The sequence below is a fragment of the Heteronotia binoei genome, chromosome 4 (genome assembly GCF_032191835.1).
Source record: "Heteronotia binoei isolate CCM8104 ecotype False Entrance Well chromosome 4, APGP_CSIRO_Hbin_v1, whole genome shotgun sequence".
Taxonomy (NCBI): domain Eukaryota; kingdom Metazoa; phylum Chordata; class Lepidosauria; order Squamata; family Gekkonidae; genus Heteronotia; species Heteronotia binoei.
Genome location: NC_083226.1, coordinates 26,503,004 through 26,566,405, shown reverse-complemented (window position 1 = coordinate 26,566,405; position 63,402 = coordinate 26,503,004). Strand labels below are relative to the sequence as shown.

The 63,402-nt window shown below is 45.2% G+C and overlaps 1 protein-coding gene across 1 annotated transcript; it reads right to left on the bottom strand.

The window, feature by feature from the left end:
* Positions 1-24,372: 24,372 nt before the first annotated feature.
* On the bottom strand, positions 24,373-63,127 carry LOC132570090 (stimulated by retinoic acid gene 6 protein-like). Its single transcript, XM_060236527.1, has 18 exons — positions 62,949-63,127; positions 52,907-52,979; positions 52,721-52,821; positions 50,187-50,317; positions 47,379-47,499; positions 45,801-45,846; positions 42,863-42,991; positions 41,335-41,405; positions 39,731-39,842; positions 38,596-38,740; positions 35,070-35,145; positions 32,217-32,292; positions 30,632-30,680; positions 30,415-30,532; positions 29,835-29,954; positions 27,580-27,743; positions 26,289-26,435; positions 24,373-24,552 (listed from the first exon to the last, which is right to left on the bottom strand). Exons 1-18 carry the CDS (start codon positions 63,125-63,127, stop codon positions 24,458-24,460), a joined length of 1,953 nt encoding a protein of 650 aa, XP_060092510.1. The 3' UTR covers positions 24,373-24,457.
* Positions 63,128-63,402: the final 275 nt, after the last annotated feature.

Sequence of the window (63,402 nt, the reverse complement as noted above, 5' to 3'; positions counted from 1 at the left end):
CAACCAAACATGACTAGCTACACAAAGCACTGTGACATCACATCATTCATGCATAATCCTCAGTTGAGGGAGGGGACTCACCCAACACGTGTGGAAGGACACCTAAGTCAGCATCCAATCAGCATCTTTGTTTCTCCAGACCAGTAACGAGAAACAACCAAACAGATTGAGAAACAACCAGCATCTGGGAGAAACTCTCACATCCTCGGATATTGTTAGTTCTGACTGGAAGAATCAAAAGCATGCTCCCTCCCAATGGACCAACAACATAACCTGTAGAATCGTATCCTTAGAACTGTGAGGGTTTATTTCCCTTGAACACTGCGGATTTTGGAATATGCCGGTATATCCTCAGTCGTGGGCCGGGAAGTTGAAGGTGGTGCAGGAACAAACCAAGCTGGGCTCACAGCAGAAGTGACAGGAAGGAAGCCAGTGTGAATCTGGGGAGAAAGTGATCCATGTGATTCTAATTCATGCCCTCCAAGAAAGACAGGAACAATTAGAAACCTGAGTCACTTCCACCCCCAGTTCAGGCCCAGCCAGCAGTGCCGACAAAGGGCATCGGCTCACCCTTTGCCGCCAGTGGGGTGTGGGAGGAAAGGCAGCTGGTGAGCCAACACCAGTCGTTGGTGCTGAGCCAAGCAACTCCTGCAATTGCGGTGAACCTCCTGGGGCTTGGCTATGCCTATTCCCAGCCACTGACAACCCTCTGGGGCAGCAGTCCACCAAGAACCTTCCCTGTAAGCTGTATGGCTAGTCCTGCCCTGCTCTCCTTCAGCCATTTTAAGGAAGTAGGTGAGCTCTACAACCTGCAAGTTTTCATTCCCATTAAGTACAAGGTGGGTTCCCCCCTCATTTGCAGCACTGGGGGAAGTTGTGTTTGGTCACTTCCTGTCTTCTGTGCCATTCTTGAAGGGACAGGCTACCCTGTCCCGGCTACAGGGTTGCCGATCTCCAGGAATTATAACTGAGCTCCAGATGACAGAGATCAGTTTCCCATAGGGTTACCAGGTCTTACCTGGCTCCCAGCGGGGTACGTGCCGTAGAGTTTTTACCCAAATACTAGAGCATCCCTTGCACAACATGCCCAGCATGATGACATCACTTCCTAATGATGTCATTATGCTGGGCACGTCAGGCACTGACGGAGCCCTTCGGGGGCAGAGATTCCCCCACCCCCCGCCAGCCAGCTCTGTGCCAGCGGGTGGGGGCCCCAAGGAAGTCCTGCCCCAGTGGGAGGCAGGGAACCCTACATCCCCAGGAGGAAATGGAGGGCGGTCTCTGCGGCATTATACGGGCCTGGAGGTCCCCCCCACTCCTGAAATCCTGCTTATTGAGAAAAGGGGGGGCTGCTGCCATGTGCTCAGGCTGACTTTAGCTAAGTACAATTTACTTGCTGAATCAGATAAGCCTGATCTCATTAATTTAAGAGGTTGAACATGGACATTTGGGGCTGTGTTTCTTTTAGGGTAGCAAGCTGAGCAGGGGCAACTGCTGGGGATATTATGGGGGTGGGGAATTGGGAAGCACCATCAAGACATCACTTCCTGCTAGGCACCTGGAAGTGACAACACAATGCTGTAGGAATTCCTCAGTCCCTATGGTAAGACCGTTACGATTTGGGGGGATTCCATTGTGCCATCACTGGAAGGGACATCGCACCTTTGCAGCCCAAAGATGGCTTTCCTATGTTTTCCTCATCATCCTAAACACCCCACATTTCAGTACAACTATTCTTCAAATGCAGCAGCCAGCTAAATGTGTGATAAGAAATCAAATATATAAAAGCTCATGATGTACATGAAGTATAAACCAAATAGCCTTGGGGGATTGAACTGTAGGCTAACGGGATCTCCTCAGTACCACCCTTTGCAGCATGATTTGCTGCAGCTTTTTCTAGTAATTCTCCCAATCTCTATGGTAAAATGATGTCACTTACAGTGGTGATGTGACTTCCAGTCACCACAACTGTCACACTCTAGGAATTTCCCCACAGCTACCTCTATAGTAAGACCGTAGAGATTGGGAAAATTCCTAGAGTATCACAGCTGCGGTGACTGGAAGTGACATTGCCATGTCTGTGATGTCGTCCCACTCCCATGTCCTCCCTATGCTCAGTTGCTGGAGAACAGGTGAGAGTAGATGTGGCAGGTAAGTGTCCTCCTTAAGCATATCCCAGTCCTTGATCCAAAAGCCTAGTCTGTAGCTAGGGTTGCCAATCCTCAGATGGGAGCAGGGGATCCCCCGGTTTGGAGGCCCTCCCCCTGCTTCAGGGTCGTCAGAAAGCAGGGGGAGGGGAGGGAAATGCTAGGAACGCTATTATTCTTTATGGAGACTTATTCCCATAGGAAATAATGAAGAATTGATCCGTGGGTATCTGCGGCTCTGGGGGGGGGCTGTATTTTGAGGTAGAGGCACCTACTTTTTAGTATAGTATCCAGTGCCTCTCCCCAAAATACCCCCCAAGTTTTAAAAAGATTGGACCAGCAGTTTCCTCCAGTTTTCTGCAATATTGAAAGGCATCTGCAGGCTAGATAGGGACTGTGAAAACCCTAAAAGAAGGTGCCCCTATCCTTCATTATTTCCTATGGAAAGAAGGCATTTAAAAAGGTGTGCGGTACCTTTAAATGTCCCTGCACCCCCAATGTCTCCTGGCTCCACCCCCAAAGTCCCCAGATATTTCTTGAATTGGACTTGGCAACCCTATTTATAGCAGCAAAACAAAACAGGAGTATGGGGTCTAACAAAAGGCAGTCCATCAAAGTCAGAGATCTTTAAATCCAAAGGCACCCCTGGACTCCTGCTTTCTATTTCCATGTAAGAATCCTGCTTCATTTTATGTGCTGTTTGTATAACATGACTTCATAGGCATGGAGCGATTTCCCAAATTAACAGCTGGGAGTCCCAGCCGAAGAAATCTACCTATATTACTTGAAGCCATAAATTAATATTCATGACGTGAGATTGTATTTTTCAGACTTAATTGGCACTTGTTTCCCTGCAATTGAAGAGAAAGGTTGGGAAATTAGTCTGACTCCAATTATAATTTCAATTTGTTATGTGTTGGGAGGATATGAATCCCTTAGCGGCTGATGCTTTCCTGAGACGAAGACTGGGAAATACTAAGAGAAAGGTCTAGTGATTGCTGGTTCTTATACCCCTTTCTGCAATGTGGTTGCAAAGATATGTCAGGGCATTTGCAATACATTGTTGGATTTGAGGATAACATTTTAGAGTGCTCTTTTCCTGGAGGGAAAGATGAGAAGGAGAAAGAAAGTGGTGTAATGATCAGGGGCAACTACTTGGACTTCATCCTCAGAGTAAACAGAAGGGGTGGGCAGTAATGTTTCCACTTAGGGTTGATGGCTATGCGTTGAGAAGTGCCAGGAGATTTTGAGGGCCCTGCCTAGTGAGGTTGTGGCATCATTTGTGGGTGACATTCTAGGAATTTCCCCTAATCTCTATGGTTAAAAATATTCCTTTATTTGTTTGCAATATTTATTTTTTATTATTAGATTTTTAGCCCACCGTCCCTGTACAGCAGGCTCAGGGTAGGTTACAACAGGCAATAAAACAATAAAATAATACAATTGTTTTATATATATGTAGCCTGAAGATCGGTTGTAACCAAGGGAGAAACCCAGGCCCCACCCGAAGGCTGGTAACCATAGTAGGAGCAAGCAGAGTTCATTCAAAGGAGTCAAGGCCTGGCTACAAACTAGCAACAGAAGAATACTTATGGAGTTTTCACAGTCCCTATCTAGCCTGCAGATGCCTTTCAGTATTGCAGAAAACTGGAGGAAACTGCTGGGCCCGTAACCCTTGTTAGATATGCAACGTGGAACCGAGGCAAACATTTGAACACTATCAAGCTGCCATAGAGGCCAAAGGAAAACCTGGTAACATAAAATCACCTATCTTAGTGCACACATTGGGAATGCACATTATTGTTTTTAGAATAAAACCTACATTTGTCCCAGTCTAGTCAAGGAGAGCTGTGGGCATTTGAGTAAGCATGCCTACGTATGTTCTCAAGCAAGTAGCTGCTTGATAATACTTTTGTGCATAAGTGGAACTAGATCAGGACAATAAGTTACAGTGAATGACCCAGAGAAGCTGCATGTTAAGTATTTACATCCTTCAAGACAGAGAAGTTGCAGAAACACTAAGTCAGTTCTTGGCATCCTGTCTCTGGTGCTTTCCAACACTGTGTTTAAATCAGGGGTGGCCAAGCTTGCTTAACGTAAGAGCCACATAGAATAAATGTCAGATGATTGAGAGCCACAAGACAGGAAGGGAGGGAGGTAAATAGATGGGGGAGGAGGGAGGGAGAGGTGGACAGAAAGCAACTTTAAATGCATTCTCCAAGCTGAATGTTTTATGATTTTAATAGAACCAAACCAAATCAAACAAGAATTATATGTGATTTAAAGAGACATGTGCCTTCTCTAAGCCGGCCAACTGGGCAGTGAGGGCTTCAAGAGCCACACAATATGTGTGAGCCACATGTGGCTCCTGAGTCACAGTTTGACCACCCCTGGTTTAAATTATGTCAAAATTAAGTACAGTATTGTGAGGGGGGGCTTGGGGGGGGTAGATTTAGATGCCCGGGTTCCTCCACAATCTGCACAGAAGTGTCCGTCAGGAAAAAGAATAAGCCCTCACTTTGGTCCTCTGTGCAAAGAAAATGGAAGGCGCCAATTGACAGAGCAGTGTATCCATCTCACATTAGATTTGGATTTTATTGACTCTTCCTTCTTCCAAGAATCCAAGAATTACCATTTCATGATAAAGTGGGGACACAAACCCAGCCAGGTCTTCCTGGGCAGATAGTGCCATCCTTGGCAGAACTATACTCTTCTACAGATATCAAGGTTCTCACCTTTAGATCCCTAAATGGTCTGGAACCTTCATACCTATTGGAGTGCCTCTTCCTATATGTCTCTCCCCACAAAGAATGCTTTGTTCTCCATCATGTGGTCTGCTGGTGGTGCCTGTCCTAGAGGTGTATCAAATGTCCTCAACAAGGCTTTCCGTTGAGGATGGTTAATGCTTTCAGTGTTGCCTGTTTGGTGTAGTGGTTAAGGGCAGCATACTCTAATCTGGAAAAGCAGGTTTGGTTCCCACCTCCTCCACATGCAGCCAGCTGGGTGACCTTCGGTCAGTCGCCATTCTCTCAGAGTTCTCTCGGTTCCAGCTACCTCCCAAGGGGCCTGTTGTGAGGAGAGGAAGGGAAAGCAATTGTAAGCCACTTTGAGACTCTTTTGAGAAAATCAGAGTATAAAAACCAAGTCTTCTTCTTCTGTCATTTTTTACAACAGCCTGGGGTGCTGATTGCTGGGTGCCAACTGATTACGCTTTATTTTGATGCCTGAGCTAGGTGCTATTTTGTGGATTGTAATTTAATGGGGGGGGGGGTTGTATGTTTTATCTTTACGTATAGATCTTTTTCTTGAATGTTGTGACCAACCTCCAAGCCCTGCAACGCAGAGGAGGGGTGGGATAGAAATCTAAAAATGATAGACAGACAGACAGACAGACAGACAGAGGATGTAACTGCTAGTTCATCATTGACCACTTCCCTAGTTTAGCACCCTGTCTATATTCTTTCTTTCTTTCTTTCTTTCTTTCTTTCTTTCTTTCTTTCTTTCTTTCTTTCTTTCTTTCTTTCTTTCTTTCTTTCTTTCTTTCTTGCTTGCCGTTTTCCCACTGACCTTACTCCAGAGCGACGTCCATCTTCGCGGCTTTTGCGTCGCAGATGTAAACCGCTAAAAACCAGTTTATATCTGCGTTTTTATCTTTACGTATAGATCATTTTCTTGAATGTTGTGACCAACCTCCAAGCCCTGCAACGCAGAGGAGGGGTGGGATAGAAATCTAAAAATGATAGACAGACAGACAGACAGACAGAGGATGTAACTGCTAGTTCATCATTGACCACTTCCCTAGTTTAGCACCCTGTCTATATTCTTTCATTCTTTCTTTCTTTCTTTCTTTCTTTCTTTCTTTCTTTCTTTCTTTCTTTCTTTCTTTCTTTCTTTCTTTCTTTCTTGCCGTTTTCCCACTGACCTTACTCCAGAGTGACGTCCATCTTCGCGGCTTTTGCGTCGCAGATGTAAACCGCTAAAAACCAGTTTATATCTGCGACGCAAAAGCCGCGGCTCTTCCTGGTTGCGCGCAGCAGTTGGTGGGAAATCCGCGCAGATGCTGCGCGGTGAAGAGGGACGTCGCTCCGGAGTAAGGTCAGTGGGAAAACGGCTTTTCTTTCTTTCTTTCTTTCTTTCTTTCTTTCTTTCTTTCTTTCTTTCTTTCTTTCTTTCTTTCTTTCTTTCTTTCTTGAGGATATTCAGAGAGGTGGCTGAATAGAGCCTGCCCTTGCCTCCCAACTGCTGGTATTCCTTGGAGGTCTCCCTTCTAAGCACTTACCAGAGTCAACCTTATTTAGCTTTCAAGATCTGAAGAGATGGGGCTCGCCTGCATTATCCGGGTCAGGGCTGTCTATATTTTTCTATGCTATTGCAAGAATTGTGGAATACAGAAACTGACACCCACAAGCCATCACTCTCTTTGTGGCAAGTATTAGTGGGAAATCCTCTTACTGCTTTGGCCTTCACCCTCGGTTTAGAAGGAAAAACTGCCTTTAAAAAAAAATGCTGTCATTTGTCAATTTTCCATAACCAATCCTCTTAATGCGACTTGCCTGTACTTGATATAACCATTCAGTATCCAAACAGTAACTGGCTGGCAAATGTATTGAAGAGATTTATGGGTATCGGGCTCTGCACAGCTCCGTTTAACCTCCATGACCCCCCACCCCATTACTCCAATGCCTTCTAGCCAAAGGGTTTCTTCACCCACTACTCTCAGAATTAATCCCACCAAATCCTTTACATTGTGGCGCCCCCATGTGGCCATTCTATATTGATTTATTTTGCTATCATTCCCTTGACCCCGTAGGGTTTTAAAGGCAAAAGACATTCAGAGTTGGTTTGCCATTGTCTGCCTTTGCTGAGTGACTCTGGACTTCCGTCCTCTGCTGAGCAACCAGAGAGCCAGTTTGGTGTAGTGATGAAGTGGACTGACTCTCATCTGAGAGAACTGGGTTTGATTCCCCATTCCGCACCTGCTGGAATGACCTTGGGTCAGTCATAACTCTCTCAGAGCTGTTCTGCTCAACAGCAGTTCCTGTCAGAGTTCTCTCAGTCCCACCTACCTCGTAGTGTGTCTGTTGTGGGGAGGGGAGAGAAAAGGAGATTGTAAACTTCAATGAGACTCCGAGCAGGGTATAAATCCAATCTCTTCCTCCTCTTCTTGGGTCTCCCATCCAAGTATTACCCAGGGCTAACACTGCTTGGCTTCTAAGATCTGAGAGATCCAAACTATCCAGAGCCATCCATGGCAGGGCAAGAATCCTTTAAACTTCTAAAAAAAGCAAATGCCCTTTTATTATCACAAAATTATGCACAAGCTTTCATCTTCCCCTTGCACTTTTTAGCAGACTGGGTGGTAAGTGGGGGGGAGGAGAAAGAAAGGGGTTAAGGCCTCTTGAACACAGCAGCAGCGAGCAATGCGGGACTGATTGGTGGGGCCTGGACCCTCCCCCCCCCTCAGAGCCCCACTTTAGCTACAGGCCTGCCCTGTTGTTGGGTATCCAGAGAAACTGATTGGCCACTGTGCGAGAGAGGATGCTGGATAGGGTTGCCAAGTCCAATTCAAGAAATATCTGGGGACTTTGGGAGTGGAGCCAGGAGACATTGGGGTGGAGCCAGGAACAAGGGTGTGACAAGCATAATTGAACTCCAAGGGAGTTCTGGCCATCACATTTAAAGGGACAGCACACCTTTTTAAAATGTCTTCCTCCATAGGAAATAATGAAGGATAGGGGCACCTTCTTTTGGGGCTCATAGAATTGGACCCCCCCCCCGGTCCAATCATTTTGAAACTTGGGGGGTACTTTGGGGAGAGGCATTAAATCCTATACTGAAAATTTGGTGCCTCTACCTCAAAAAACAGCTTCCCCAGAACCCCCAAAACCTCCAGATCAATTCCCCATTATACCCTATGAGAATCGATCTCCACATAAGGAATAATGAAGTGCTCAGCAGACATTTCCCTCCCCCCCCCACTCCGTTTCTGGTGACTCTGACGCGAGGGATTGGCCTCTCTACTCACGAGTTGCTGACAACTTCTCCAAAGTAACACAGACACACCCTCCCAAGAGGAAGCCTTTCAATCGGAGACTGAAGCCTCCGGAGGTGGAAAGGCACATGGTCCTCTGGGGGCGAGCTTCCCCCCGCCGGCCAGCTGACCGGGGGTGGGAAGGAGCCTGGGAAAGCGGAAGAATCCCCGCTGGGACCTGGGGATTGGCAAGCCTAATGCTGGACTAGATGGACCATTGGTCTGATCCAGCAGGGCTCTTGTGTTCTACTATTTACTCAGGGGTGAAAGCAACTTAAATTTCTTACCAGTACTTCCTTTCTCCAGTCCCAAGAAGGGGCTCACGGCAGTAGAAATTGGTAGCACTTTATTACTCATCATCCGTACCAGTTTATATCCACTTCTGTTTTTTACTATCCCTTCTCCCATGTGCAGTAAACATATTCTATGCCAGGAATGCTTTTACAGGCTATGGTTTAAGTGGCCAGCTGTACAAAGACACAGACAAACCAGTGTTTTGTTTTTGTTCTTTTAAAAAGTGTCAATAGTCTTAATTGCACAAAAAACGGTTGAATAGAAAATAGTTTGAGCTTTCCCCTTTTGGTGAATGAGGATGTTAAAATCATCAGGCGAGCCATTTTAGACTTGGGTGTCAGCCATTCTGTGCAGAGAGAAAGAGAGGGGGGTGGATATTTAGCAAGTTGAATCCTGTAAAAAACGGATAACGCCAAATAATGGTCTTAGGTTGATAGGGTGTCTAATGCATGGTACTCAGCTCAGCCATGGATGGGTGGTTTTATTTACATATCATTGCTTTTGAAGGTTAGAATCCTGAAAAAAATATTCACAGAGTAGTTTCAAGGGCTCTCCCTAGAAGCTGAAATGACCAGACTGAGCCTATTGTAGGGCTGCTAAGCCCCCGGTCTGGGCGGGGTGCGCGATGACGTCACCCACGAGTGACGTCATCATGCGGGCACCATTACGCGCCGGCTGCTCTAGGCATTTCTGGGAAAACTCTATGGTTTTCTTGGAAGCTGTAGCAACCTGGAAGGGAAAACTTTATAGTACAATAGGTACCATAGAGTTTTGCCCTCCCAAAATGCTAGAGTATCTGGAGAAAACCATAGAGTTTTCCAAGAACTGCCTAGAGCGGCCAGCGCACAATGTCACTGGCATGATGACATCACTCGTGGGTGACGTCATTGCGCATCCCGCCCAGACCAGGGGCTTGGCAGCCCTACAATAGCCTCAGTCTGGTCATTTTAGCTTCTAGGGGGAGCCCTTGAAACTACTATGTGAATTAGGGTTTGTAGAATCTTTCGGGCTCAAGTGCCGTGTTCTACTGGAGAAAGTTTTTCTTCCAGACATTTCGTTCTCAGCTGCGGAGAACATCCTCAGTGGCCTCCGGCTGCAACGCCACTGAGGATGTTCTCCGCAGCTGAGAATGAAACGTCTGGAAGAAAAACTTTCTCCAGTAGAACACGGCACTTGAGCCCGAAAGATTCTACAAACCCTAATGATGATGCCAGCCGTGAAAACCTGAAATCTTTGATACTATGTGAATATTTTTGTTCAAGATTCTAACCTTCAAAAGCAATGATATGTAAATAAAACCACCCATCCATGGCTGAGCTGAGTACCATGCATTAGTGCCACGCACAAGCGCGCGTGTGAACAAGTCCCCCACCGGAGGCTGTGGAGGCCTTAGCAACCCTAGGCGATTGTACTTTGTCACATTATGAGAAGACAAGAGTCACTGGAGAAGACAATAATGCTAAGTTGAAGGCAACAGGAAATGAAGACTCAACATGAGATGGATTCACTTCCATCAAGAAAACCATGACCCTCACTTTGTAAAACCTGAACAAGGTTATTAATGATAGGATGTTCTGAAGGGCATTAATTCACAGGGGTTGCTAGGACTTTTTTTGTAGCAGGAACTCTTTTGCATCTTAGGCCACACATCCCTGATGTAGCCAGTCCTCCTGGAGCTTACCGTAGGCCCTGTACTAAAAGCCCTGTAAGCTCTAGGAGGATTGGCTACATCAGGGGTGTGTGGCCTAATATGCAAAGGAGTTCCTGCTACAAAAAAAGCCCTGAGGGTTGCTGTAAGTCAGAAGCGATGCCATTTAACACACACGCAGTTTCAAAGATGGAATGCTGGACACATCCTTCCATCCTACCTAATTGTTTCAAAGGGTAAGCCACTCCACCTCATCCTAGGGGCTTTTACAGAAAAAAAGATATGTAAAAAGTTGGTCTTTTAACATTTTTATTTTAAACCGAAATCTGCTGGACCTGTAGCACATTATAAAGCTGCAAAAACCCTGCTAGATCAGACCAGTGAATCCAACAAGCTCCTTCACACAGCACCTAACCAGTTGTCCTAGAGGGCCAAGAGGTCAGTGAGGCCAAGTAGGAGCTCCCCAAGATTGCCTCCACCATTGCCATCCAGAGGTTTGTGGTCTCCAGATATGGATACCTCTTCAGTGAAACAGCTGGATTTTGAGTCCAGGAGCACTTTAGAGACCAGCAAGAGTTTCAAGATATCAGCTTTGGAGAGTCAGACCTCCAGGGATTCCCTTTAATCACCATGGGGGGTAACCACTGATGGGCTTCTGCTCCATGAACCTACTTCACTCTGCCATCACGACATCCACTGGCAGTAACTTGTGCGATTAAATCACTCAGTGAGTAAACCAGTGCCTCCTTTTGTCTGGCTTGAATCTACTGCTCCTCAATTTCATTGGAATCCCCCAAAATTTTAGTATTCTGGTATTCTAGTATTCTGGTATTCTAGTATTCTTTGTGCCCACTTTTCAAAACCCCTGTATAATTTGTAAACCTCCATCATCCCCTTCTGTAGTAATGTTAGGATTGCCAGCTCTGGGTTAAAAAATACCTGGGGATTTGGAGGGTGGAGTTTGGAGAGGGGAGGGGCTTCAGTGGGGTACAATGCCACAGAGTCCACCTTACAAAGCAGCCATTTTCTCCAGGTGAACTGATCTCTGCGGCCTGGAGATACGTTGTAATAGCGGGAGATCTCCAGCCACCACTTGAAGACTCAACAAAGAAAAAACTCTCCGTGTAAAAACACGGTTCTGACTTGTTATGAATAATAAATGTCAAAATACAAAAAGAGTGTCAACAGTACATAGCATCTCAGTCATGCACAAAATTAAAATCTCAAAAGTTCCACAGTGCTCCTACTGTCCTTATGTGACTCAAAACCATTACATTACATTCAGCACAACATTAAAGAAAAAGGTCCAACGGAGAACCAGTTCGCTTTGCAAGCCATTTCAAATCTCAAATTCTTCTTCTTGGGACCAATCTTATATATTGTGTGCAATTTTCTAGGTCCAGAAGTGCCAAAAATTATTCAGTCTTCAGCCATGTCAGTCCAAAATTCCTAGCTTTCCCTAATTTTCACGCTTAATAGCGGGAACGCCATAGTTAATACATTCCTTGTCAGCAATTGTGACCGCTTGAAGACTAGCAATCCTAAATCATCTCTTTTCTAACCTGAAAAGTCCCAGCCTCTTCAGCGTTTCCTCATAGGAAAGGTGGTCCAACCCCATCTATTACTTTGGTTGTCCTCTCCTTCACTTTTTTCCAGCTCTGCAATATCCTTCTTGAAATACATTGACAGCAGAGACCTTGTCCTCTAGGAGGACCTAACTTCTTGAGCAGACAGACACACCACCCCCAAGGAATTCTTAGAATAACCTTTTGCGGGAGGGCACATCTATGCTAAATGAACAATGAAGGAAAGCATACAGACAGTCACGGAGAGAAATGATGGGTCACGACTGCCCCCAAGTGGTTCAAGAGTTAATGGATACCTCAGATATCACAAAGGATTAGCTGTGCTATGTCTGCAGGAGCAAAACGTAAGTCCAGTAGCCCCCTGACAGAGCTAGATTAACAACTAGGCCAAGCAGGCATTGGCCTATGGGCCCCCACACCTTTAGGAGCCCCGGGCCGGCATCCCTCCCTGGTTTTCCCTCTGCTTGCAGCCCTCCCAGCCTGCACGTGCAGCCAGCAACTGAGCTGCTCTTTGCCCAGCTTGTTGGCATGGCTGCTGCTGGCATTGTTGCCAGGTTTGCCTCTCTCTGCCTCTCCCCTGCAGCTTAGTCAAAGGGGCTTTTAAGAAGGTGCCTGCAGGCTGCAGCGGGGGCAGCAGGGCGGGTGCTCAGACGCTGAGATAATTTATAAAGGGGGCCCCCAAAATTTCGACTGCCTAGGGGCCACCGCAGTGTTTAATCCGGCACTGCCCCTTGAAGACTAAAGTTTAATTCAGTGTGAGCTTTTGTAAGTCACTATTCTAGGGTTGCCGGTCTCCAGGTGGGGCCTGGCCATCTCTTGCTTTTGCAACTGTGCTCTCGCTGGCAGAGATCAGTTTTCCTGGAGAAAATGGCTGCTTTGAAGGGTGGACTTTAGGGCACTGTACTATGATTTAATGATGAAGCCCCTCCTCTTCTCAATTCCCGCCCACTCCTGCATCCGCCTCCAAAGTCTCTGGGGATTTTCCATCACAGACATAGCAAACCTACTATTTGCTTCAACAGCAGTATATAAAGATACACCTAGACCAACTATTCGTATATGGCTGGAAGCTACAAGGATTTCACTGTTTTGCATTCGCTGGAATTGCAAATTCAAAGGCACACTCCCCTGTCAACAGTTTTCTCACATGGTGTCTTCTGTGCACTTTCTTCCATCAGCTGCCATTTTCTTTGCATTCTTTCACCCATCACATCATGGGATGGTGTTTTAAATCAGTACAGCAAGTCTATACTGTCATAGCATTTTGTTAATTATTGATTTGCTTACAGAGCCCTCTGCTGGTGTAACAGAGAATGGCAGCCACAAGGGATCTGCCAGAAGGGGAAAGGGCAGGACCTTTGAGAATGTGCACTTGCCAAATACTCTTCCCATGTCAACAAAGTGGGTTTGGTAAAGAGCTGTTGAGGAATTCGACAGGCAGCATCATGTGGATGTTCTCCACCAAAAGTTGCTCCAGTTTGGATGTCACAGTGTGGTTGCCAGCTCCAGCTTGGGAATACCTGGAGATCGGGGGAGGGGGCAGTGCCTGGGGAGGGTAACATTTGCAAAGGGAAGGAGTTCAACCAGTATGTGGTGTCACAGAGTCCACCCTCCAAATCTGCCATTTCTCACATGGTGTCTTCTGTGCACTTTCTTCCATCAGCTGCCATTTTCTTTGCATTCTTTCACCCATCACATCATGGGATGGTGTTTTAAATCAGTACAGCAAGTCTATACTGTCATAGCATTTTGTTAATTATTGATTTGCTTACAGAGCCCTCTGCTGGTGTAACAGAGAATGGCAGCCACAAGGGATCTGCCAGAAGGGGAAAGGGCAGGACCTTTGAGAATGTGCACTTGCCAAATACTCTTCCCATGTCAACAAAGTGGGTTTGGTAAAGAGCTGTTGAGGAATTCGACAGGCAGCATCATGTGGATGTTCTCCACCAAAAGTTGCTCCAGTTTGGATGTCACAGTGTGGTTGCCAGCTCCAGCTTGGGAATACCTGGAGATCGGGGGAGGGGGCAGTGCCTGGGGAGGGTAACATTTGCAAAGGGAAGGAGTTCAACCAGTATGTGGTGTCACAGAGTCCACCCTCCAAATCTGCCATTTCCTCCAAGGCAGCTGATCTCTGTAATGTGAAGATCAGGGGTAATTCTGGGAGTCCAGGGCTTTCCCAGAAAGCAGGTTGCAAAGGGAGAAGACATCGGAGAGCTGAAACCCATCAGAAAAGACTGTAAATGAGGGGCACATTAAATGTTATAGTCAGTGTCCCTGGCGTGAATCCTTCAGCAGTAGAGTTCTGCCCCAAAAGCAGAGCGTCGCCACACAACATCCCCAATGTGATGACATCACTTCCGCATAATGTCATCTCATCGAGGATGTTACACAATGTCCCTGTCGGAGCGGGAGTAGCAGAGTGAGGGAGATGACTTGCCCGACACAGGGCTTCAGGAAAGAAAATCAGGCAGACACGTGCAACTAGTGCCAAAAGGTGTATTAACATATATACACAACAAGTGCTCTCTTGTGCAGTCTATACAATATCACCTCCACGGACAAAGTGCTTCGCCTAACCACCATCTCACAGGGAGAGACCTGTGTGATGCACACACAGATCATATATAGTCCAAGCAGCCAATCCTGGCCGTGCTGACTCAGCAGATTGCATCACTTGGCTTCTGCCGGCTCAAGCCGGTCTGCTGATCAGGTCACTGTGACCTAGCCTGGCAGCTAGATCACCAGCTGTCATACTGTAGCTGTCAGACTGGGTTTATGTAGATTCTTGCTCCAACACACCTCCTAATCTATTTAAACCCAGTATACCCAAAACACTTTACACAGTTTACATACATGTCCACCAGCAACATTACAGTTCATATTTACGTAGCTCGGAACCCTTTCCGGAATTCGTTCAGGAACTCATCATGATTGTAAAACACATCATCGTGTTCCTGTTCAGCCAGCTCTTTCAGACGCTTGGCTTCAGCCTCCTTCTCCCTTGCCTCGCACTCTGCCACCCAGGCTTTCCATTTCTTAGCCTTTTCTTTTAACATTTCCTCAAATCCGGGTGGGTCTGGATTGACAGTCAGAGTGACATAGGGACACTTGTACCTAGCGGGACGTTGGCCTTTGGTGGACCTGGCAGACACCCGTGGCCCTGTGCTTGGACCAGCTTTGTCTTCTTCGGGTTGCTCTGTTCCCACCTCCTGGGCTGGTTGCTCTGCCCCTGTAATTGGGTGTTGAACCTCCTGACTCTCACACTTTACCTCCAGTTCCTGCATTTGAGGCTCTGCCTCCTGACTCTGCTCGTCAGGCTCTGTGCCAGCATTCGGCTCACCTTCTCCAGCCCCACTGGGTGCCACCTCCTGGGCTGGAGTTCTGGGCTGCGCTCCAACATCGTTATCGCTACTTGGCAGCAGGACAAATTGTTTCTGCAAGGAGTGCAACCTTGGCCAGCTGCTTTCTTCATTGAACTGGGCACTCTTACTAAGTGTTATCTTGCTTTTGCTATTGCAGAAACGATAACACCTGGCCCTTGGCTTGTAGCCCAGAAAAATTAGGCTCTCTGCCCGGACATCCCCCTCCCCGCTACTCGTGGAGTGGATGCCAACCCGAGCCCGTGACCCAAAGACTTTTAAAGAACTCAAATCTGGGGTCTTGTTCAACAGTAACCTGTAAGGCACATTTTTCACAGTATTACACCAAACCCTATTTTGCAAAAAAACAGCTGCATGTATGGTTTCTGCCCAATAGGTCATTGGCAGTTGTGCATCCTCTAACATGCAATACATCACATTCTGCAATACAGCCCCATGCCCATTTTCTCGGGGCGTTGCCGGGTTCGTCAGACGGTGGGCGATGCCCTTGTTCTCCAGCCAACGTTTCATCTGGTTAGATAAGAATTCCCCCCCTCTGTCGGTTTGTACAGCTAGGAGATTAACCCCTAATTGTCTCTCCACTGCTTTGACCCACTTGGTGAATGTCTTATACACCTCAGACTTATGCACCATGGTGAAAACCCACGCGTACCTCGTGTGGTCGTCGGTGGCCACCAAGCAGTATCTCCTCCCCGACAGACTCTTTGGCAATGGGCCAATAACGTCTAAATGGACTAGTTCCAGGGCTCGTGTGCTTTCCCTTGAGCTTTCTTTAGCAACAGCACACGCCTTGCTTTTGGTCTTCTTGCAGACCTGGCAATCCAAGTAACATTTGCAAGGATTTACTTTCAAACTAGGCACAAGCTCCAGGGTTTTCTTTAACGCCCTAAATCCGCAGTGCCCGAGTCTCCTATGGAGCAAATGTATACAATTATTGTGCACAGGCTCATTCGACACCTGAGCCACCTGGGCACAATCACTCTGGACCACATACAGTTTACCTTCCCTCTTTCCTGTCACAAGCAACTTTCCCCCACCTCCCAGGATTTTGCAGCAGGTTTTCTCAAATCTCACCTGGTATCCCTGGTCAAACAGTGTGCTAACACTCAACAGGTTAGACTGCAGTGAGGGTACATACAACACATTTTGCAACATACATTTCAGTGCAGGAAATTCCACATTGCCTGAGCAAACAGAATTGGCAGTGGTCCCATCAGCCAATCTCACATACTTATGCTCAGGACTGTCAATGTTTTTCAACAACTCCTTCTCGCAGCAGAGATGGCTCGTTGCCCCGGAGTCTAAAATCCAAGCAGACCCTGTGCTCTCTACTGCAGACGTGACCAGCCGGGTTGCTTCCTCACACGGGCTGGCGGTCCTCCGCTCTCGCCGCACACGCCCCCGCCTCTTCTCCCTCTCAGGGCAAGCTCGGAGCAGGTGCTGCGACGACCCGCATCCATAGCAGCGACGGACTGCAAACGCAGTCGGCTCCACTTCCTCCACCTTCGGACGCCTGCCAGCAGCAAAAGCTGGCTCATTCTTGGCTGTCTTCCCGGACACACCGATAACAGCACGCTGCCCGGCCGACACCCCCGGACAGCCCACGGCCGCAATTCTCTCTTGGAAGTCAAGCAGGTGGGCACAGACGTATTCCATGGTCAGGGTCGCTACGTCCACCGTCTCCAGAGAAGTTATCAGGGGAGTGTACTCAGGTGGCAACGACGACAGCAAAATGTACACTCTGTCGTCTGGAGCTACAGTCTTGCCTCTTGCCTCCAGCTCAACGAAACAGTCCGTTAGCCGTTTGATGTGATCTTTCACACACCCTCCAGCCGGCATAACGGTGCGGAACATCCTCCTTGTCAAGGCCATGAGGGAACCAGCAGTGGTGCTAACATGCACCGCACTCAACGCGTCCCAGGCAGCCTTGGGAGTGTCCTTCCCTCGCACATAAACCAGCTGGTCATCTCCTATAGATAGCACTATGTTGGCCAGTGCCTTACCCGATAACACAGTCTCGGCAGGAGATAAGTCAGCAGGGGGGTTACTCACGAACAGCCATTGCCCTTCACGCTTGAGGTAGTGTTGCATTCTCAGGCTCCACACCGCGTAGTTGGCTGAGGTGAGCTTCTCAACGGCTACTCCAAGCTGTTGCCGAGCCATCGTGCCGACTCCTCCTCACAGCTGGCTGCCGACGTCCCTCTGGCTCTCAAACAGAGAACGGTGGTGCTTCTGTGTCCTTCACCGGCGTTCCTCGCCTCCGGCTCTTTCCAAACTCACAGTCAGCTCAACTCTCAACTCTCTCCTCCGCGCAGCGGAAGCGTGCTGGGCCCATAACCCTGTCGGAGCGGGAGTAGCAGAGTGAGGGAGATGACTTGCCCGACACAGGGCTTCAGGAAAGAAAATCAGGCAGACACGTGCAACTAGTGTCAAAAGGTGTATTAACATATATACACAACAAGTGCTCTCTTGTGCAGTCTATACAATATCACCTCCACGGACAAAGTGCTTCGCCTAACCACCATCTCACAGGGAGAGACCTGTGTGATGCACACACAGATCATATATAGTCCAAGCAGCCAATCCTGGCCGTGCTGACTCAGCAGATTGCATCACTTGGCTTCTGCCGGCTCAAGCCGGTCTGCTGATCAGGTCACTGTGACCTAGCCTGGCAGCTAGATCACCAGCTGTCATACTGTAGCTGTCAGACTGGGTTTATGTAGATTCTTGCTCCAACAGTCCCCTGCCCTTCTGGGAATAACTCCCTCCCTCCCAAATCTCCCCACCTGTGCAAAGGTAGGACCTGACAACCCTGTTATCTAACTTTCACAGTGGACAAATATTTCTGACGGAGATCATTTCCACAATAGCAAAATTCCCCACATTGATGTTTTTAAAACTGTGCATTATGTGAATTTTTCCATAGATTTTTCCTCACCAGGCACAAGTTTTTTCTTCCTTACCCCGTGTTTTCAGAATCCCCAGTTTTAATGAGTTCCAAAAAAGTGGAATAAGATGAAGAAAATCATCTTATTTGCACCTGGCGAGGAAAAACCTACTGCAGAAAATTTCACATAACACACAGTTTTAAAAACATCGGTGCAGGGAATTTCACTACTGTGGAAATGGTCAAAGCTTCTGAAGCTCATTTGAAACAAGTTAAGATCTAAATGGTCAAATAAACTACTCTCTTATCGGACCTTGTTCCTCCCTTTTTCTCCTACTTACCAGCGTGGCCTTATTTTCTTCCCAATGCAGAGTAGAACCTACAAGAGCCTTGGTACAGAACTCACTCTGAAGAGGAGCTGACTCTGAGGATGGTGTGGAATTGTTTCCTGTGGCCCAGAAAATTAGACCAGAACCAATGGGTTAAAATTAAATCAAAAGAATTTCCGGCTCAACATTAGGAAGAACTTCCAGACCTTTAGAGCAGTTCCTCAGTGGAACAGGCTTCCTCAGGAGGTGGTGGGCTCTCCTTCCTTGGAGGTTTTTAAACAGAGGCTAGATGGCCATCTGACAGCAATGAGGATCCTGTGAATTTAGGGGGAGGTGTTTGTGAGTTTTTGAGATGCTTTTGAGATGTGGTGCTGGAGAAGACTCTTGAGAGTCCCTTGGACTGCAAGAAGATCAAATCAGTCAGTCCTAAGGAAAATCAACCCTGACCGTTCCCTGGAAGGTCAGATGCTGAAGCTGAACCTCAAATACTTTGGCCACCAAATGAGAAGGGAACACTCCCTGGAGAAGATCCTGATGCTGGGAAAGGCAGAAGGCAAAAGAAGAAGGGGATGGCAAAAGATGAGATGGCTGAACAACGTTACTGATGTAACAAACACGAATTTGAGCAGACTTGGGAAGACGGTGGAAGACTGGAGAGTCTGGCGTGACTTTATCCATGGGGTCACAAAGAGTCGGACTCAACTGTGCAACTGAACAACAACAACAATTTGTGAGTTTCCTGCATTGTGCAGGGGGTTGGGCTAGATGACCCTGGAGGTCCCTTCTGATGCTATGAATCTATTATTCTCTGAATGGAGCTGGTTCAAAATGTCATCTTTAATTTATTTCACCTTACATATGGAATACTTAACTGCACTCTCCTTTCCATACACTTAATTGAAGAGTGGGTTGGTTCAGGGTGAAAACTCGGATTTTCAAGTAGGAAGGTGGCGAACCCACACAACTACTTTCTCCAAGAAGAAAACTTCTTTCTTCTAGTTCCGGCTTACCCACTCTCCTTCTTTCTGTCAACTTCCAGGCACTTTAAAGATTAAAAAAAAAAAGAAAGAAACACCCCATACTAAGCTTACAAAATCCATTTTAAATGTTGGTTTTGATGCTTGACCAAGTTTTAAAAAGCTCTTTCCTCCCCCTGAATTTCCCATCTCAAGAAACTCCTCCTGCAGCCACCAGACAACTTGCCCGTTCCTAATTGTCGGGACTTGGAAGGAGGCTGCAGAAATGAATTTCATCTGCATTCGAGAGCAAAGCTTCTTGGAAGAACTCAGGGAGTTCAATTAAGAGCTATCATAGTTTCTCTGCATGTTTCTGCACTGCGGCAATCAATGACAAGGCACAAGAGAGTGAGAGAGACCATTTGGAAAAAGAAGTACGGTACTTCTGAAACTCCTTAATCCTGTTTGAGTATGGGGAAGGGGGATCGTAATGGCTGTTTGGAGGAGAGCCATAGAGAAGTCCTCCAGCTGGCTAGGTAGCCAGCTTCCATTAGGAGAAAAGAATGAAATAACAGTAGTGGAACAGAAGCACTAGGGTTGCCAAATCCAATTCAAGAAACATCTGGAGACTTTGGGGGTGGAGCCAGGAGACATTGGGGGCAGAGCCAGGAACAAGGGTGTAACAAGCACAATTGAACTCCAAGGGAGTTCTGGCCATCACGTTTAAAGGGACAGCACACCTTTTTAAATGTCTTCCTTCCATAGGAAATAATGAAGAATAGGGGCACCTTCTTTTGAGGCTCATAGAATTGGACCCCCTGGTCCAATCATTTTGAAACTTGGGGGGGTACTTTGGGGAGAGGCACTAGATACTATACTGAAAATTTGGTGCCTCTACCTCAAAGAACAGCTCCCCCTGAGCCCCCGAAACCTCCAGATCAATTCCCCATTATACCCTATGAGAAACGATCTCCACATAGGGAATAATGAAGTGCTCAGCAGACGTTCTCCTCCCCCCCATTTCTGGTGACTCTGAAGTGAGTCAGGAGTTGCAGCCAGTACATGTCAAAAGCAAAAACCTACTCACGAGTTGCAGCCAGCTTCTTCCAAGTAATACAGACACTCCATCCCAAGAGGAAGCCTTTCCAATCGGAGACTGGAGCCTCCGGAGGGGGTAAGTCACATGGTGGCTTTGGGGGCGGGGCTTCCGCTGCCAGCCAGCTAACTGGGGGTGGGAAGCAGCCTGGGAAAGTGGAAGAACCCCCGCTGGGACCTGGGGATTGGCAAGCCTAAGAAGCACAGTCTGAGGCAACCCCAATTATCTTGGTACCCAAGTAGGCCCTTTTACAGAGAGCCAGCCGTGGCTAACATTCTTCCAGGATCGTGTCTCAAGGTTCCTCTCTGCCTTCCTTGGTGTGCCATCTCTGGCCTGAGAAACTTCTGGAAGCTTGGGGGGAGGGCAGAGTTCAGGAAGGGGGAGTTCAGGAGCTCAGCTGGACTGTGATTCCATAGAGTTCTACCCTCCAAAGCTGCCATTTTCTCTGGAGAGAACTGATCTCTGTAGTCCCAACAGCAGGCTTTATGAACAGGGGGGCAGGGGGAGCCATTTTTGTCTAAACACACCAATCATCCAGTCTTATGTTTGTATTCTGAGAAGATACAATCCCCTGAGACTGCAATCCTGCCCGTTAGCAAAATGCCTCCTGGGAACTCAAGAATTTCAGCCCCGATTCCTTGCTGTCTTGAAATTAAGCTTGCGATCCTCCATGTGTTATCGTTATAAGTGCTGTTACAATTACCAGCATTTTAAAGAAAGACTAACATCATTTCAGGCAGCACATGCTTCAGTGAAAGCAACTACTGTTGAACTGAAACCAAGGTGATGAAGAGTCCGTCTGTACCAGTGCCAGTCTCCAATTTGAGAAATTCATATGGCCAGTTGTTTAAAAGGTTTTTGAGGGGGAAGGCCTTCTGTGACAAGAGGACAGCTGTGACCTATTGTGAAGCGCTGAAACACTTCACTGCCAGGGGATGAACGAGCAGAAAGGTCAGAGGATGACTACTGGGAATCCACTGGCTGCTTTTGAATGACTGTAGGAATTCACTGAGGTGTCTGAATGGCCATTAATAGTAATAAAGTGCTGTCAAGTCCCAGGTGACTTACAGCAAACCCTCATGGTGTTTTCAAGCCAAGAGATGATAAAAGGTGGTTTGCCATTACCTTCCTTTGCATAACAAGGAAGGATGGGTGGTCTCCCATCCAAGTATTAGTCATGGCCGACCCTGCTTAGCTCCCAAGATCTGATGAGTGTGGGCTAGTCTGGGCTAGCCAGCCTGCCAGGATAGTTGATTGGTTGCTTACATGTGACCCTTAGGAATTGCACCAATAGCATAACAAAATGCCACTGCATTCCACCCAACCACCATCACAAGAACATAAGAGAAGCCATGTTGGATCAGGCCAATTGTCCATCCAGTTCAACACACTGTCACACAGTGGCCAAAAAAACCAGATGCCATCAGGAGGTCCATCAGCGGAGCCAGGACACTAGAAGCCCTCCCAGTGTGCCCCCCCCAAACACCAAGAATACAGAGCATCACTGCCCCAGACAGAGAGGTCCAACAATACACTGTGGCTAATAGCCACTGATGGACCTCTGCTCCATATGTTTATCCAGTCCCCTCTTGAGGCTGTCTATGATTGTAGCATAGAGGGATATCCACAAAGACTGATTTTGCATTGGCCTTTGTCCCAGTCTCGTTCTTGGCTCTTAAGTTTGGGGGACAAGCAGGGAACACGCAGCCCCACTTCAGAGATGCCAATGCAGATTCTGGGGAAAAGAGCTGCCATGAGGAGCCCCACACAGAAGGGAAGCAAGTGCTCAGTGCGGAGTCGATCAAAATATAACCACTGTTGCGTAACTGAAACTTTATAGTAAACACAATGACAAAAATCTGTTAACAGCATCCTGAAAGCATGGTGAATATTTGAGATGTATTCAATGAATGACAAAAAAATAAATGCATAACCTAAAATGAAAATATGTGCTGTTAAATAAAGCTGAATGCATGAATAACTGATTGGTGAATAAGGATGAATAGTAATTAAGATGCAAATGATTAAGATGCTAATTAAATACAAGGCCCATGAGGAAGGAGAGCGAGGGGAGTGCTTTCTCCTTCTCCACTGCCTGTGTCTCCTGCACAGATATTATTGGCAGTATTTGGCTCTTCAGACTTTGAAAAGGGAATGCTAGAGGCCCTTTTAAGCTGCCAATGGACAGATGGAATCCTGACTGCAGCTTCTCGAGCCAGCAGGAATTCACAAACAAAGTAGAAAATCCAGAGACCAAGAATCAGAAAACGTGTTTCCTCACCCCAGTGGATTTCTTCCCTCTGTCTAACAGAAACAAGTTATTAGCCCTACTGTAAACAGAGATACACGTCTGTCACAATTTATTCTTTTGGATCAGAACCATTCTATTCTTCTTCGGTCTGCATCCCAGGGCAATGTGCCAATGTTCTTCAGTGGTGTGGTATATGAACTAATAATAGTCCTCGCCTGCCTTTTTTCGCACCCTGTTTAAACCACCACCATTTCTATGCTCAAAGGTATTTTTGCAACAGCTGGTCACCTTTCCGTAAACTCTATTAGAATTGCAAATGGTTTCCACAAGCCAGCCAGAAGGCCTTTACTGCAGATGAATTCCAAACGTGTGCACCTTCAACTTTTGGAACTAGGGCACTTTTGATATACAACAACGGCAACCCCACCACTATTGTGAGTGGTCGTAGCACATCGCTTCTGATCACACAGTCTTAGAGCAGTAGAACAGAACAGGAGTCAAGTTGCACCTTTAAGACCAACAAAGTTTTATTCAGAATGTCAGCTTTCGTGTGCCAGAAGCACACTTCATCATCACTGTGCCTGACTCCTCGTCTGGTGAGGTGTGCTTAGAGCATACGAAAGCTTACTTTCTGAAGAAAACTTTGTTGGTTTAAAAGATGCACTTGACTCCTACTCCGTTCTACTGCTTCAGACAAAAATGGCTGCCCATTTGGAACAGTCTTAGAGCAGTCTTGGTTGGGAAGAGCGAACCTTTCAAAAATGCCTGCTGCTGGATGAAGCTGACCCTCCCCACTTTGTGAGGCTTCACAGGAGTCCTACGTACAAGAGAGCAGCAAGGTGCAAAGGCCTGTGGAGAGGAGAAGGGCAGCATTGTCCAGCCTGATGTCAGAAGCTGAACGGGGTTGGTTCCTGGGTGGGAGACCACTAAGGAAGCCGACGGGAACCCACTTCTGCTCCTCGCTTGACTTGAAAGCCCCTTGCTGGGGCTGCCATAAGTTGGGTGCGACTTGATGGCATGTACTTCCTGGAAGTGAAGGGCTTTTCACGCTGTCTCTTTGCCTCAGACTACAGAGGAAGACTACAAGAGAGTCAGAAAGATAGAGAGGCCACGCCTGATCACCCTTCCTTTCTATTGCTCTGATGCTATCCCCTTTGATGTCGAGATTGCTACTCCTAGGGAAAGTTTCCTTCCTTCTGGCTTCACCCCCTCACTCTCTCCCCACACTTTGCCTGAATCCATCTTGGCAACATGACAGTAGGATGCTTTCTTCTATCTTAGAGTCCATCTATCTTGTCAGATTGCTTTAGAGACTCTATCACTCTTCTTTTCTCCTCTTTCCTATCTAGAATGGAGTTCCATAAATAAAAAGGACTCTGATTAGCTTGCAAAGAGCCTCTGTGTAATTTTTCTTTCCTGTTTGCATACATATACTATGTGACCAGATGACTCTGCTGTATTAAAGCCTAGACTAGAGCACTGCTAGCTATATATATCAACAGTACTTATATACATACCAAAGACTACAGTAGGAACATAACTGCAGGAAGTATTACTTGGATATCTTCATCACATGCTTCACAGGCTGGAGACCAGAGGGAATTTCAGCTATAGTACTTTACTTGTAAAATGACCCAGGTTCAGTTCCAGGTATATGGAAAGCAGGGTAACTAAAGACCCCTCTCTGAGATCTTGAGAAGCTGCCACTCTCATTAGTTCCAAGACATCACGGAACGACGGCCCAACTGAGTGTCTGGTGGCTTCATGTGAATCTTGAGGATGCGGTAATGTGGTCTGGAGGAATCTGGTTTCAATTCCCCTGCCCCAGAATAACATCCATACCGTTTGTCCATCATTTCGGCTTCCTGAATGTTGAGAGGCTGGGATTGTTTAGGAGTGTGTACAGTAGCTGCCATCTTATCTTGGCCTTCTTTGACACCCTAAAATCTAAAATGAAACCAGGGATCAGCATTTAATGTCAGCATAGTGGAAATCAGTGTTCCCTCAGAGTTAGCTTGAGCTAGCTCACAGTTTTTTAGCCTCAAGCTCACACATTTTTGTCTTAGCTCAGGAAAAACGGCCCCAGAGCAAACTAATTCATGCAGTAGCTCACAACTTTAATGCCAGTAACTCATGAAGTAGAATTTTTGCTCAAAAGACTCCACAACTTAGAGGGAATATTGGTTGAAATCCCTATCATATCATGTTTATAGAAATCAAACAGAGTGGCCGTTTTCCCACTGACCTTACTCCGGAGCGACATCCCTCTTCACCGCGCAGCGTGTGCGCGGATTTCCCACCAACTGCTGCGCACAACCAGGAAGTGCCGCAGCTTTTGCGCCGCAGATGTAAACTGCTAAAAACCAGTTTACATCTGTGACGCAAAAGCCGCGGCTCTTCCTGGTTGTGCGCAGCAGTTGGTGGGAAATCTGCGCACACGCTGCGCGGTGAAGAGGGACATCGCTCCGGAGTAAGGTCAGTGGGAAAACGGCCTATGTCTTATTGGGTGGTGCTGTTTATGAAGGAGCTGTCAATTAAAAACATCCTATCTACTGGCTCCTAGATGAATCAAGCATTGTCACCACTATTTATTTAGGGAAAACGCTGTTTCCAGTAACCTGCTTAAGGCAGCATACAACGAAGACAACAAACCCCTGGTTAAAAGCCTGGAGGGAAAACGGTTTTTTTTTTTAGCTTATTGATTAAAAGCAAAGTGGATGCAAGGCAGGCCTCAAGGGGGAATGCTTTCCAAAGATGAGGTACCATCACTGAGAAAGTCCTTTCTGTGGTCACCACCTCCCTTACTTTTGCACATGGGGGCAAAGACTGCTGGTCTACAAGAGAGGATCTTGACTGGCAGGCTGGACAGCATAAGAGGAGGTGGTCTTTCAAGTACCCTGGCCCCAAGTCCCAAAGGCAAGAACCAGCACTTTCAATTGCACCTAGAAACTAATGGACATCTTTTAGCACAGTGGTGATATGATCCCTGTATCCAGCTCCTGACAAGAAGCCGCCTGCTGCATTTTGGACCAATTGAAGTTGCTGAACGGTTTTCAAAGGCAGCCCCACAGAAAGCACCTTACAGTAGACTAAACTGGATGTGATCAGAGTATGCATCACCGTGGCCAAATCACTATCATAACCTTATATCTACATAGCTTTGGACAGGGGTTGTTTTGTAGAGAAATAGGTGGTGGAGCTCATCCAGGGATTGTTATGCAGCTGCACCTACTATTCAATGGACAAGGAGGTGGAACTCTCAGAAAGGTTCAGGAGCTGTGCTTCTGTGAGCTCCCACTGAATCTGAGGCCTGGCTTTGGATATGTGACATACAGCCCATCCATTTTATAGGTGGAATGGACCTTGATTAATGCTGACAGTGCTGATGACATCTGATAATATACCAGAGGCATTTAACTAGCCTTGAGATTTACCAGTAATTATCAGAAATTTCTGGCATTTCCTGTAGCCATGCTAAAACATAAACCATTATTGATAAAATGCCTATCTCAAATTTTGTTTCTGACATTAGGTAGGTAGGTAGGTAGGTAGGTAGGTAGATGATAGATGATAGGTAGGTAGATGATAGATGATAGATGATAGGTAGGTGGATGATAGGTAGGTAGAGGATAGAGGATAGAAGGAAAGAAAGATAGATAGACAGACAGACAGACAGACTCTACCTGTGTCATTATTGAAGCAGTGGTAACTTGTGGCTTTCTGTTGATGTCTCACTCTGATTTGGGCCACAAGGATATAGCAAAAACAGACCAGGCTGGGATTGGTGTGATAGTGATCCATCAGGAGCATTCCAATCCAGGTCTTGAATCCTGCAATGGAACAACAATAATTCTTCTTGACAGACAAAGGACAGCTAGACATGACAGACTCACTCTATTTCCGCTTTGAGGAGGTGACAACATTTCCTATGGCCAGCCAGCAAGATCAGATGTGCTCTCTACTGGAGTTGTATTTCCAAGCTCTAAATTCAATTAGTCTCACCTAAATTCAATTCTTCCTTGGAGACAACACAACATACAAAGGGTTGCCCGTAATTCAACACCATGGCCCAGGAAAGGATAGGAGGTCAGGGCTTCTCCTCTTCCTGCCGTTCTGGCAGGAGCCTTTAGAGACCCAGCCAGCTATTCCCTTCTCCAAGTCAGTCAAAGTCCAGTAAACAGAAAGCATCTGGAGCAGAGGAGAAGCAGCTGGATCCCCAAATAGTCTGGTTGGAAACTTGTGGGTCAGAGAGGATGAATCCACCATGTTTCTTGGTAGCTTTACAGAACAAAGTGCACAGACTGATAACACAGAGGCCCCTCTTTGTACCCCAAGAAAATGCTGATGGTTGGGTCAAAAAATAAAGAATGCCTCTTCCTGTCTTTTGGGATTGACACTCATCACTTGGTGGTCTGGACTGTCAACCAATGCAAGACTTGTCAGATGATTAATCAAGGCCCTGTCAACCAATGCATTGATTCATTCGATTCATCCATTCATTTAGTTCTCTTTTTTCCCCATTAATTTGCTGACTACCATAAAAGGTTCCTTGAGATGCTGGAACCAAAAAAGTCTCCAAACACAGACAAACCTATCCTCAACTTGTAGCTCCAGTCATTGAAATTCACTCCTACTGTTTTGTCAACCAAAGCTTTCATTGATTTAAGTAACAATCAGGGCTTTTTCTTGCAGCAGGAACTCCTTTGCATATTAGGCCACACACCCCTGATGTAGCCAATCCGCCTGGAGCTTACAGTAGGCCCTGTACTAAGAGCCCTGTAAGCTCTTAGAAGATTGGCTACATCGGGGTGTGTGGCCTAATATGTAAAGGAGTTCCTGCTACAAAAAAAAGCCCTGGTAACTATCAAACCAATCCAAGCTTAGTGCCTTGGGAGAAAGGGGTTATTATTTGTTGGTCTGGAATATCAGAAAAAGCTTCCAGCTTTGGGTTGCTAGAGGATCATGGTGTCTTACCCATATCGGCTGCTTCATAGCCTCTGGGCATGATCGTCCTGTCTATGCGAGCAATCAGCCAAGTTCCCACAACCACACTGCACAACAGCCTGAATAGGCAGGCACTCAGGCCCAGCAACACATTGTAGAAGAAAAAGAAGTAGTTGAAATTATGGAATGCTTTCCTGGAAATAAAACGCAGGAGGAATTCACATTGCTGTAAGGGCTTCTTCAACTCACACAGCTTCAGGGCTAAAGGCCCATTCCATGGGAGAACTTTATTACATCAAACAACAAGGAAGAGAGCATCTCTTAGGGGTAGAAATGCCAAATATTTTTCTCCCCTGACTTTAAAACTGCTCAACAGGGAGAAACTGTTAAAATAACCTCAAAGTGTTGCACCTTCCTGTTAGGTAGAAATTAAAAATGCACAAATCTTGCTAAAGAAATGCTAACTACCCAGATTCTGACAGTACGTTCTGTTCCTTTCTGTTCCATAATCTCACTCTGCCCCCACAATCCCAGTTCTCCTGGATTCCGATTTAACTAGGAGAATTTCTAACATTAATTCTGGCATTGAAGCAGGCACAGTTTGCTATATATTTCAGTTCTTCCAGCTCATTTGTATCCTTTGCTTTACTGATGGGCACTTGGAGATTAATATGAAACACTGCAAAAAAGTAATCCTAACATGGTCATATTATGATTGTATCAAGATTTTTTTTTATACAGGTTTTTTTTTTGTCACACACAAGCATACTTGTGTATACTCCCTCTAAGCTGTGGAGTCTTGTGAGCAAAAATTCTGATTTGTGAGCTACTGGCATTAACGTTGTGAGCTACTGCATGAATCAGTTTGCTCTGGGGCCATTTTTACTGAACTAAAACAAAAATGTTTGCACCGGAAGCTAAAAAAAGCCTGTGAACTAGCTCACACCAACTCATCTTAGAGGGAACATAACTCCTGCACAAAAAAAACAAATATTGTGGTTTTTATGTTGCTTCTCCCAGATTAATAATCACATTCTTTTGTGGGGTGTTTTTATCAGTGCACACGTGCACAAGAAACATCAGTGAATTGAGGGGGAACTGCAATGTAATGCACACTGCACATAATTTGGGAATAAAAATGGAATAATATGCATGCCCTGAATACATCTGGATTAGACTACAGCAATGCACTCTATGTGGGGCTGCCCCTGAGAAGCATTTGGAAACTTCCTGCTGCTAGTGTTGACTGGAGTTGGTCAAAGGGACCATACCACTCCTGATTTGGCCCGCTTGCACTGGCTTCTTCCCAGTTTGTTTCCAGGCACAATCCATAGGGTAACTCTGGGTTGGGAAGTTCCTGGAGATATATGGGCGGACCCAGGGGAAGGTGTGGTTTGGGAAGGGTAAGGATCTTAGGTGGATACAGAGTCCACCCTCCAACACCACCATTTTCTCCAGGGGAACTGATCTCTGTAGCTGGGAGATTAATTGAAATTCTGGGAGACTTCCAAGCCCCACCTGCAGGCTGGTCACTCTAACAATTCAAGGTGTTGGTAGTTGACCTTTGCAGCCCTATATATTGGTTTGGGACCAACGTACCTGCAGAACTGCCTGCTCCCTTATGAATCCCCCCCCCCCCCGGACCATTATGATCATCTTTGCAGGCTCTGCTTTGGGAGACCCCAATCTACTGAGATTAGGCAGGTGGCAATCATGAAATGGGCCCTTCTAGGTTGTAGCATGAAAACTGTGAAGCCTTTCTCCCTAGGAGAGCCAGTGTGGTGTAGTGATTAAGAGTGGCAAACTCTGTTCTGGAGAACTGGGTTTAATCCCACCCACTCCTGCACATGAAGCCTGCTGGGTGAACTTGGGCCAATCACAGTTCTTTCTTTCTTCTCCTATGTATCTCACCAGGTGCCTGTTGTGAGGAGAGGAAGAGAGGATGATGGTAAGTGGCTCTGAGACTCCTTGAAGGTAGAAAAAAGGTAGGGTATAAAAACCTTTTCCTCTTAATAGTTGTCCTTACATCTTTGTATTTTAGCTCTGGTTTTTAATGATCTGTGTTTGGGGGGGGGGGGGGAGAGGTTAATTATTTTAAAATGTTATCTTATTATGTATGTTTTAATCTCTTAGCTGCCTTGCTGGTCCTTCTGTATAGAAAGGTGGGATATAAATTTTTGTAAAATAAAATACATAAATAAATAAATAAAGGAGAATTCTGAATGCAATTTGGAAACAAGATCATTTGGCAAGAGGAAAATGTCGGAAGCATCTGTAAGACTTACCTGTTGTCGAGAGCCAACGGCTTTTCCTTGTCGTCCAAGAAAATCTTCGGCTGAAGAAAGAACCTTGTGGCCACCACAATTTGCAGCACCATGAGGCCTACCACAATGCCAATTGTGAGGCTGAAGCAAAAAAGGGGAAAGAGCATTTTTTGGTTTAAAAAGATAATCAAACAAAAGGGAGTTGGAGACAAAAACCGCCCTTGATCAAAAGGACGCCATAGACATAAAGCCAGTTCCTGAATCCAGGCTTCCTCTATAACCTTACTTACAGGAGGAGGAGAGCTGGCTAGGTCTGGGGAGGCCGCAGCCCAGCCCAGCCCAGCAATCCCCGTTTGCCAGCTGGCCTGGGGAGACCACCGGCAGGTCGTCCCAAGGGTCTTTGCGGGCCATAAACGGCCCTGCGAGTCGGAGGTTCCCCACCCCTGCTGTAAATGAAGGAAGGAGCTGAGTGATGAAGGTATGATAAAACTGAGTGATAAAACGTAGTGAGTTTATTGCAGATGTATTTGAACTGGGAACCTCCCAATTCCCACTGCTGCCTTTAAGCCACCTGCCCATAGGAGCTGAAAAATTCACTTACATCCCAGTTCCCAAGGTTTTCACCACTTCTATCCCTTGGCCGTGTTTTATGGGCAAAACAAAACTGTACACGAGGATCACTCCAAAAAGGAACTGTACAATGTGGACGATCAGGTACCCTGAAAAAGAGAACCCAAGTTGTCTATTAAAAAAGGAAATAAAACAGTAGCCCCAAGAAGTAGCTCCAAATGCTTGACCCAGCACAGACCTTCACGTACCCCATAAAAGGTATGCAATTTGCGAGCCCGAGTATCTTGCTATAGCTGCCTGCAAGTGTTAAAACAAAATGGAGAAGCACTCTTATACGCTGGGATTTCACAGATGCCAAGAAAAAAAAACAGATTCATAGCCCTATTCACCTGAATGGTTCAGCAGAACACAGTTTACAGCTGAGGGAGGTTTGGGGTGGGTGAGATATAACTGTTTTAATTAAAAGTTATAAAATATCAAAGCAGAGTGATTACTTGATATTGCCACATTTGGGGGAATGGATAGATAAACAGACAGACAGATATGCCAGTTTGTTAACATTCTGTCACACCCTGGTGTGACCAAGAAAAGTTGGTTTTTATACCCACTTTTCACTACCTGAAGAAGTCTCAGAGTGGCATACAATCACCTTCCCTTCCTCTCCCCACAACAGACACCCTGTGAGGTAGGTGGGGCTCAGGGAGCTCTGAGAGAACTGCTCTTGAGAGAACAGCTCTGAGAGGAACTGTGACTGACCCAAGATCACCCAGCTGGCTGTATGTGAAGGAGTGGGGAATCAAACCTAGTTCTCCAGAACAGAGTCCACCGCTCTTAACCACGATAGCGAACTGGGCCTCAATGAGATTCCCCAACATGGGGCAATAAACAGAAGCACATTGGATTCATAGTTACTCATAATCTACTAGGGTTGCCAAATCCAATTTAAGAAATATCTGGGGACTTTGGGGGTGGGGCCAGGGGACATTAGGGGTGGAGCCAAGATCAAGGCTGTGACAAGCATAACTGAACTCCAAAGGGAGTTCTGGCCATCACATTTAAAGGGACGGCACACCTTTTCAATGCCTTCCTTCCATAGAAAATAATGAAGGATAGGGGCACCTTCGTTTGGGTCTCATAGAATTGGACCCCCTGGTCCAATCGTTTTGAAACTTGGGAGGTACTTTGGGGAGAGGCACTAGATGCTGGACTGAAAGTTTGGTGCATCTACCTCAAAAAACAGCCCCCCCCCAGAGCCCCAGATACCCGCGGATCAATTCTCCATTATTTTCTATGGGAATAAATCTCCATAGGGAATAACAGAGTTCCCATCAGACATTTCCCTCCCCTCCCCCCGCTTTCTGATGACCCTAAAGCGGGAGGAGGGCCTCAAAACCGGGGGATCCCCTGCCCCCACCTGGGGATTGGCAACCCTATAATCTACAGTATATCAAATTTATCACAAGTAGGGCTGCCAGCCTCCAGGTAGGGCCTGGAGATCTCCAGGTGTCAGAGATCAGCTCTCTTAGACAAAATGGCTGCTTTGAAGGGTAGACTCTATAGCATTGTACCATGTTGAGGCCCCTCCCCTCCCCAAACCCCACCCTTTCCCAGATATTCCAGGTATTTTTCAACACAGACCTGGCAACCCTAATCACAAGATATCTTCCAACTTTAATTGACATCAGGTTTTGGAGGGTGGACTCTATGCCCTGCCTCCCTAGGCTCCACCCCCAATTTTTTCAGGAATGGACCAACCCAGAATAGCCACTGCTTGAGGGGACTCAAAGGGATGAACAATGAAGCAGCCAGAAAAACCAAAGACCAAAAACTTACCGCGCTGTGAGAAATTTTGCAAGAACTCAACGGAAGGAATTGCTTCTTCCCTGCCCACAAACGCTTCATGTGTTTTCTAGAGAAATTCATTATCATTTCTTTTTAAATATCAGTTTCAATATTTGCTGGAGGCATCTCATTTTCCCCTCCCCTACTATTTCCTCTTTCCCTTTCCTTAAAACCCAACAGCCCCTTTTCCTGCTTCCTTCTCTCCTTCTAGGGTTGCCAATCTGGCAGGGCCGGCAGGTGGGGTTCTGCAGCCCAAGGCAGAACCCCTACGCACGCACGCCCACCCCTCCCACCAAGGAAATGTTTTCTCATGCGTGCAAAGCATGTGCACAGCATGATGACATCACCCAAAGGTGACGTCATCATGTCAGTCACTGAAGCGCCATTGTTTCTGGGCGCTGAGGGAATGGGGGAGTTTCTCTGACCCCTCAGCGCCCAGAAAGAATGCATGGCACTTTCAGTCCTCGGCGTTCTCCGAGTTCAGAGAGCACCGAGGACTGAAAGCACTGTTGTTTCTGGGTGCTGAGGGGCCGGGGGAGTTCCTCTGGCTGCTCTGGAGAGTGAACTCTTTGGCATTATAGCCAGCTGAGGCCTCTTCCCTCCCTAAACTCTGACCTCCTCAGACTCAACCACAAAATCTCCAGGAATTTCCCAACTTGGAGCTGATAATCCTAGACATGCCTGGCCCCAATGAGTTCTCCCTCAAATGCTAAAATAGGCCTGGAAAGGGCCCTTCCCCTGGCTTTTACTGACAGACCTCAGCCTGGAATCTATGGTTGCCTAGCAATGGCCACTGAGGCAATCCATTGTTTAAAGCTACAGGCACTCCATATATCACGTTGAGGTTTTTTTTTTAACTGGCCCCCTCCCCCACAGTATTTTATTTTTTAGACTTCAGATTTTTCTACAATTCTGGGACATTGTTCAGGTTTGTAGAAAGATCTGTCTTTCTCATTCAATTATCTAGCTTCAAGTATCCTCACATTTGGTCAGCTTTGCTGTCAGCATACAGACAAGCCTAAGAGATTCACGAAGGGGAATCCCATCTCTCCCCCTCATTGTGATTCCAAGGCCCACCATCCACCTGAAGCAATAGCATCAGTGCCAGGGAGCCAGCATCCTCCATCGCTATGACTGGCCCCAGAGGCTCTCCTGGAGTCCTCCGCCACACAACCAGGCCTGGTGTGGCTCCCAGAGCGCTCCACCATCGCAGCCAGGCAGTGAGCTCTGGCAGTGATGTTGGGCCTGGAGCCTCTTCCGGCATTCATCACAGCAGCAGCCAGGCATCAAGTGGTGACCACTGCCACTGCAGCTGGGCCCATAGCCACTCCTAGCACCATCCACCATGCCAACCAGGCCCAGAGTTGACATCTGCAGTGGCGGCCATGGCCATCAGCTCAACTGGTAATTTTTTTGTTTGAATTTTTTTAATGTAGAGAAAATTTAAACCCCCAGTGTAGTTTAAAAAAAACTTTCCATTTTAGTGTAAACCTGGGGAGTATTCCAAGCTTTCAGATAAATATGTTTAGCATCAGTGTGGTTCTGATCCATGGATTTAAGGATCCACAAATGGGGGCCACACATCACTGTTAGATATAGTGCCTTTTCACATTAACTTTCTAAATTGGTTGGTATTCATTATTGGCCTGTCATCCTGTAAACTCGGACAGGGATGGGAGTTTCACGCAGTGATTTTCCTTCCAGTCAGGACTTATTTTGTATAGGAACTCCTTTGCATACTAGACCACACACCCCTGATGTAGCCAATCCTCCAAGAGTTTATGGGGCTCTTATTACAGGGCCTACTGTCAGCTCTTGGAGGATTGGCTACATCAGGGGTGTGTGGCCTAATATGCAAAGGAGTTCCTGCTACAAAGAAAGCCCTGCCAAGCAATGCACCGTCTCTGAAGCGCTGTGCCATTTCAATCTGCACTGCTTTCTCCCCCTCCCCTCCTTCGCTGCACATGTGATTTTCCTCAGAGGCTTTTCTTTTTACATTCTATTGGGACCACTATGGCACTGAAACCAGACTGCATATCTGTGCAATGGCACCATCGCTGAGATGCCTGGCCTCCATGGTCCAGTGAGAAAGAAAGAAAGAAAGAAAGAAAGAAAGAAAGAAAGAAAGAAAGGAAAGAAAGAAAGAAAGAAAGAAAGAAAGAAAGGAAAGAAAGAAAGAAAGAAAGAAAGAAAGAAAGAAAGAAAGAAGGAAGGAAGGAAGGAAGGAAGGAAGGAAGGAAGAAAGAAAGAAAGAAAGAAAGAAAGAAAGAAAGAAAGAAAGAAAGAAAGAAAGAAAGAAGAAAGAAAAGAAAGAAGGAAGAGGAAGGAAGGAAGGAAGGAAGGAAGGAAGGAAGGAAGGAAGGAAGAAGAAAGAAAGAAAGAAAGAAAGAAAGAAAGAAAGAAAGAAAGAAAGAAAGAAAGAAAGAAAGAAAGAAAGAAAGAAAGGAAAGAAAGAAAGAAAGAAAGAAGAGATTGTGTGCAGGGTGAATAGAGTGCTAAAAAACATCATAGCAGGAAGTGCTACAGGGCATTTACACAGCACCCCACAGTGATTCCAAAGTGAAGGACGGATTGGAAACCAGAAGAAAGCAGTTTTTGACAGGAACAACACAGGCACCCTTCCCGAATGGGACAGAAGTGGGATTGTGTGAAAAGGTAAATAAATTCCATTATTCCACTAGCACCCAGTCACTAAAATGGATCTGTCTAAAAATGACAGGGTGGGGGAATGTTAGTAGCCAATAGAATGGAATTGATAGGCTGCCTGAAAAGGGCCACAGAGATGATAAGCAAAGATCCAGGCCTCAAGACTGTAAAGCAGTCAGGGATAAAGTACAGCCATACCTGTAACAAGCCAAGATGTGGAGCACGTAGCTGACACTGGTGAGGCAAGCAGTGACAGTGCTGACAATCCAGACATCTGTGGAACAAGCAAGCACCATCTTTGTTTTATTTATTCACTTAGGGGCCTCCTATCACACCTTTCCTGTTCAAGAATACCCAAAATAGTTTTCAAGTAATGAAGGGAGTGATACAAAAATATCAGCCCGGTAAAAGGATAATCCCTAAAGCTAATCACAGAAACAAGGGTGGGGCAGGATCACTTGAGAACACCAGTCAAAACAGCAATGGGAAAAGCAGCATTCTAACAAAAAGAAAAGATCACAGGGGAGATCCATCAGTGAATTACATTTAAAGGCCTTTTTAAACAAATGTATCCTTAAATTATGATGGGAAACAAAAGGGGGAGGGGGAGGTTTGCCAGTTCTGCGTTAAGAAATACCTGGAGTTTTGGGGGGGTGGAGCCTGAGGATGGTGGGTTTGGGGAGTACTGGGACCTCAGTGGGATACAGTGCCGTAGAGTCTACCTTCCAAAGCAGCCATTTTTTCCAGGGAACTGATCTCTGTCACCTGGAGATAATTTATAATCCCAGAGTATCTCCTGCCGCTACCTGAAAGCCAGAGAACCGTTTGGTGCCTTTTGAGAAATTGACCAGAATTTTGCATTATATAGAATACTGAGCACTGGTTCCAGATTGTTAATTATTGACTGAATGCAGCTTTGGCCGCTAAGGAGAACTGTCTAACCTTATGAAATTGACTACTGTATTTCACGTTTAATTCTGAACTGAGCTGCGGTTCCAGAATAATTGTGTATTTAGTCAGACAAAGGACAAACCGAAACATGCCTACTTTTTTACTGGAAGTGTGGCACCTTCTTCACATTGATTGTTACGGAAGTGAATTCAGTTTGTTTGGTGTAGGTGGACTCTACTGAATAATTGTAGTATCATTCTTTCCAACTACAGCCCCATGGCGCAGAGTGTTAAAGCTGCAGTAGTGCAGTCCTAAACTCTGCTCACGTCCTGAGTTCGATCCCCGGTTGAAGCTGGGTTTTCAGGTAGCCGGCTCGAGGTTGACTCAGCCTTCCATCCTTCCAAGGTCAGTCAAATGAGTACCCAGCTTGCTGGGGGGGAAGTGTAGAAGGCTGGGGAAGGCAGTGGCAAACCACCCCGTAAAAAGTCTGCCTTGAAAACGTTGTGAAAGCAACGTCACCCCAGAGTCGGAAATGACTGGTGCTTGCACAGGGAACCTTTCCTTTTTCCTCTTTCCAACTATATTGTATGATTCCAATGATATTGTCAATTATATGCTGTAATTTTTTGTGACATGTATGAATAATTACAACTTATATTGATAATCAATTCTTTTTAGTTAGTGAAGTGTGTATAGTAATAATACTTTGGAAACGTGGTTTTCTCCAGGCTTTCAACCTCTCACATGTTTTTTCCCTTTTCTGCCACTACCTGGAAGCTGGCAACTCTAGGTGAGGTGCAGCTATGCTTTCAAACTTGTGGACGCTAGACAATACTATAGTCCCCAGATCTATCCCTGGGTCCATTTGGGTCCTGTCAAACAGACATATACTCAGAATTCCTAATTCAGAGGCTTCTGAGGGCCCAATTCAGACTGGAGCCATGGCACAAAGGGAGAGGGGACTTAATTTTTTGCCCCCACCCAGGGTTGCCAGACCCCCCCTCAACTGAGGCAGGGGCCCTTTGCCACCCATCGGCCAGCTGGCAAGGGGGACTTACCCTGAAAAAGAACGAGGCCCAGCTGACATTGCAGCAATGCGTCTACATCACTTCCAATGTGACCCCAAAGTGATGTCATCGTATTGGTGACCTCGGGGTGATGTTCTGGTATTTGGGCAAAACCTCCATGGTGTAAGCCGAATTTACCAATAAAGTTTTTGCCAATATACCAGAGTATATACCAGAATGTCACATGTTGACACTGCATGATGACATCATTTCCAGGTCATATCAGAAGTGATATAGACACATCACTCCACCTCACCACTATGGTCATCGTCAAAGGCTCTCTGGTGGGCTCATCAGCCTTATATCTGACAGCATAAATTTTCTTGACAGGGCCTTACTTGCCAATCTCAGATCTTGGACAGGTTCACAGGATGGAAAAAAATCCTTCTTTGTTTTTTGCTTTTCCAATTTTTGTTGCCAGCCTCCAGGTGGGGCCTGGTGATCTCCCAGAATTACAACTGACCAACGTTCCCTCTAAGCTGCAGAGTCTTGTGATCAAAAATTCTAATTTGTGAGTTACTGGCATTAAAGTTATGAGCTACTGAATAAATGATTGCACTCTGGGGTCATTTTTTCTGAGCTAAGACAAAAATGCGTGAGCTGGGAGCTAAAAATCTGTGAGCTAGCTCACACCAACTCAGCTTAGAAGGAACACTGCAACCAACTACAAAAATTAGTTCCCCTGGATAAAATGGCTGCTTAGAAGAGCAGACAACGCCCCCACAACAACCAATCTGAAGAAGAATCTGGAACTGGGGCAAAGGCCTCAAGGGCTAGCACCTCATTCATCCCACCCCCATTCCATCACTCTGAAATGCTGCAACGCTGGCATTTGTGTTTTGACACATCTGATGTCACATGTAATGTTCCAAGGAGCCTCTTGAGTTTTCTTGAAGGCGCAGGTAAACTAACATCTGGTGGACTGAGAATACCTTTTAAAGTGAGTGAACATTTCAGTCGCTGTCAGTTTTGTGTTTGAATTACATGGGGAAAAGCAAAAATCAACATCACGTCAGTTGTACCTTAATTCTATGCCAGATGTTTAGAAAGAAACATGGAATACAGTTGGGGGAAATGCCCTCGCATGACTTTATGATTGAAAATGTGTTCAAAAGCAGCCACCAGTGTTGGTTTTGTGGCAAACACACACACACACATATATATATACGGTAAACCACAAAGATATCAACAATTAGGGTTGCCAACCTCCAGGTGGGTGAGATAGTCCAAAGCAAAAGCTACCATGAAGTCCAGCCTGTACCAAAAATAATTCAAAAATTAGTCCAAAATGAAGAAATAATTCATGTATTAAATTCTGCCAAGTATATGAACTTTTTGCGCAATATAAGGAATGGTTACAACCGGTTACAACTGTTCCTTATATTGCACAAATTTCATATACTTGAATTATTTTTTAATTTTTGAATTACTTTTGGTAGAGGCTGGACTTCACAGTAGCTTTTGCTTTGGACTATCTCACCTCAGTTTGCCATAATTCTCTTTTGTGGTTACACAACCTTCAGGTGGGACCTGGAGATCTCCTGCTATTACAGCTGACCTCCAGACAATGGAAATTAATTCCCCTAGAGAAAATGGCATTTTTTAATGGTGGACTCTACGGTGCATTGTGCCTTGCTGAGGCCCCTCCCCTTCCCAATCCCCACCTTCCCCATTCTCCATCTCCCAAATCTCCAGGTGATTCCCAACTCAGAGCTGGCAACCCTAACCAATAGATAGATTTTTGAAGTGTGATACAATGCTTGTACCTTCTACAACATCAATAAACTCTTTCAAATATTGGACAGGTGATGCGAGTGCTTCTGATGTATTTCTGGCAGCTTCCAGCATCTCGAAACTCTCCTCGAGAGCGCTCAACATCTGTTTCTTAACATAAAACTCTAGAACGACAAACTGAAGGGTGAACAGATAAGAAAAGCTGTTTAGTTACTTTGACAGTTCTTATTCCTCTACATTATTTCAAGCTGTATTAAAACCTGAAGAGAAAAGATCTTACAGTAATATTTTGCAGTTAAATAAGAAGGGAAAACTCCAGATTTTGAAAGAGATCCCATCCCCCCAAAAAAGGAATAAACAGAAATGAAAGTTAGAAAATGGGAGAGAACTACTTACTCAAGAAGTTCAGGAATAAAAGGAATAAGAGAGATGGTTTGAGAGATAAGGACAACATAAAAAGATACATGCGGACAATGGAAACATATTATGAGTTTTCAGGGTTTGTTTTTTGGGAGGAACGCGCAGGACACAGTTCCTAATATGCAAATGAGTTCCTGCTGGGCTTCTTCTACAAAAAAGCCCTGTGTGAAACAATGGCGATGTCAGGGGTGTGGCCTAATATGCAAATAGGTTCCTGCTCAGCTTTTTCTGCTAAAAAAAAAAGCCCTGTGAGTTCATAACTTTCAGATCTGTAAATCAAGAACGTGAGAAGAATTTTGCTGGATCAAAAGCAGGAGTTTCTGCTACAAAAAAAGCCCCGGCGGTCAGTGCCCTAATTTGCAGGATGCAATGGGAAGGAAAATGCACTGTTTTCCTGACTTGAATTGGTCCCCCGGAGGTGCTGTTTACCCCCCTGAGAAATACATTCTGATCCAGCACTGATACATATGTGATCCACAGCAACCACAAGAACTTTGCAACGTGAGGATCAGCTCAAACAGAAGCTACAAAGTGGGAAATGGTCTCTTTTAAACAGCCTGTCAGCTTGTTCTATGAAACATTAACACCAAGCCCAGGAAGCATGGCTTCTCAACACCAAAAGCTGAGATCTCTCACGTAAGTTCTTTGGCGGGAAAATGCTACCCAAAGAGAACACAGCACTGTGGAGTGTTGCTTCTCCACTTAGGAGCTCCCAAATGAGAACTCTCAGATACTTACGGACCTTACCATGTAGAGGCAGATTATGGCCAACCCAGCCATGCAGATCATTCTGCTGGGGAACCGAAAGTAAGGGTCCCATATGTACACTTTCCGCTGAATCCAGGGTTTCAGAGGCTGCCTGTTGGTAGATATGAACAACATGGTGGGCGATCACAGAAGGAATGTTGATTTGCAGGGAAGAAATATCTCCTAAATCACCCTCCGTCCCCAAGATCTCCCTTCTGTCTAATCCCCTTACTTAATAAAGTATGGACACAGCTAAGGAGAAGTTCTCAGCAGATACCTGCTCTCTACTACAATCCATCCTTTTAGGATTGGATTATCACTGCTTCTTAATGGGCCTCTTCATTGCATTTACTGTCAGTCAACAGATGTCTTTGCCCCCTATTGAGGGAGGTTAGCTTTTAATCAGGAAACACAGATCTTAAGTCACAGAATCAGATGGAAAACATTGGAGGGGGGAGTGTCTATTGTTCCTATTTGCATTTTAGCAATCTTCTTCTACTCTTCATCTCAAAAACAAGCGGGGCAAGGTAGTTATGGGTGACCAGTGACCCTACCTTTACCTAGACCTTCTCCTCACAGTTTCATCTCCCCTCCCAGATTAAATCAGTTTGGGGACATTTAACAAATCCCATGACCTTCCAAATTTCATAGACCACTGAGCTAATTTTTTTTTGGTTGCCATCCTGCACTGTCTTATTTTTTCTTACAAAACAGGAGGTGTAGAGAGACTGATCATAACAGTTCTCAGTTCTTGATTTACGAACGTTTGGTAAAAGAGCCCTGACCTGGATAGCCCAGGCAAGCCTCATCAGATCTCAGAAGCTAAGCAAGGCCAATCCTGGCAAGAACTTGGATGGGAGACCTCCAAGGAATAGCAGGGCCAGGACACAGAGGCAGGCAATGGCAAGCCACCTCTCTGAAAACCATCCAAAGCCCCAGAAGTCACCATGACTTCCAGGCATGCAAGCGCTCATGCACACATACACACACACACACACACACTTTTAAAAGAACATTTGCTAAAACAACTAATCTCCAAATTGTATCTTGGTTACAGAATGACTGCAGGTCAGATGCCATAAGCAATTCTTATTGCCTGGAGAGGCAACTATGGAGGATGGAAGGGAAACGACACACTGGCATTTTGACTCTATGCACTATGCATGCCAAGCTTTGGATTGACACAAGTAAGGAAGTCACAGCCTTCAATTTGCAAGACCTGAGCAAAGTTGTCAATCACAAGACATTATGGAGGTCAGGTTATTAATTCGTGAGTTGGAAGTGAGTTGACAGCACTTCACATACAACTAAAGACTCAAGATGCATTCCATCTCTTGTCCAAATATTTAACAACTAGAAACCCAGAAGAAGGAGCAAAAACCTTAGGAACTCTAGCACATATCTCTGCTCACGGATAATTGAAAAGGTAACTTCCCAAAGGGCAGAATAGGGGCAGTTGTTATATCAGGGTCAGACACTTGAAAATAGAGATTGTTGCTGGTAAATAAGGACAGTAAGAATGTATGAAATGTTAAGGAGAAGACTGAAAACTGATTGTTCCAGACTGAAAAGGCAAGAGCCTTTTAGAACTGAATGATCCTCACAGCTTTGGAGGCTTCCTCATCAGTTGCTGGACGTAACGAACCTGATGAATCTCTAGGAATGGCATCTCCTCCTGTAAAGGGGAGATAAAGAGTTGCTTATTATCCAACAAGCCATATGATTCATCAGTCAGACAGTAAGAAACAAGGACAGTACAAAGAAGTCCTTTTCTCCGTTTCTCACAATACGAGAACTCGTGGACATTTAATGAAATTGCTGAGCAGTCAGGTTAGGACTGATAAAAGGAAGTACTTCTTCACCCAAAGGGTGATTAACACATGGAATTCACTGCCACAGGAGGTGGTGGCAGCTACAAGCATAGACAGCTTGAAGAGGGGATTGGATAAGTTGTGCTCTGAGCCTCTATGGGAAATGGGCAGAATATAAACAAACAAATTAATAATAATAATAAGCATATGGAGCAGAGGTCCATCAGTGGCTTTTAACCACAGCATATTGTTGGAACTCTGTCTGGGGCAGTGATGCTCTGTATTTTTGGTGCTTGGTGGGGGGCACAGTGGGAGGGCTTCTAGTGTCCTGGCCCCACTGGTGGACCTCCTGATGGCACTTGTTTTTTTCGGCCACTATGTGACAGTGTTGGACTGGATTGGCCATTGGCCTGATCCAACATGGCTTATCTTATGTTCTTATGACAGAACTGATCCTCTGAATAACAAAAGGGGAAAGCAATCCTTGAAAATGCACAACCTGATAAGAGTGTCAGGGAATTTAACAGCTATATATATATGCTTTCTACTGCTGTGCCTTCTTCGTTTGAGCTAACACCAAACCCATATCATCAAACTTCCTTCCCTTTCAAGAGAATGGGGTTCAGGAAGTTGTGAAAGTGCCCAGCATTTTGGAATAAGGATTTTGTAAAATACCAGATGTAGCATTGCAAGTGTGGTAGAGGTGGTGGGAAAGAAAAGTATCTTCTATGCCTTTAAAGGTCCTGGAGCAACTTCTATAAATTTTCAGTGCATGGAGAAAATAGGCGATGATAGAGACAGAGAAACAGACAGACAGACAGATAAATAGATAAGCAACCGATTTGAAGGATAAAAGGGTGACTGAAGACTAAAAGCTAATTTCATGTTCAACTTGCACACATGTACATGGGTAAGACAAATAAGAGTCCCGAGGCATGGAGTGGTAAGCTGCAGTATTGCAGTCCAAGCTCTGCTCACAAGCTGAGTTTGATCCCAGCGGAAGCTGGGTTCAGGTAGCCAGCTCAAGGTTGACTCACCCTTCCATCCTTCTGAGGTCGGTAAAATTACCCAGCTTGCTGGGGGTAAAGTGTAGATGACTGTGGAAGGCAATGGCAAACCACTTTGTAAAAAAAAGTCTGCCATGAAAACATTGTGATGCGATGTCACCCCAGGTCGGAAACAACTGGTGCTTGCACAGGGGACTACCTTTACTTTAAGACAACTAATAAATCTGAGTTCAAATGAGGAGTACATAACCCATTCTGACTGCTATTCAGAAAGTTATCACATGAATGAATGAATGTTATAAGTGAATACTCACACTTGGAAGACCCAATCGGAGACACACCCATGACGCTTTCACCAATATATGGATAAATCTGCCCAGCAGGAAAACCAGGCAGAGCAAGGAAGGCCAGTAAAAAATGACATCTTCATATTCCCCCATTACCTGTGCAAAAAAGCCTTAATTAAAAAGGGCACCTGCCAGTGATGTAACTGGTCACTGCTATGCTCAGAGTCGATGCGCAGCTATTACTCCTCCACACCAAAGCATCACACTGCATTCTAACTGGCAGGACTTGATCCAAAGCCACCTTTCCAGGTCTGTCTTTGTCTTCACCCAACAATATTTAACAGCCTCTACTTGCAAGAATGCTACTATACCCAGCCTGTTTCTTCCACTAAACCTCTGAGGAAGCTGATAACCATGTTGGTCTGTGCCACCCTGAAAACATTCCTCGATAAGCAAAATGGAAAAGAAAAGAAAATTTGGCAAAAATCAGTTGCAAATATGCTTGAATTTATCAAGTGCCCTCTGGTGTCCTTTTACATCCTTGCCTGAGTTGAACCAAGAGCAGATGACTGTATATTGTTTGACCAAGTTATGCTATTTTGAGCAGACTTCGGAGGATGGTGGAAGACAGGAGGGCCTGGCGTGACTTTGTCCATGGGGTCGCAAAGAGTCGGACTCGACTGTGCGACTGAACAACAACAAATGCTATTGCCACCTGCAGGTAACATTCCTCAGTTGCCCACAGAGAATAACCGTGGCAATTTTGTCAACTGGAAGGCAAGACACACTAGCAAGAGATTAGAATAAGACGTGTTGCAACAGGAATTGCATTTGGACAGCAACGAACTACAGCCATTTGTACTGAAGTAATCCCCATGGCGTAGAAGAAGAAGAAGAAGATATTGGATTTATATCCCGCCCTCCACTCCGAAGAGTCTCAGAGCGGCTCACAATCTCCTTTACCTTCCTCCCCCACAACAGACACCCTGTGAGGTGGGTGGGGCTGGAAAGGGCTCTCACAGCAGCTGCCCTTTCAAGGACAACCTCTGCCAGAGCTATGGCTGACCCAAGGCCATGCCAGCAGGTGCAAGTGGAGGAGTGGGGAATCAAACCTGGTTCTCCCAGATAAGAGTCCACACACTTAACCACTACACCAAACCGGCAGTAAAGCTGCAGTACTACAGTCCTAAACTCTGCTCACGACCTGAGTTCAATTCCAGCGGAAGCTGTGTTCAAGTAGTCAGCTCAAGGTTGACTCAGCCTTCCATCCTTCCAAGGTTGGTAAAATGAGTACCCAGCTTGCTGAGGGGAAAGTGTAGATTACTGGGAAAGGCAATGGCAAACCACCCCCTTAAAAAGTCTGCCATGAAAATGTCATGATGTGATGTCACACCAGAGTTGGAAAAGACTGGTGCTTGCACAGGGGACTGACTACCTTTACCTTTTTAATCCCTGGAATAGAAATGGAAAGGTAACTATATGTTTTTAAAAAACACTGGAAATGGAACATTTTAATCTGTTTTATATCTTTTCTTGCTGTTAGAACCTGGTCACACAGTTACCATTTACAGTGTGAAAAGCATCTTGGCTATGACTGCTGAGAATCCAAGAAAGTTGATGCCTTGACCGTCTAAGAAAGATGGACACTTTCTTTGCTGATCCTGACCACTACATATCTTGTTCACCTAGTCACAACTTGCAGTTGACCGAGGAAGATTAACTGTGCAAGATACATACACAATCAATGTACAGGTTACCCCAGCAAGGTGTTTTCAAAACTAGTGAGAAGGAGAGGTGGTTTGACATTGCCTTCCTCTGCAGAGCCTTCGTCAGTGGTCTCCCATTCAGTTACCGATCCTACTTAGCTTCCATGATCTGATTAGATCAGGCTATACCCTGCCATCCTCTCCTCCATGCAAGACAGAGATAAAAGCCAGGCTGCCTACAATATTCTTAACCACTGCATGCTATGCCAGGTCATTGTTGTTTCTGTTTCCCATTCTGGCACTGTGTCTTGAACATCTGGACTCAGATCTCATGGTAAGCCTCTGCTAACAGAAAGGATTTCCCTCAGCGGGGTGGTGCTTCCTTCCCCCTTTCAGCTGCAGTCAAAAATGATCTCCAAAAAGGTTGTTTTAAGGGAATCCTTAATGAGGAGGGATTCAAAGGCCTGTGGTGGGAGGGGGGGAATTTGCAAAAACTTGTCCTTCCCTTGACATTAGTGGAAATTTTTCACAGGATCCAACACCTTGTGTGAGAGCTTTGATCTCTTTTTCTGGATAACAGCCATCTCCGAAACCAAGTTCATGTCACAACGAAAGCTGAAAGAATGAGCTGTATCACCCAGTTCTGACAGGGTGGCCTTAGGGCAATTCATTTTGTCTCAGCCTCAGACCCTCCTATGGAACATGGTGACAACAATTCTGGCCTGCTTTTTAAAGACTACAAAGATAATGTTTTTGAAGTACTTTGAGTTTAGAGGAGGAGGAGGAGATGTTAACCCAAAGTATTTGGATTTCATTTCAACTTAAATTCAAATTCTTCAGTTTAAACAATGAACTTGTTGGACTTCCTGTCTCTGTAATCCACGATTTCCTCCCTCTTAACCCTACTGGCTATTATAAAAGATATAGGAAATCATACATTTCAGGATCATTACATAAGCCATACCAGGGCTTTTTCTATAGCAGGAATTCCTTTGCATTTTAGGGCACACACCTCTGATGTAACCAATCTTTCAAGCCACTAATAGCCACTGATTGACCTCTGCTCCATATTTTTATCTAACCCCCTCTTGAAGCTGTCTATGCTTGTAGCCGCCGCCACCTCCTGTGGCAGTGAATTCCACATGTAGGCCCTGTACTAAGAGCCTTGTAAACGCTTGTAGGATTGGCTACATCAGTGGTGTGTGGCCTAATATGCAAAGGAGTTCCTCCAACAACAAAAAGCCCTGAGCCATACTTACTTGTCCATGTGGGCACTGTGCAGTGTTCAACGCTATGATTGTAAACCTGAAATACAAACAAGATGGATTTCTGTTAATGGAAATCATGAGGTCCTTAGACAAGGAGACAAAATTGTGTTCATGTCTGCTGATCCAGAAGCCACCATTCTCCAGCAAAAGAACTGCAAAGGGAGAATGCATCAAGAAGTTTGATGCCATCTCTCAAAAGTTTAACAAGAATTTGGGGCTCTTAAATTATTACAAGTATTAAAAGGTTCAGTAAAACCTGAGATTCCTCAGAAGTGTGGTGAGATGGGCCTCAAAAGTGCCCATCCCTGCACCTCAGGAAGGAGGAAGGTACTCAGCCAACCCTGGTATCCAGCTTCTAGACCCCCCCCCCCCCAAAAAAGGCTCCTCTTCTTCCATTCCCACACTTTTCTCTCAGGGTATCTCCACCACTAGCCAACCAATTCAAGGAGATTTTGGCTCAGCCCAAAAGTTTGGTCGGAGGCTCCCCTCTCTGCTTTCAGGTCTCTTTCTCCTTTTTTGCACCCGGTAATCATGGATCAACTAGGGCTTAACATACTTCACAGAGATCAGTCTGACAACCTTTAAAATGAAAAACAAAGTCTAAGCCAGTGGCACCTTTAAGACCCACAAAATTTTAGTCAAGGTATGAGCTTCCGTGTGCATGCAGACTTCCTCAGATACAGTGAAATTGAATTTGCCAGTCCATATATATAAGGCAGAGGTTGAACAGCAAATTGGTATGCAACATAATGAAGATGTTTAAATGGATGCAAACAGGAATAACAAGCTACGGTTATACGGTCACCATTGTTTGAATTTAATTCTGGGGAAAAGCAGTGAAGCTTTTTTTCTGGGGAGGGACGGTGGCTCAGTGGTAGAGCATCTGCTTGGGAAGCAGAAGGTCCCAGGTTCAATCCCCGGCATCTCCAAAAAAGGGTCCAGGCAAATAGGTGTGAAAAACCTCAGCTTGAGACCCTGGAGAGCCGCTGCCAGTCTGAGAAGACAATACTGACTTTGATGGACCAAGGGTCTGATTCAGTATAAGGCAGCTTCATATGTTCATATGTTCAAATGAATATGTCAGAATTGGAGACAGATGTGTAAATGTATCTCACTCAACTATTAAGAAGGATACATTTAAACATCTATCTCCAATTCTGACATATTTATTTGCTTAATTGTTTTTCTCCCAAATTTTTCCTGAAGATAAATATTGCCCACAAGCAAACTGCTAGGCTGTCTCTGCATCCCACCCCAGGGATCCAGTGTGGTACAGTGGTTAACATCAGGAGACTATAATCTGGAGAACTGAGTTCCCCACATCTCCACCTGATGCAAGCTAGGTGACCTTGGGTCAGTCACGGTTCTCTCAGCCCAAAAAACAAACCTAGCTTACCACAAACAGAGCTAGAGTTTCAAGCTGCCAAACAATCTTTGGTCTTCCTGGCTATACTACACCCACTGCCATATGATAATAATTATTAATTCTTGTTGCACCCCTTCCCCATTTTCTTAAAGGCCACCATCTCTCTGAATGGCATTCATGTCAATATATCATAGGCTACTTACCAAGACACTGTATAAAGGAATCCAAGCATGGCTCCTGTGATCTGGAACTGTGTTGAAAGGCAGGCAAAGAACGGGTAGGAAGAAAGGCCAACTTCCATGGCACAGACTAGAATCACAAAAGCTGTAAGAAGAAAGAAAGTGGGTCCAGAAATCCTCTTTTTAGGATGGCATCATGGATGTTAATGCAGAGAGTGTTGGAATTCAGATACGACTCAGTGGCAGGCAGAGTACATGCCTGGTGACAGAAAATGCCAGGTTTAGTCCTGGGCATCTCCACTGAAAGGACCTAAAGAGCACATAAAGCAGACCTGCTCAAGAGATGGACAATGCAGTAAAAGAACTGGGCTAAGGATGAATGGCCTGACTCAAACCTGACTTAGACATGACAGCAGTTAGTTGCAGATAAGCCCATTCATCCCTCTGTTACATTTTTATCCTTCCCTTCTGTCAAGGAGTGGGGTACCTGGTTTCCCCTTCTTCCATTTTGTTCTCACCACGACCCCATGAGACAGAGGTTAGGATGAGAGTAACTGGCCCAGAGCAATCAGCAGGTACTATATGGCTTTCTCCATCCTCTGTTTCCTCAAATACTCACCATCCATTTGAGCGGCTTCCAGTGTTCTCTCTAAGCTGCAGAGCCTTGTGAGCAAAAATTCTACTTTGTGAGCTACTGGCATTAAAGTTGTGAGCTACTGCATAAATTAGTGTGCTCTGGCGTCATCCTTCCTAAGCTAAGACAAACAATTTGTGAGCTGGAGGCTAAAAATCTGTGAGCTAGCTCACGCTCACTCAGCTTAGAGGGAACGCTGGTTGCTTCATAGCTCAGTGGGGATTTGAAACCAGACCTCCCAAGTCCTATTCCAACACTTGAACCATGAGATCACACTGGCTGTTATCCATATATAGTATTCCATGTGGCTCCCGTCTCATTTGAACTCATGTTAACACTACACTACATGTGTAAACACTTTTAAAACAAGACAGAAAGCTTACATGGTCAGTCACATTTAATTGGGGCTTCAGTAAAAGACAGCCAGCCATGACCTGGATGGCCCAGGGTAACCTGATCTCATCAGCTCTCAGAAGCTAAGCGTGGTTGGCCCTGGTTGGTACTTGGATGGGAGACCACCAAGGAAGTCCATGGAGGCAGCAGAGCCAGGAAATGGGAAACCAGCTCTGTTCATCTGTTGCCTTGAAAACCGCAGGATGGCACCTGGGTTTTCGCCACTGTGTGACATAGAGCGTTGGACTAGATGGGCCTGATCCGACATTGCTTCTCTTATGTTCTTATGATCAGGTCGCTGCAAGTTGGCTGTGATTTGACAGCACTTTCCACTACCACATAAGACAGCCTTGTAAACATCTTAGATGTTGCCATTGGAATGTGACTCATTAATATCACAACTGCTTTGCTTCTTTCGACATAAGAAACAGCTCCCTGTGCCACTTGAAACCATATGTAAACAGGATTGCTATTTATGCTGCAAATTTGGGGGAGGTGCAATTTTTACTGCAAAAGTTGCCCTCAAGGAGTGGAAAGGAGTATAAATGTTTTGGGGGGAAAAGTATTCCTACAAGCTTTGAGGCATTTTTTCACCACTTTACAGCCAGATTGCTGAAACCATTGCCGCTTGGTTGTCATTTCTCTTTTATCAAGTGCATCATCCCAGCCGGTAAGGGATCTTAATGAACTTAATGACATTGTAACACCATGTGCCTGATCAGACTAGGTAATATGATCTCAATAATGGGCCCCTACTATTCACTCACTTTAAATGTGGGGGGAGACACATTCCTATTGCCTAGACAATCAGCTTCTTGTTGCGTTATGCAGAGGGGTTCATTGTGTGCCAAGATTTTCACCCCAATTCATCATCCATTTAAACTGCATTAAATTGCATCTGAAGAAGTGGGCAATGATTAACGAAAGCTCCAACCCTGCTACAAATTTTGTTAGTCTTTAAGGTGCTACAGCTACAGACAGAATACAACAGATGCTCATCTTGCTCTATCTTGCATTAAACTGGTCATATATCCAGTTGCTCATCCAAATGCACAGCCCTATCTATGTTCAGTTCCAACTAGTCAATTAAATTTGACTGGGATGGGGGATGGGGAGAGGGAGAATTGGCCTGGTTGCCTTTGCATAATTCATACAAGCATTTGTATTTGTTTATCCATAGTCCACTTTTTCCCCACTGCCAGGATCTCAAAGTGGCTTAGAACATCCGTTCTACTTTCCCATCCTTTCTACTTTCCCATCCGTTCTACTTTCCCGTTCTACTTTCCCATCCGTTCTACTTTCCTCACAACAACCTTGGGAGGTAGGTTAGGCTGAGGGAATGTGACTGACGGGCCCAAGGACACCCAGCAAGCTTCCATGGTCAAAGTGTGGGGAGGCTCCTCTAGTACCTATTCCCCCTTGCAAATAGTTTCATATCTTAAAACAAAGAGGCACAAGTAAAATCACCGAGGAGAACAAGGGATGTTTTGCAAACATCTGATTTCAGCTCAGCCTTCTAAAGCAGTGGTTCACCCTGGACCACAGGAATTCAACTACTGCCAAGGGGAACACTTTCTCTCAGCATTGCTCCCACTGTAAAACGAAAGCAGGGGGGGAGACCCAATCACTGCAGAGGGTGTTGCCTTCCATAGGGGGGAAAGAAAAACACCAAACTATGACCTTCATTTTGATCTGTTTCTATAAATTTCAAACTCTTTATCCTAATCATTCCCAGAACCGAGAGCTTGGTCATGGCAGAACTGATTCATGCATCAAGGTGAAATTTCCGGAAGGGAGCCGTTTACCTCGAGCCCACGAGGGCACTTGCACAGGGAGGTATCCTTCTGAGAACAGGATCATGACCTTGTTGGCTGTAGTTCCAAAGGCAAAGGCCATTGACCACCGATTGTGGTATCCCCCTACAAAATCCAATGGTCTGTGAACAAGAAGGCATTGGAATGTGACTAAGAAATATTAACATATGATGTGCAGGTACATGTATGGTTTGGGATGGCTGCCATGTTTTAATTTAACGGAGGTGAATACAGAAGAAACACAAAAGGCTACAGAAGGAATATAGAAGGATACAGAGGAAATGTTCTAACAGCCAACCATAGAACAGGGGAGGGCCAGATATTCCAGGTAATAAGCAAGGCAAACCAGGAACTGAAAATCTATGCTTTGATTTACACATTCATTGTTCAATTTGTCTGCATTTTCAGAGAAAGCACCTAGGAATTACAGGACAGTATTTATTCTACATTAACATGGTCATAGTAGCACTTAGCCTATTTACTGGAATTAAACATGAAAATCAGAAATAATATTCCAGTCAGTTCTTGAAGATTTAGTGTGCTATTCTGATGCTGCTTAGCATTTATAAGAACAAGGTGGGTAGCCTGGACAGTGAAACAACTTGAGCTGAACTCAGTTGTAGGTTCTTTCGTGGCAAGTAAACGTATGCAACTCAAGTGAGCCAGTATTCCCAAACATGTGAACAGAGTTTGGCCTGCACATTGAGAATAATAATAATAGCTTTCAACCAATGAAATCCACTAGTAAAGCAAGATATTCCCATGATCCTCTCCCAATGGCAGCTCACGGAACACCCCAAAATTTTATTCCCGAGGTCTGCAGATCCTTATGAATAGCAAATAGGAAATGGGGGTGGGGGGGAGAGATCTGCAGTGGGAGGGCAAATTGGCATAAAGACACACTCTCTTCAAACAATACAAGTAACCTTCTCTGGGTTCCAGCCTCCAGATGGGACTTGGGGATTTCCTGAAATTACAGTTCCAGACTCCAGTCCCCCTGGAGAAAATGGATGCTTTGGAGGGTGGACTCTATGGCATTGTACCCAACTGAAGTCCCTGTCCTCCCAGGCTCCATCTTCAAATTTCTATGAGCTTCCCAACCAGGATCTAACCACCTACCCCATCCTCATCCCCTGCTGGTGGCCCTGGCAACCCTAACTTGGAAACTAGGGTACAAGCCTATGACTACCGGATATATATGATGGAAAATTACAAGTGTAGGCTATGGGCGAAAGCTGGGTCTGATGTATGAGAAAGTGCAAATAGGGTTGCCAACTTTGGATTGGGAAATTCCTAGAGAATTAGGGGGTGGAGCCTGGAGAGGGCAGGATTTGAGAAGGGGAGGGATGGCAATAGGGTATAATGTCATAGGTCAGGGCTTTTTTGTAGCAGGAACTCCTTTGCATATTAGGCCACACACCCCTAATGTAGCCCATCCTCCAAGAGCTTACAGGGCTCTTCTTACAGGGCCTACTGGAAGCTCCAGGAGGATTGGCTACAGCAGGGGTGTGTGGCCTAATATGCAAAGGAGTTCACGCTACAAAAAAAAGCCCTGCATAGAATCAACATTCCAAAGCAGCCATTTTCTCCTGGAGAATTGATCTCTGTCAGTGTAATGGAGGGTCAAGCTGCCTATGACACAAATCAAAAAATGTATAACATTTAATATACACAAAAATGAATTTTAAAGCATATTGTCTGAATATCATGCCTAAAATTTGCAAACCATATACAATATCACATATACATTTGATGGATTTCCAATCACTACATATGTGTTTCGGCCCCCAAGGATCTTCCTCAGTGGTCAATACATTAAAAATGTACAAAGACACACATCCAGGAATAAAATAAGCAACTTTTGATGGTGTTACCTCATCTCTAGTGATATTAAATACTCTGTACCAGAACCATAAATGTGAATATTCTGATGTGTGGGTGAAGTCTTCAGGACTATCCAGATATGATTTACTTTATATAATTTTAAATAACCACACATCATATAAGAAGCAACACCTGGCTTTCTATTATTTTATCCCTGAATGTGTGTTTTTAAACATTTTATATTAAATGTTATCCATTTTATGATTTGTGTTATAGGCAGTTTGACCCTCCATTACACTGTTTAGATTTGGGTTGAGTTTTTTTTCCCTTCCCCCTTTCTTTGAACTGATCTCTGTCGTCAGGAGATGAGTTGTAGTAATTCTAGAAGATCTCCAGGCCTTAAAGTCAAGACTGAACTCTGGAGCCATTCTTTATTCAAACTCATTTGATGAAACAAAGTGGAATTCTGAGCCAGGGTGGAAAGGAGTCTGGGGATTTTTAAAATCCTTTCCAGAAGCACCAACTTGACCATGGTTGGAAAACTTTGGCTTTCTCTTATGTTCCAATCATGTTCATTTTGTGGAGCCCAGAAGTCACCATCTCTCCTCACTATTTGCTCACATGTTACATGGCTTGTATTTTGAGGGGTTATCTGTACGTAAGTCTGAGGTAGCAATGGGCAAGAGCCCCTAAAGACTCACATCACAATCCCACACTGTCTCCTGAGAAGGGGCTGCTGTTCATCCATGGGCTTTCTTCTATGTCTTTTCTCAAGCCATGACAGCACAATAATGATGGCAATCTGCAAGAGGGGAACAAAAGCCATTGGTATGAACATGTCAAGCAGCCGTACTCCTGTTGGAGCAATGCAAAATTGGTCTACTTACTGATGGAAGAAGCGAATAGTGTAGGAAGTGCTGCAGGTTCATTGAACTTCGGCAGGTTTCATTTTTTGACACCCTGCTCAGGAAACACAGAAGTAGAAAGAGAAGTTATCTGAAAGCTACAAGAAGGTTCCAGCTCCCCTAAATCTGTTCCATCGGTTCTTTATATAAAGCTCGGTTTCTATTGGGAACATCAGCAGAACACCACAGGAGACACAGAGGCCTGAATAAAACAGCATGTTCTGTATATTTATTTCCAATGGAGGGAAGGCATTTAAAAGGTGTGTGGTCCCTTTAAATGTGATGGCCAGAACTCCTTTTGGAGTTCAATTATGCTTGTCACAACCTTGCTCCTGGCTCCACCCCCAATGTCTCCTGGCTCCACCCCAATGTCTCTTGGCTCCACCCCCAAAGATTTCTTGAATTGGTAACCCTAGGAGGAACCTTAGTGAGGCATGACACCATGGAGTCAACCTCTCAAAGTAGCCATTTTCTTCAGGGGAACTGATCTCTGTAACCTGAAGATCAACTGTAATTCCACGAGATCTCCAGCCACCACCTGGAAACTGCCAATCAGATGCTAGCTTTGACTTAAGTTTACCAGGCTGCTCTCCAGACATTGAGGTTCTTTGATTCTTTTTATCAAAGGTTTGTGCTAAGGTTTTGATTGGCTTGGTCCCCACTAGGATTCAGAGATCAGAGCGGTAGGCCAAAGGTGAGAAATATAACTCCATACGCTTACCCCATGCCCTCCACAGCTCCTGATGAGCACCATGACTGAGAGGGATCTGAACCCAGGGCTCTCTGGTAGGACATTCTATCACCCACACCCCACTGTGTTCAATCTGTAACTGAATCCAGTGCCACAAAATCCAACTTTTTTATTTAAAAAAGTTTTTAACCTCTTCCCCTCAACTACAGAAGACAGCAAATTCCTAATTCTCTTTATCTAATCTACCATGATTTTATGTACTTTTGCCAGTGTAAATGACAACAGACAATAGGAGTACAGCTAATTTTCTGCAAAGTGCAATTGAAAGACAGCCAAAGGTCATGCTGGCGGAACACCAACCTTATTGACAGTGCTTGCGGAGTCTGGTATTTTGCACTCGGTCAGGACTGGATTGAATAGTTTGCACAACGGAGTCACTGTCTCCAGTTTTTACTTCCTGTGTAGGTTGGAAAACCAGTTGGGGGTGGGAATAATGTTGCTGACCAATATTATTGATCCCAAATAGAGACATGAATGCCCAGAAAAATAACTGGGACATTTTTGGAGGGGCAGGTTTATTTTTATGAAGATTCTGTTTCAGTTTCTCCACATGGAAAACTGAAACTCGGCAAATCACTGAAATACTTTTTAAGACAAGGTTTTACTCACTCAGAAAAACCTTAGCTTTTATCATGAAAAATTAGCTTCTATCGTAAAGTTTTGCTCGAAAACCAGAGCATTGCTCTCCAACATCCCTGGTGTGCCTATGTCACTTCCGGGTCATGTAGGCATGTGACATTAATTCCCAGTGTTCTTCCCAGTTTGGGGGGTAATTCTGGCAGTAGAGAAGTGGGGCCCAAAAGCAGGGTACCCCAACCCACCCGGGGGTCTGGCATCATTCCTCAGGTCCCTTGCCCCCCCAGTAGCAGTATTTAATGTGGGTCAGTATACTGTGAGCAATGTTCCCTCTAAGCTGAGTTAGTGTGAGCTAGCTCACAGTTTTTTAGTCTCCAGCTCATACATTTTTGTCTTAGCTCAGGAAAAATGGCTCCAGAGCAAACTAATTTATGCAGTAGCTCACAACTTTAACGCTAGCAGCTCACAAAATAGAATTTTTGCTCACAAGGCTCCACAGCTTAGAGGAGACATTGGCTGTGATGGGGGGGGGGGGAAGAAAAGCTCAATTCTGCCACTCAAAAATTTAGTCTAGATCCAACTCATATACAGTATTCACAAAAAGTATTTTCAGTGACCTAAATTGTCATGTAACCATGATTAATTTTTGTCTGCAATTAATATAATAGAAAGCAGTTTCACAGCATGCTAATCAAGAGGGCTGCTCAGAGCCACGCCTACTTCCCCGGAACTGGGCCTACCCTTCCTTTTCTTGCCAGGACTACCAATGCCCTAATAGAAAGGGGGAGGAGAGTGGTGGTAAAAATGTCAGTCTCCAGGTGGGACCTGGGAATCCCCCAGAATTACAGCTCATCTCCAAACTACAGAGTTCAGTTTCCCTGGAGAAAATGGATGCTTTGGAGGGTGAACTCAGTGGTATTGGGCCCCACCAGGGTCTCATTCTCCTGATGCTCCGTCCCCAAATCTCCAGGAGTTTCCCAACTTGGATCTCTCAACCCTATCCCTATATCTCCCACTGGTGGCCTGGGGTGACTTGGCAACCCTATAAGTGGAGTGATGAGATGGTGTCCATTATGGTTGATGCGTGGCATGGGAGAAGATGCTGGTGTGAAGAGGTGAGGAAGAGGGAGAAGAAAACAAATTGTTTTTATACCCTGCTTTTTTCTACGCTAAGGAATCTCAAAGTGGCTTATAGTCGTCTTCCCTTCTTCTCCCCACAACAGGCACCTGTGAGGAAGATGGAGCTGAGAGAGTTGTGACTGACCCAAAGTCAGCCAGCTGGCTGCATGTGGAGGAAGAATGGGGAATCAAACCCCATATTAGAGTCTGCCACTTTTAACCACAACATATGCTGTCCTTCAAGAAAATCTGAGAAGTGCTTAGGGAAGCAATTCATGTTGCTGCTTCCGCCTGCTTTTCAGCCCTGGTTGTGGGGGGAATGTGTGGAATTGTTGTGGTATCATCATGCAAAAACTAGTATGTGCTTGAAGCCCACTATGACTGATCATTAGTATTTCTGCCAACATCAGCACTGCACCAGAAATTATCACTCCTGAAGACAGAGCCTGTCAAGGCAGAATGACATGCCCATTCAACAAATGCAGATTCTGAAACCCATATTTGCCATTATGGTCACAGAACAGCATTTGTTGGGACAATATATGTATGGATGTGCTATCAAGTGACAGCTAACTTATGTCAACCCCAGCAACAGGAGGAGGAGGAGGAGAAGAAGACTGCAGATTTATACCCCACCCTTCTCTCTGAATCAGAGACTCAGAGTGACTTACAATCTCCTATACCTTCTCCTCCCACAACAGACACCCTGTGAGGTGGCTGCGGCTGAGGGAGCTCTTGCAGCAACTGCCCTTTCAAGGACAACTCCTGAGATAGTTATGGCTAACCCAAGGCCATTCCAGCAGCTGCAAGTGGAGGAGTAGGGAATCAAACCCGGTTCTCCCAGATAAGAGTCTGCACACTTAACCACTACACCAAACTGGCAAGCGAGAATCAGAAGTGGTTTGCTATTCCCTTCCTTTGCAGATTTCTTTCTTTGTGCCCCCCTCCTAAGTACTGAACCTGCTTAGCTTCTGAGACCTGATAAAATCAGACTATACCATACCATTCCACATCCCTGTTGGGACAACAGGCAGGAGGAACGTGAATGCTTAGTCCTTCCCAAACCCACCAATAATATCCTGGAAAAGCTCCTAATAATTTTTCTTCACAGCTAAAAAGTCGCATAACCATCCTCTCTCCCTTTTTCCTACGGCATGCTGTTGATTCAATATAATGCATGAGCTGTCGGGAATCCATAACTGCAAAATATGGACGGTCCACCCAAAGTGAGCCTCATGATCGTGAGTTCACTGCCCAAACTTACCATGTCTCTGCAGAGATTGTTGTGGCCATTGCTGAGAAGATCTATACCAAAAAGACGGGTGCAATTCTAGATTCGTAAGTAAGCAATTATATGTCCATCAGGAATTATGGTATCCTGTTACTCATTCAGAGCCTTGTACAATGCAGTTTTTGCTTCTACCTTTGACCATTCAGATCCTTAAAGATAAATGTGGAACTATTCTCAATTTCCCACAACACTCACTGCCAGCACAAAGCAAACATTTAGTTAAACATTGACCTCGTATTAGCATAAAGAGGTTTTGCAGCTCTTTTGTGAAACACTTTGAGAGGTTTCTTTGTTAGTGACAGACACTGTTACACTTCAGAGCTATAAGCGCCAAGCTCCCACAAACAGTGACAACACCAACAACATAACTAAAGATAAGATAGAAAGTGTGAAGGCTCACAAGATATGAAGCTATTGGCTCTGATCTAGATAGCCCAGGCAAGCTCAGTTTTGTCAGAACTTGAAAGCTAAGCAGGATCGGCCTTGGCTAGTATTTGGAAGGGTGACCTCCAAGGAATACCAGGGTCGTTACACAGAGGCGGGTGATTCCAAGCCACCTCCAAACATCCTTTGCCTTCAGGCCCCACTAGGCATTGCCAAAAGTCAGCTTGACAATGGCTAATAAAGGATACAAACCTATTGCTTAAACACTAATGGCTAATACACACACACGCACACACATTTAATTGTGCCAGGCATCAGACAGAAGTTGGCTTGCCAACTTCCAGGTAGCACTGGAAATCTGCTGTTACAGTTGATCTCCAGGCAACAGAGATCAGTTCCCCTGGAGAAAATGGCCATTTTAGAGGGTGGATTCTATGGCATTTCACCCTGCTGAGGTCCCTCCCCTCCCCAAACCACGCTCTCCCCAGCCTGTACCCCCTCCCCCCAAAAAAATCTCCAGTTCTTTCCTAATCCAGAGCTGCCCCCCCTAGCCAGAGGGATACAAAAAACCTCCTTTTTGCCTCTCTGACAGCGGGAAGTCAGCTCCGCTTTCCAGAAGTGAAAGGAAGGATACTTGGGCCTCTGCCACACACCAGAACAGACGCAAGGCCTCGTGTTGGCTTTTAGTCATTTGCAGACCTCTTTGAATTTAGTCCCAAATCATTATTTGCACTCATCAATGGGCTATTGACAGATCTTAGTCTTATAGTATGTTACATGTCCTCAAAGAACAATGCTCTGTCTGCGATGAGAAATCAAGTTATTAGTTGCGCTTGTCAATGGGCCATTTGCAGATCCTACTTTCATAGCGTGTTGCATGGCCTCAGAACAATGCTTTGTGATGAGAAATCAAGTCTGGATTGCCCATGGGATGAGGAGGAGGAGCTTTGCTTTACTCACTGAACATTTGGAGCCAGGGCCACAACTGCCAGGTGAAGGAAACCGATCAATTCAGGTGGTAATATTTGAAGAGCAGCAAATTGATGGAGTGGTCATAACTGGAAAGATCTCTGGGGTCAGACTGGGGAGGATCTTCCTCTTGAATGCTGGAGAAATTTCAAAGAATGCAGGCACATAAACACACAAAGCCAGTTTGATGTAGTGGTTAAGTGTGTGGACTCTTCTTACCTGGGAGAACCAGGTTTGATTCTCCACTCCTCCACTTGCAGCTGCTGGAATGGCCTTTGGTTAGCCATAGCTCTCGTAGAAGTTGTCCTTGACAGGCTGACTTTTGTGAGAGCTCTCTCAGCCCCACCTACCTCACAAGGTGTCTGTTGTGGGGGAAGAAGGTAAAGGAGATTGTAAGCCACTCTGAGACTAATTCAGAGAGAAGGGTGGGGTATAAATCAATGGTCTTCTTCTACTATTACTGAATAAGACCGTTGGTCCATCAAAGTCAGTATTGTCTATTCAGACTGGCAAGAGTTCTCCAGGGTTTCAGGCAGAGGTGTTTCCCTTCACTTACCACCTGGTCTTTCCAACGGGAGATGCTGGAGAGCGAACCTGCGACCTTCTGCATGGCAAAGAGGTGCTCTACCACTAAGCCACAGCCCCTCGCCAAGTTTCCTGTCTTCTCCTCCAAGAGATTCAAGCTCTTCCCATTCAACCAGCGACAGCAATTTCCTCCTTCTTCCACCAGTTTTCAGAAATATGTTTGTGAAAGATGTGGTAGATGAAGAGTAGGAGAAATAGATATGGACAGGGCTTTTTTTCTGGAACAAGAGGTGCTGGAATTGAAAAGAGGAAGAGCCGACCAAGGAGTGTGCAAGTGATGTCATGCTCCCCCAGTACAGCTCATGAACTTATAACAATACTGTGATATTACAGGTGATGACTGGTAGCTTGACCCACCTTCCCATTGTGAAGTTCGGTGATGGCGGGTAGCTCAAGACCGCCCTCTCATTATGAAGTCACAGACAATGGTTGGTACCTCAAGCCCATCCTCCTGATGTGAACTCACAGGTGATAGTGGGTAGCTCAAGCCAACCCTCCTATTGTGAAGACACAGGTGATGGGGGGTAGCTCAAACCCACCCATCCATTTTGAAGTCACAGGTGCTGATTGGTATCTCAAGCCTACTCTCCCATTGTGAAGTCACAAGTGATGGTTGGTATCTCAAATCCACTCTCCCACTGTGAAGCCACAGGTGTTGGTTGATAGCTGAAGCTCACCCTCCCATTATGAAGCCACAGGTGATTGCAAATAGCGCAAGCCCACCTTCCCATTATGAAGTTACAGGTGATGGTTGGCAGTTCAAGGTCAGCATCCCACTGTTGTCAAAAGGTTTCTTGCCATTTTATAATTTTATGTCAACCGATTTCCAATGTTGATTAATTACTGATGCTAGATATATGTCTTTCATATTTTATCTTTTCAAATGTATTCGCTGATTAGCTACACCTTGCTTTGCGTTGCTCTTTATTTAGTCCATGCAATCTTATAATGGAATGCAAGCAAGTCACAGCCTCGAGATGAAGGCTTTATCTTACTGCTTGAAAGAACTGCTTGGAGTTTTATTTTCACATAAACATTTAGTGATTATGGTAGGGGGATTAAAAACATAATAATTCAAATACTTACCACCATTTTTGCGTGCCTTAAAGTTGCTGATGTCACTAACTGTCATACATAGAGTATACGTTTCTGGCCCTATCCTATGAGGTCAGTTCCAACAAAAAAAAAAAGTTTTGCTGTGAACATGTATCTTTTCAATAAAGTCCTTATTTGATTTAAATCAAAGCTGAGTTGATGAGAGCTGCACAGACCCTGGCAATTGTGAAGTCACAGGTAATGGCTGGTAGCTCAAGCCCACCTTCCTATTGTGAAGTCACAGGTGATGGCACGTGTCTCAAGTCCTCACCCCCATTTTGAAGTCAGAAGTGGGGGTCAGTAGCTCATTGTGAACTCAAAAGTGATGGTTGGCAGCTCAAGCCTACCCTCCCATTGTGAAGTCACACATGATCGCAGGTAGCCCAAGTTCACCCTCCCATTCTGAAGTCACAGGTGGCGATGGGTAGCACAAGCCCACCCTCCTATTGTGAAGTCACAGGTGGTGGTTGGTTGGTAGCTGAAATCCACCCTTGCATTGTGGAGTCACAGGTGGTGGCTGGTAGCCCATACCCACCCACCCATTGTGAAGTCAAAGTTGATAGCAGGCAGCTCAAGTCTACCCTCCCACTGTGAAATCACAGGTGATGACAGGTAGCTCAAGCCCACCCACCCATTGTGAAGTCACAGGTGATGATTGATACCAAAACCCACCCTCTCATTGTAAACTCAGAGGTGCTGGTTGGTAGCTCAAGACCACTCACCTATTGTAACATCACAGGTGATGGGCTCAAGCCCACTCTCCCATTGTGAAGTCACAGGTGGTGGTTGGTAGTTCAAATCCACCCACTCATTGAAACAGTTTTATCTTCAGAGTCCAGAAGTACCTTAAAGACTAACAACATTTGTGGCTGGTTATGAACTTTTGTAAGTCAGATACAGTTGTATCTAAAGAAGTGAGCAGTGACTCACAAAAGCTCATACTCTGCCATAAATGTTGTTAGTCTTTAAGGTGCATCTGAACCCTTCCTCTTTTCTACTGCTACAGATAGACCAACTCAGCTGCTGGACCATCTAAAGGAGGACACCAGCCTAGACTGTTTGCAAGGTAATTGGAAAGGGGGCAGCTTGAAAACCATATTAAGAGCTCAACTACACAATGTCTTCCTGTTTAAATGACATCTTTATTTCCCCTTTCACAACTTTAGTTGCCATGACTGGTTTATCAAAGAGGAGAACAGTGTCAGGAGAGGGGGGAAATTAATGCTTTCCACTCTGGCCAATTTCTCACTAGAAAAAGCCACATCCCAACGGCTATCACTCCTGCCAGGTTAGATGCCACCCTCCAGGTAGAACCCGGAGATCCCCAGGAATTAGTTTATGGGCAGACTACAGAGATCAATTCCCCTGGAGAAAATGGATGCTTTGGAGGGTGGACTCTATGGCATTTTACTTCACTGAGGACCTTGTCCTCCCCAAGTTCCATCTCCAAATCTCCAGGAGTTTTCCAACATGGAACTGGCAACCCCACCCTCCTATCTCCTGTTGTTGGCCAGTGGGAACCTGGCAACCCTATGTCATGGAAGTTACCATCCCAGGCTTTAGCAAACATTTAGGCAAGTGGCTATCTAAGAGGCATTCTAATCCCATTCAAAAAGCCTGAGGACCCCTGGCTTAGAAGATGTAACACAAACGTGGCTGTTGACAACATCAAGTTTTATATGCTCTGGCAGAGAGAAAAACAAAACGTTCACAATTAGAGGATACAAGCGTGTGTAGGGAGTGATGAGTCAACAAAAGACACAGCAATTTGGAAATGCCACCCTCTCAGAAAGAAAATCCATCTCCCCCTCCAAGATTCTCAAAGAGCTTGGGGGCTTGAGTGAAATGATTTCTTCTTTCCTTCTCCTTTTGCTTTAAGTGACACTCAGCTGCTTTGCAATATTCTATCCCTTCTGTCATTTGTCTCAATGGCAGAATGTCCTTAGATCCATTAAATCAGCTACTCTAGATTTGCATCTAAGGCTCATTAAGTTGTTGTTGTTGTTTTTTAAAAAAAACCCTTTTATGGAAACTCTGGATAAAAGATCTGAAAGCCAGAATAAATCCAGAGATTTGGGCATCAGTGTTAACAAGTGCTTTAAATATTTTAGTAAATCTTTCTGATTAGAAGACTTAATAAAATGCACCTGCCACCCTATCAATTGGCAAAAACATTATGAAGGGGATAAAGGGGAATGTTGTGTATGTGGAGCTACCAATGCCAATTTTAGACATATTTGTTGGAAATGTAGTAGAGCAGTAAAATTCTGGAAAGTAGAGCAGTAGAATTCTTGAACATGATAGCTAGCCTACAGTTATCTATAAGAGCTACAATTATCCCCTAAGGTCTTTTTGTTGACTTATGTGGATTTCCTTTTTAAGGATGTTCATGGATTTGTTCTTAATTTTGTAACATCTGCAAAGTTAATGTTCACTTAAAATTGGCAGAATATAATATATATAATATGTGTGTGTATATATATATATATATATATATATATATATATATATATATATATATATATATACTTTTGATTGTGAATCATCATTGCTTTTATGCCAATAAAGATCTGAACTGAACTGAACAATTATGAAGGAGGATTGGTTAGAAAAATCAGCAGAATGTACTCGCTTATGTAAACTAACCAGTTCATTACATTGCCAAATGTCTAATAAATCTGAAAAATCGAATGGCTTTTTAAAATCTAGAATGAAGATTTTTGAGTTTGTATAATTGATATTTATAACAGCTCTGTAATACGTATCCTGTATTTCAGTTCTTTATTTGTTTCGGACCTGTTCCTTATTAACAAAATTTTCAAAAGAAAAAAACTCTTTTACGAGTATCCTGGTATCCTGTTAGATTTACCTGTACTTTATTTACAATCCATCTTCCTTTCTCACCAGACAGATTACACAGTGTAAATCAATGCAATCAACACAATGAAACATCTAATACACAATGTAATAGAACTAGGATTACAGAAATGTGAAACAAAACCACGTACTACATAGTATGTTACAAAGCACAGAAAATGGTATTACATCAGTAGAAAACGATACAGTGAGCAAACAGGTGATGCCTACTTTACACAGTAGTATAGACTACACTTGCATTGATTTCCTTTCAACAACATCCCTTACTTCTTCCATATGAATCTACTCATACACTTTGGACATCTTCGGAAGCCCTGCCATTTGAGACTAGATGGGTGGCAACATGAGAAAGGACTTTTTTGGTTGTAGCTACAAACCTTTGGAATTCCCAGTTGGAAGGCTGAAGCGGCTCTGCATTCTCTCTCAACTGCAGGTCAGGGAATACCAAAATCTCATCCCCCCGCTGCTTTGCTGCTGTCTGCTGAGGACTGGCCACACTGGGTCCCTCCTCCTCCTCCAAGGAGTCTTCACTGTCACTAGTCCCTGGCTGGTCCATGACACCCTGGCTAGGTGGAAAGGTGGCAAAAATATGGTTTTAATTAACTAATTAATGCCCCCCTTTGAACCATTCTGTTATGATAAAAAGGTGAAGGTAGTCCCCTGTGCAAGCACCAGTCATTTCCGACTCTGGGGTGACGTTGCTTTCACAACATTTTCACGGCAGACTTTTTACGAGGTGGTTTGCCATTGCCTTCCCCAGTCATCTACACTTTCCCCCCCTTCCCCTGAGGAAGCTGGGTACTCATTTTACCAACCTCAGAAGGATGGAAG

Bases quoted from the DNA above. Each gene is read 5' to 3' on its own strand.
- LOC132570090 (XM_060236527.1), bottom strand. From the start codon at position 63,127: ATGGACCAGCCAGGGACTAGTGACAGTGAAGACTCCTTGGAGGAGGAG. The intron at 42,992-45,800 runs GTAAGTATGGCT...TTTTTTGCACAG, and splicing joins CACAGTGCCCACATGGACAA to GTAATGGGGGAATATGAAGA. The intron at 32,293-35,069 runs GTATGGCTGTAC...GAATTTCTCTAG, and splicing joins CACATCTTGGCTTGTTACAG to AAAACACATGAAGCGTTTGT.